This window comes from Giraffa tippelskirchi, chromosome Y (genome assembly GCF_054371585.1).
Source record: "Giraffa tippelskirchi isolate mGirTip1 chromosome Y, T2T-mGirTip1v1.2.pri, whole genome shotgun sequence".
In the NCBI taxonomy this organism is placed as follows: Eukaryota; Metazoa; Chordata; class Mammalia; order Artiodactyla; family Giraffidae; genus Giraffa; species Giraffa tippelskirchi.
In genome coordinates, this window is record NC_137290.1 from 10419542 (window position 1) to 10491017 (window position 71476).

The 71476-nt window shown below is 44.6% G+C and overlaps 2 protein-coding genes and 2 long non-coding RNA genes across 4 annotated transcripts in view; 2 read left to right on the forward strand and 2 right to left on the reverse strand.

Moving 5' to 3' along the window:
- The first annotated feature begins 374 nt into the window (after positions 1–374).
- LOC145537771 (uncharacterized) lies at positions 375–46898 on the forward strand. Its single transcript, XR_014076418.1, has 6 exons — positions 375–460; positions 2499–2602; positions 7243–7335; positions 27245–27760; positions 46166–46293; positions 46488–46898. It is a non-coding gene; the product is annotated as an uncharacterized LOC145537771 (long non-coding RNA).
- Positions 17153–20697, reverse strand: LOC145537770 (testis-specific Y-encoded protein 3-like). Its single transcript, XM_081568584.1, has 6 exons — positions 20003–20697; positions 19343–19420; positions 19078–19189; positions 18835–18980; positions 18629–18715; positions 17153–17306 (listed from the first exon to the last, which is right to left on the reverse strand). The coding sequence occupies exons 1-6, from the start codon at positions 20516–20518 to the stop codon at positions 17166–17168; spliced, it is 1080 nt and encodes a 359-aa protein (XP_081424710.1). The 5' UTR covers positions 20519–20697; the 3' UTR covers positions 17153–17165.
- Positions 46899–52409: 5511 nt separating the features above from the next.
- Positions 52410–55807, forward strand: LOC145537772 (uncharacterized). Its single transcript, XR_014076419.1, has 2 exons — positions 52410–52497; positions 53820–55807. It is a non-coding gene; the product is annotated as an uncharacterized LOC145537772 (long non-coding RNA).
- A 6990-nt stretch (positions 55808–62797) lies between these two features.
- The window catches only part of LOC145537690 (uncharacterized), a 13629-nt gene continuing 4950 nt past the window's right edge, over positions 62798–71476 (reverse strand). Inside the window, exons 4-7 of the mRNA XM_081568540.1 lie at positions 64162–64619; positions 63929–64082; positions 63653–63762; positions 62798–63546 (exon numbers count right to left, since the gene is read on the reverse strand). Of these exons, the coding sequence (XP_081424666.1) occupies positions 64369–64619 (251 nt within the window). The 3' untranslated portion in view covers positions 62798–63546; positions 63653–63762; positions 63929–64082; positions 64162–64368. The remainder of the gene's footprint in view (positions 63547–63652; positions 63763–63928; positions 64083–64161; positions 64620–71476) is intronic.

The window sequence follows — 71476 nt, forward strand, 5'->3', positions numbered from 1 at the left end:
ATTTACATATACATAAAGACACTGTGGAAGGACACTGAAATCATGTTCACGCTTTCATAATTATTCATACATATTCAAGTAATTGCACCGGTCACCTGAGTGTTCCGTGGTTTTATAGCATGAGAATTTGGTCGGTGGCACACACAAAGTGAGAAGGCTTTTCACTGCATACTGTTTATTTTGAAACCGTTTTAAACCACGTGCTAACTACTGCCAAAACTCGTAAAGCATCTAAAGGAAGTAGTCCTCCGGCCCCTCCCAGCCCTCTCTAGGCCGCGTGGTCCTCGCGGGCCCGCCCAGCGGAGCCGGCCAGAAGCGGCCTGCGTTTTCTGCGCGGCGCTTTCTGCACCGGCCGTCCCACAGGGCGCATGCGCAGACCGCTGGTAGCGCCTGCCTGGCGGGTTTGCGCTGCAAGACCGAGGTGCAGAGGTTTGGTCAGGCGAGGGTGTCCGTCTGCGAGGTGAGCGCGCGGCGGCCAGGGCCCGGACGCGAGGGAGGGGCCCTGGGGGTGAGGGCCCGGCTCGCGGGCAAGGAGGCGCGGGCGTCCTCTCAGGGACGCCGGAGCAGACGCTCCTCTTCGCGGGGAACTCGACGGAAAGGGAGGCGCGAAGTAGCGGCCCTGAGAGGAAGGGGTGCGGGAGGCCGCGTGGGCCAGGTCAGCTCTGAGGAGGACGCGGCGGCCTCCCTGTTGCTCATGCCCTGGCTTCCTGCCAATGCTTCCCCCGGAAGGCCTTCCACCCGCCCTCCTCCTCCCGAGGAGTCGCACCTTCCTCCCCGTCCCAGGACCCCACAGACCCTCCCTTTTTAGGGCCTCTCCGCTCTCACCCCCAAGAACGCGTTCCTTGTTCCCTGAGGACCCTCCCCGTCCTCCTCTCGGATCCCTGCCCTCTCCGTCGAGGACCCCACGGGCCTTCTTCAGACACACCTGTTGGCCTCCTCAAGGACTCCGGCCCTAGAAAACCCTCCTTCCCCCTCTGAGGACCTCCCTTCCCTTCCCGTCCCCCTCCCGCCCCGTTTGGAGGATAAGTCTCTATACAGACTGAAATTTAAATTCTGTCAAAATTTTACTGGTCTCTTAGAAACTCAAAGTTACTTGATTGGAACTAAGGGCATCTCACTGGTGATAGAAGAAAGCCATTCTCTCCTGATAGCCCTTTGAATGAAACTGATACTAAATCAAAGCTTTGTTTGTGTGTGTGTGTGTGTATGTGTGTGTATATATATATATATAGACAAGGAGAGAAAGGCAAGGGTACAAGACGTGGATGTGGACCAGTGGGATGGGTTGATTACATTGAAAAATATAAAGAAGTAAATTTGAAATAAACATGAGTGTCATGTATGGCTGAATGATGATATAGCAAGGATTATGATCAGTCCAGTTTTGTGCACCTGCATTCATTAAAAGGATTTTGAAGATGCTAATAGTAAACATGTTGGACACTTAAAATGTACTACATTGTACATATTTTATAATAGTGCTTTACCTCTCTTAGTAGTTCTTCAGATAGGTATTACTCTCCTTCCACAGATGAGAAGACAGAGGCACAGGGAGGTTGAATAGCTTAACCTGTGAACGTGTTAGTCGTTCAGTCGTGTCTGACTTTTTGACCCCATGGACTGTAGCCTGCCAGGCTCCTTGCCAGTCGAATTCTCCATGCAAAAAAGACCGGAGTGGGTTGTCATTTCTTTCCCCGAGGGATTACGTCTGAGCCACCAGGGAAGCCCAACTTGCCTGTGGTCCACAGTTATTAATAGTAATTGGCAGTCAGGATTTAGACTTCCGTGGCTGGCTCCAGAGTCTGTCATCTTAGTAATTGTGGCCGTTAATAGCACCTCCAGTGGATATAGGGCATATGGTCCCACAGAATTTTTAAACTTGGTCAAAGACACAGCCTTTGATGGAGCTGAAATTCAAGAGAAGGGAAAGAGCTTGCTAGGGTATGAGAAAGAATCTATAGAATAGTGAAAGGTACTCTTGGGAAGAGACCACAAACGAGGAAGGACTTCAGGTTTCCTAAGGGAAGGTGGTGGTTCTCTTCTAGATCCCTGAGTGAAAAAGATGTAGTAATAAGAGTTGTGGTCTTTTTTTTTTTTTTTAATACCTGCTTTGTGCTCCACATATGTAATGGTTAACCCTTACAGGCGCCCATAGAATTAGAGAGATCATTGTAATTTTCATGTTACAGTTGAGAAACTGAAGTTCTCTGGTGACTAAATGGATGGTGAAGCTAGGACCATTGATAGAAATAAAGAGGGAACTTTTGCTTTATTTGGAAGGCACTGAAAATCCATGGAAGCATTTAGAGGTGGGAGATAACCAAACCTCTTTTCTGGAATTGCCACACTGAGCTGAGAAATGATTTTTTTGGTCTTTCTCTTGTCATAGGAAGTGCTGCTTCTGCCCATGGCAGGTGAGGGGTTGGCAGGCTACTCTCTGTGTCTGTGGGTGCTGCCAGACTGGACTCAACTCTGTGGTCATTCCTTCTCCCTTCTAGATTTCTCTGCTTAGAACTCTGTCCTTGCAGAAGAGAGAAACACAAAACACTACCAAAAGAAGGACACAAAGATGTCTGACAGGAAGCCATTTGTTAGATCTCAGGTGAGTCACGTTTTCTTCTGACTTAGTTCTGCAGTGTGAGGAGCTCCCCTTTCTGATTTCTAGACCTCCTCTATCTAATTAAACCTCCTCATTTCCTTAAAGTCTTTATATAAACTTTACCTAACTGAGCCTTTTTTACCCTGGCTGCTGTATCAGAGTTTTCTTCTGACTCTTTGTTTTTGCTTTCCTGCTTTTTCTCACACTTACTGCCAGCACCACATATGACATCTTTAACATTTTCTCTCTTTTCCTATCTCTTGAATTAACTTTTCATTGCTTATTGTTCCATTATCTCTCCACTTTTGACTTAGTCAAAGCAACCCTCATGTGATTTGTACTACTATTATGCTCCTTTTCATATACGAAATAACTGTTGTGAATTTTTAAAAATTTGCTCCTTCATGTTCTTGTTAAATCATGTTTTGAAACCTAGAAGAAGCTAACGTGCTGCACTTCCTTTAGAAAAAAATTCACGGGTGGGGTGAAGCTGTTTGACAATTAGGAAAAGAAAGTGTTTAAAAATGCTCCTTGAGGAAGAGCTAAGGGGAAAAGGGTTGAGAAACGTTGTTCTAGATGATCTGTTCCTGAGAATAGCCCTCTGTCCCTACAGTGTCCGTGTCTACGATCCCAAGTGAAGCTGCCCACAGAGACTACTGAGGTAATAAAAGAGAATTTGTAAGTGGGTATATTGTTGCAAACTGGGGGGCATCTGCCCCATCTAAGGGGCAGCTATGACTCAGCTTCAGCTGATGGCGCCATGTGAGAATGTGGACCCAGATCTCTAGATCTTCGGATTTTTAAAAGAGAAGTCAAAAAATCCAACTAATAATATGAATTATACTAATATTTTGGTGTTGGCAACTAACAAATTTTGAAGAAAGAATAAAGAACACATGTGGGCCAAATAAACCCCTCTATAAAAGCTGGGCAGTCAGTACATGCTCTCTAGTTCATTGATCTGCATAATGTTTCCGTGAAAACACAAAAGATGTATATTAGTAAAATGGGTATCATGGTCTTCGGTAGTCTTCCAATACCTGCTTTTTACATCCAGCTTTCTGTTACCAAGAATGTTGCATGTAATTGTAATTAATTAGTTTGTATTACTGGATTTTTCTGAGGTGTGATTATGTGTGTGTTAGTCGCCCAGTGATCATGGCATCTGGTGCCATCACGTCATGGCAAATAGATGGGGAAAGAGTGGAAACAGTGGCTGACTTTATTCTTTGGGGCTCCCAATTCACGACAGATGGTGATTGCAGCCATGAAATTAAAATACATTTAGTCTTTGGAAGGAAGGTTATGACCAACCTAGACAGCGTATTGAAAAGCAGAGATGTTCCTTTGTCAACAAAGGTCCATCTAGTCAAGGCTATAGTTTCTCCAGTAGTCATGTATGGATGTGAGAGTTGACTGTAAAGAAAGCCAAGTGCCGAAGAATGGATGTTTTTGAACTGTGGTGTTGGAGAAGACTCGTGAGAGTCCTTTGGACTGCAGGGAGATCCATCCAGTCCATCCTAAAGGAGATCAGTCCTGGGTGTTCACTGGGAGGACTGGTGTTGAGGCTGAAACCCCAGTCCTTTGGCCACCTGATGCAAAGAGCTGACACACTGGAAAAGACCCTGTTTCTGGGGAAGATTGAGGGCAGGAGGAGAAGGGGACGACAGAGGATGAGATGTTTGGGTGGCACCACCAACTCCATGGACATGAGTTTGGGTAAACTCCGGGAGCTGGTGATGGACAGGGAGGCCTGGTGTGCTGCAGTTCATGGGGTCGGACAGAGTCGGACACGACTGAGTGACTGATCTGAAGTGAACTGAACTGAGTGACTCAGTTGTGTCTGATTCTTTGCAACCGCAGGGACTGTAGCCTGACAGTCTCCTATGTCCATGGAATTCTCTAGGCGAGAATACTAGAGTGGGTTGCCATTCATTATACCATGGGATCTTCTTGACTGAGGGATTGAACCTGGGTCTCCTGCATTGCAGGCAGATTCTTTACCATCTGAGCCACCAGGGGAGCCCCAATATCATCATACATTTATCTCTTCTACCATAAATGAGTGTTTGGGTCTTGCCTAGATTTTGGAGGTTAGAAGACAGTACACATGAGCAGATACACCTAGGAATAGGTATATTTCTGGACCCAAAAGTGGTTTACCAATTTACATTTCCCTGGAGGCTCAGACGATGAAGCATCTGCCTGCAACGCGGGAGACCTGGGTTCAATCCTTGGATCGAGAAGATCCCCTGGAGAAGGAAATGGTGACCCACTCCAGTACTCTTTGTCTGGCAAATTCCATGGACAGGGGAGCTTGGTAGGCTGCAGTCCACGGGATCACAAAGAGTCACACACAACTGAGCTCACACACAACTGAGCAATTTCACTTTTAGCATCTTTTAAGAGGTCTCAAAAGTCCACCGGAGAAGGCAATGGAACCCCACTCCAGTACTCTTGCCTGGAACATCCCATGGATGGAGGAGCCTGATAGGCTACAGTCCATGGGGTCGCTAGGAGTTGGACACGACTGAGCGACTTCCCTTTCACTTTTCCCTTTCATGCACTGGAGAAGGAAATGGCAACCCACTCCAGTATTCTTGCCTGGAGAATCCCAGGGACGGCGGAGCCAGGTGGGCTGCCGTCTATGGGGTCGCACAGAGCCGGACACGACTGAAGCGACTTAGCAGCAGCAGCAGCAAAAGTCCACATTCTAAGATTTTCCTTGGTGGCTCAGTCAGTAAAGAATCTGCCTGCAGTGCAGGAGATGGAGGTTCAATCCTGGGTCAGAAAGATCCCCTGGAAAAGAAATGGGAATCCGCTGTGTAGTATTCTTGCCTTGGAAATCCAATGGACAAAAGAGCTTGGCTACAGTGGATGGGTCTCAAAATTTTGAGTCAGGCACGACGGAGCAACTACACCACCACCACCACCAGGAGTCCCCCTTCTCGACAGTATTTGGTATTGTCCAACGTCTTAATTTTTGTCAGTTGAATGGGTATAAAGTCATACTTTGTCATTTTGAAATGCATTTTCTTATTATAATAAGATCGCCCATCTCTGCATATTTATGAGCTGTTTGTGTTTTGTGGATGAGTCACTGAGGCTTAACCTATCCACACTCACAGAGCTTGTAAGAGAGAACCAGAATGTAAACCCAACTGTCTCTTTTTCCTGGGATTGGGGTATACTGCTCAGCTTTTATTTGCATTTTTCTCTCTTTATTAAGGAACTTAAAAGGATCTTTCTCCTCCCACACAGATCTCTAGAAATTCGCAGCAGGAGCTGTCTTAGAAATACTCCCACTTCTCTCAGACTTCAAGACAAAAGAAAGATATGCTTATTTTTTCTCTTTCTTTGCTATGTTTTAAATTATGAAACTATGATAACACATTTACAGGAGGCTTGGAGAGTTCAGAACAAAGTTACATATAGTTCCACTATGTGGTGGTTGGTGGTTTAGTCGCTAAGTCATGTCCAGTTCTTGTGACTGCATGGACTGTAGCCTGCAAGGTTCCTCTGTCCATGGGATTCTCCAGGCAAGTATACTGGAGTGGGTTGCCATTTCCTTCTCCAGGGGTCTTCCCGACCCAGGAATCAAACCCAAGTCCCCTGCATTGTAGCGAGATTCTTTACCAGCTGAGCTATGAGGGAGCTATGGGGGAAGTTCTACTATAAATTACAATTATTTTTTAGTAGATAAATTACAATTTTTAGGTGGACTTTCAATATCAAACTCAAAAAATTAATGGAATGAATAAAGGTAGAAGTCTATAGTAGATCTGAAAGGCAGTATGAACCAATTGAACATAACTTCAGATTTATATAGTTTTGACACAACAAGAGAATCCAAATTCTGTTCAAGTTCCCATAGACTATAAACTAGGAGACCCTGGAACATATCCAGGAACATAAAGTGCAAAAATGTCATGGCCTGAAGGTATTGAAATCATATACAAACTGTTCTCATATCACTGTGGAATTATGTTAGAAGTTAATACCAAAAGATGTTAGAAAATAGCCCACATATTTTCAAGTGCAGTGTGACGTTTCCCAAGAGAGATCTTTGACTTAGCCATCGAAAGCCTCTATAAAGTTAGAAGACTGAAAGAAACAAGAGGGTGATTGCAGAGAAGAAAACATTTTAATGAGAAAGACTTAAAGGAAAGAAACCCTTGTAGGTCCCTGAAACCTTTGGATTAGAGTCTTTCTGCTTGTCTGAATGTGTGCTTCATGGTCAGTCCCCTCTTATCAGGCACCTTTCCCCCTCTTTGGGATAATTCCGGATTTCAATCATTTAGGAGTATATCTGGTATTTCAGGAATTGGTGACTTTTGAGGATGTGACTCTGGACTTCAGTCCAGAGGAATTACCCTAACCTCAGTGCTTCTCAGAGGAAGCTCTACCGGGAGGTGATGCTGGAAAATTACAGGAACCTGGTCTCCCTTGGTAAGCCGTGATGACCAAAATTGTTTCCAGACACTGGCATATGTCCCTAGTGGCAGAATCTTTGGAAACAGGCTTTATTTTTCTTGTGTGTAAATTTGCACTTGCCTGTTATCTCAGAGCCTTTAGAAACCAGGCTGGGAGTTCCTGAGGGTACAGGACAGAACCCCCAAGTTATAAGTCTCCTTCTTCAACAGGGTACCAGTTCCCTAAACCTGACATTATCTCACAGCTGGAAGAGGAGGAGTCACATGCTAGGGAGGAAGACGGGAGCGCAGTGACATGTCAAGGTGAGAACGGGATCTTGGGGAGAAAACCCTGCTCAGTGAGCTGGGGCTGGGAGCTGGTCCTCAGAGCCCACTCAGCTTAGGCAGAGGGCCGGTAGGTGCTTTCACCTTAGGGGCTCGTGTGGCCACGCCACATCATGCTCACTCAGTACTTCTTTTGTCTCCTCTCTGAAGCTTATCTCTTCCTCTCCTGCTCAGCTCCAGGGAGGCCAGTTTTCCTATCTTCTAATGTTCAAGCCCCTGCATTCATTTGTGCCTTTCCCCTGACAGCTAGAAATCAGAGGTCTTTCCTCTGTCACTGAGAAAAGCGAAAACCTTGGTGTGATACCACTGCTCTTTCCAGCCCTCAGGGAGTTGACTTTATAAAGCACACATCAGGTTCTTACCACTCCGAAAAGAAAATCCAGACTTCTAGCAAAACATTTAAATCTGTCCCAGTCTGGCCCAAAAGTCACATCCAGCTTCATCTCTCACAGATATTCCTAGTAGAACCCTATATTGCTGCTCCCCAGGACTGTGTAGTTTCATAGTCAGTGTCTGCTCAGAATAAGCTTGCCACCCATTTCACTGCTTGCTGAGCCCTAATGCCTTCCCCTGCCTGATCTTTTTCTGTTCCCAAATGAAATTCCCCAAACTCTCCTTTTGTACATTTATAGCCTGATTAGAGTCTCTATACAGACTTATGAACATCCAGGTGGATAACGCTTTGCTCAGAATCAGCATTTAGTAAATGTTGAATTGAATGGGTAAAACGAGAGATTGGGAGCCAAGAAAAGAGTTGAAATTCTCTTGCTTTGTTCTGAGTGAGAAGGTGTTGACCAGGGTACTCCAGTGTTTCCCCAATACTCCTACAGAATTATAATAGGGGTTCTTTACCAGGAAAAAAAAAAAAAGTGTTGCCAAACAAGATCAGTTCAAGAAATGCTACGTCTTACATCTCCCCTCTTTGAGATCTGAGATGCTGGTTAAGGGATCTGAAGAGGCCTACAAGAGTGAAAGCTGACTTGCATCGTACGGTATGTCCCGGATTGACCTGACAATAGAATCCCTTTATGGCCACAGTTATATTAGTTCCTCCACACCGCAGTGATGTACCAAGCATGGTCTGGAAGTTGCAGCCAAACCCCAGTCCCCCCTCTTTCTCTGGTTTCCTTCTCATTCTCTTGTCGGTGCCTCTGGCATCTTTGTCAATGTTCAGTCCTCCTAGATGGTCTTTTCTATCAAGCATGGTCTGGAACTTGCAGCCAAAACCCAGTCCCCCCTCTTTCTCTGTCCATAAGTGCATGGATTTATCCCTGGGATTGCTATTCCGTTCCATGGATCTATGTGTCTCTCTCTGTGCCAGTCCCATACTGTCTTGATGACTGTTGCTTTGTAGTATAGCCTGAAGTCAGGCAGGTTGATTCCTCCTATTCCATTCTTCTTTCTCAAGATTGGCTCTTCGAGGATTTTTGTATTTCCATACAAATTGTGAAATTATTTGTTCTAGTTGTCTGAAAAATACCGCTGGTAACTTGATAGGAATTGCATTGAATCTATAGCATCCTTAGGGTAATGTGCTCGTTTTCACTATATTGATTGTTCTGATCCATGATCACGGTATATTTGTCCATCTATTTGTGTGTTTGATTTCTTTCATCAGTGTTTTATAGTTTTCTATATGTAGGCCTTTTGTCTCTTTAGGTAGATTGAGTTTTGTTTTTTGTTTTTGTTTTTTATTTTAGTTTATTTATTTTTTAAATTTATCTATTTTCGTTGGGGGCTAATTACTTTACAGTATTGTAGTAGTTTTTGCCATACATTGACATGAATCAGCCATGGGTTGCCATGTGTTCCCCATCCTGAACCCCCTCCCACCTCCCTCCCCATCCCATCCCTCTGGGTCATCCCGTTGCCCCAGCCCTGAGCATTTGTCTCATGCATCGAACATGGAATGGTGTTCTGTTTCACATATGATAATATACATGTTTCAATGCTATTCTCTCAGAACGTCCCACCCTCACCTTCTCCCTGGTTTAACAGGGAGTCCTTAGACATCATAAATGGACTACTTTCATAAATTCAATATCTTTCAAGATTTTGAAATATCACCCATTGATGATGATTTGAGAGTATTGCAAAAAATAGTGGAAAAGCGCAGGCACCTGGGAATCATGTTTCATATGGGTCTATCTGAGCTCCACCTAGCTGTGTGACATAAGTGCACAACCTCACCTCTGTGCTTTATAGCCCTCATCTGTAAAATAAGGATAATAATGATTCCTATCTCATTAGACTATTGTGAACATTTTTCAAACAATCCATTAAAACACAGAAGTGAGTAATACATAATAAATACTTGATTAATAGTAGTTTTTATTACTGTTAATACTAAACAGGTAGATTGAGGTTTTTAAAGGCGTAAGCCACACTTCTTGCATGGCTCTGCAATAAAACATACTCTGCTTTAAACTCTAGTGTTTCGATATTGCTTGGCCCAAGGTTGTTGGGTACAGGGGTATTAGGTTACAGTAACACCTTATCTCTCAAGTCTATGGAGGTTAACAGACTCTCTTCAGAGAATGATTTCAAAACCACATACACTCATAAAAGTATGAGCAGTTTTTTCTTCTGTGTAAAGCAAGTTAACAGACACTGAGAGCTCTCCCAGTTACCAGGTGAATTTAGGACAAAGTGTGACAAAGGCTGTCATCAGGTCTTACTTGAGGGCTACTTATTATTTTGGAAACTTTGTCATGAACTGATTTGCTAGGATATATAGACAGAGTATATCTTTTATCTTTTCCATTGTTTAGTAGTTTGCTTCTCATGCGCGTCACATTATGGTTTAATATGTGCATACATTTTCATATTATAAAATATAGGGAATGCCATTCTTGATTTGGAAAGTTTGTGGTGAGATATTCACAAGTGAAATGCAGAAAATTCCGTATTTCATTCAGGAAATCTACATGCGTGTATTCAGATGTGAAATACCGAGTTCCATGCTTCACGTAGAACACTTTTGCCCTCATGTCAAAATGTGATACAGACATGGAATTCTCTCTGTAGAGAGAGATTTATACAGAGATGCTAAGGCCAGCATCCCGCCAAGGGCCACGGCTCTCCATTGCCAGAGGAATTGAAGTCTGCCCATTTATTGTACAGAGGCCCTTTCAAAGTGATTCTGTTCTCCAGTTTCTGGAGCCCATTATACAGAGTGAAGTAAGCCAGAAAGAAAAACACCAATACAGTATACTAATGCATATATATGGAATTTGAAAGATGGTAATGATAACCGTATATGTGAGACAGAATAAGAGACACAGATGCATAGAACAGTCCTATGGACTCTGAGGGAGAAGGTGAGGGTGGGACGTTCTGGGACAATAGCATTGAAACATGTATATTATCATATGTGAAACAGAACACCATTCCATGTTCGATGCATGAGACAAATGCTCAGGGCTGGGGCAATGGGATGACCCAGAGGGATGGGATGGGGAGGGAGGTGGGAGGGGGGTTCAGGATGGGGAACACATGGAAACCCATGGCTGATTCATGTCAATGTATGGCAAAAACTACTACAATACTGTAAAGTAATTAGCCCCCAACTAAAATAAATAAATTTATTAAAAAAAAAGAACCAGAAAAAAAGAAAAGCTTTAGAATAAAGTTCAGGGATATTTAAAGGACCCATTATTTACAAATGCTTCCCAGTTTTAAAGATTTCATAATTTTATTAGGAGGATGGTTGCAACTCAAATCTGCTATGTTAATAGGAATGTTTAGAGATGAGAATTTAGTTTTAGATGTAAAAATGCTTCATGGCCTAACCTCATTTTATGCATTTAGTCTGCTCTGGCAATTGTTGAAGAACTTGGTGTAAGGATTTCTTTGTTAATATCCTTATCTCCTCTTAGAAAATGGAAGACAAATAATTTCTTATCGTGAGCGAGACTGAGATTATGTACCCAACTGGTTAAAACATTAAATCGTGCACTGTCTATTCAAGCAAGTGCAGCTGCCTCTGCCACATATAGTCTCTTTCTGAAGAGCTATGGTTAAAATTCAAGTGCTAAGTGCAGCTTGTCCCCTCCATCTGAGACTTCCATGAAAAAAACAAAAAGATTTTCCTAACCAGGCCTCCACAGAAACATGAACAGCCATGAAGGAGGCAAGGAAATCTATCTATTAAATCTATGAATGTATCAGAAAGCAGGAGCAGTGAATAACTTACATTTTCTACTGCAGAAGCATCAAACAAATACATCTTTAAAGTGTAGATTTCTCAAGAAAGTGAAATTTAGAAAAATCTGGCATTATTCAACAAGGGAAGCTCTTTTTATAACTTAGAAAATTTATTTTTTATAAACACAAAACACTGATTTGAACTATGGAGAATCTGGGTGGAACACATACTCAAATTACCTCTGCCACTCTGGTGTTAACTTCTGTGTGTTGCCCTTCTTTGGACAGGGATTAACTAAGATCTTCAGTTGGCTGAGTCCTGCATTGTTTAGTCTGAGGACTTTGTTTTTAAAAAATGAATACTATTTTTATAGCTTTTTCTTGTAAGTCTAAAATTGTTAAAAATAAAGTTAAAAAATACCGAATTTTAAAATATATGGAGAAAGTACTACTTCTTGTATGCTTTTAGGTTTAAAAATTCAAAAATGATGTCAAATACTTCAAAACTCTTCCATCTAAAGTATAAAACAAAGGCATTTATAAAATTTTAAATATATTGGCCAGTTCTTAGAAGTTATGGAATGAAAGTCTATTTCATTTAACAGTAATTTGAATCTCAAAGACAAAATCATTTACTTAAAAATCTGGGTTGTCATGTAATGATGACATACATTTCATGGGAACTGTAATGGTTAGTTCTTAGAAATAAAACTTACACGGAGTGAACGTTCTCTTGCAAACAAGTAAGAATCACCAGCTAATATGTGCTTTATACATGTTTAAATCTGACCTGATGACAAATCATTAGGTACTAATACCTTTACCTGTTACTTCCATCACCCTAGCTTCTTCCATGAGCACAGAACATAAATTGTAAGGGAAATAAAATACCTCAGGAGTTTATCTCTAAATATTTACTTTCTAGGTAGTCTGCAGTATATCATGTCTCTCCTTATAAAAATGAATACAGTTAGGAATTAAGAACATAAGCTATACATAAGCTATACCTCAAAAAATTAACAAAAAACTGTATCACATTTAAAATTATCCAGCATAGCCATTGACTACTTTTTTTTTTTTCCTATTCAACTATATCCTGAGTAGAAAATGCATAGTGTTACCCACATGACCTTGGATAATGCCAGATGGTTCTGCAAAATTATTGTGTATTTAGTAAGTGTGTTTTAGAGTAAAACTGAAAGCCAAGATGATTATTTCATAGATTGTCCATTTAACAACATAATTGACCCTAAGTGTTCAACCATACTGAACTGCCTAGTTCCAGTGAACAGAAACACCCTCAGCGTCCAGGGCAATCCTTTAAAACATGAATGAGTTGTTTCTCAGGAAAGCCAAGAGACCCAGTGAAACACTGTATGTACGGTGACTGAAGGAGCCACATTTCATCAACACTCTTCTGTGTCCTGTGTTTTATTTACAGCTAACAGTTCAGCTAGTGAATACACAGAATACTGTCCAAATATTACTCAGCTTCATTCACTATCTGTGGTAAAGTGATCTACAGAAAACAAAGACGTCTCTTTTCTATAGAGAGAAACAGAATCTCTCTCCCATTCTTGTTTTCTTATACATCTCTCCACAGAATCATACTCTATAATCATAATCTATTATTAAGAACAGCAGCCTAGCAAGGTCAACTTCGTTAAAATAAAGTTTAAAAACTTACGAGTCACTGGGGAAAAAAAAAAGTAAAAGTGGTTCTGTTCTCATCCAGCCTCCAGGTGAGAACACACCCCAGCCTACCCCATCAGCCCAGGCCTGTGGGACTGGGAAGGGTGAGATCAACCCAAGACACCCTTTTAAGGAGTGATGTTTCAAACTGGCATACACTGGATGTAGCAGGTGCTTATGCTACAGTGCCATCAGTCTCCCAAACCTTACAGAAAAGGGCAAGCTGTGCTCATGTGCCTGGTCATGTTGAGGATAGAATGGTTCTGCACTTGAGAGAGACAGAAAACCCTTTGTGGCTGGGTGTCCTAGGGGCTGTGCATAGCCCCTCTTCTGTGCCTGGGGATCTGGCCCACTCTTATTTCTCTGCTCCTTTGCATCCTCCCTGACTGCCCCCAGGTGCTTTTTTCCTGCCTCTCCTTTCTGCTCAGGGATCCATGTTTACACTTACAAGCCTGTTTACACTTCCAGCTTGCTCTGTCGCTGAGATCCCTGGGCTTTTTTCCATGGCGTCAGTGCTTCTGCTGCCCTGTGATCTTTATACCTTACACAAGCTCTTTCACGTTTTCAGTGTCCATTCTTCCATCCCCCAGCCAGACCAGTTCAGACAGCTCACACACACATTTGTGTCAGCGCATATGTGTGTGCATGCACACCCCCACACACACACAAACAGTCCTGAAAAGAAACTTCACACATGCACAACTATTTGTTTACTTGTCCAGTATAATGGACTTTGGTAAGCACCCCTCTTTTTTTGGCCTGGTTGTTTTTTATTTCCACTCACTAGTTGATCAACTCAGCGTCCTCTTCTACTTCTATGATACATCCTAGAAGGTGAATGGGATTTGCTCATGAGGGGAACTGACATGCAAAGAGGTTGGCAGGGTTGGAAGTCCTCACTGTGGACGGTTGAGTGACGTGTGCCTGTGTTCTCTACTCCCATCGCATCGGACTAGTTCACAGCACCAATCACGTTGGCAAGATAATATTCCCTGGGCTTTCCTTCCAGAAACAACAAAGAAATAGCAAGGGGCTTTGAACTTGAAATTGATCATGCACCCCCTTTCCCCGGGCTATAGAAGGTCACTGAGGACAAGAATTCTTTAACAACTTCCTATTCGCAGAAAGGCAAGCCCCAACTCCTACTACCTGGGTGATGCTTCACTTAAAATCATGAAGAAATACTGCATGGGTAATGTCAGTTTAACGATCAAAGCAAGAAGTGGTAAAAGTCAATGTCCTTCATTTCTGCAGCAGCGTTTATAGAACACTTAACAAGTCAACCCCAAATCTTTTCTGACAGATGAAAAATTTTCTGACAGATGCATTCCTGCAACATCTTTGCCCTTTGTGATCCTAATTAATATTCTCACTTCAACGAGTGATAATCTTGCCCCACGGGCATTTCTGTAAGTGTGTGGGTATTGTTGTTTCCAAACGTGGGTCACTGTTAACTATTCCTGCGATAAAGCATTTCTTGCTGTTCACAAATATCGCGTAAGTCTTTTAAAAAGTCACTATTCAAGGTGTTGGAAGCATTTGATCCAGGAATGAAAGAAAGGGTCGAATTCACACACAGTCTAACAAAGACACACAAATTTAAAACAAAAAAGGGAATACAAGCAACACAATTCATGTATGTTGAATAGGGCCATGCAAGAACTGACACAGCTACGGCAGCAGAGCTGTGCATAATGGCACAGGCATGGGTGCCACATCAAAGAAGACAGGAGGCATAGGCAGACCCACAGGAAGAAACATCAGCTTACCTTCATGGGCAAACACAACGGAGACACCCAATCTTCATTCTAAACAGAGGAAAACATGAACACATCCAGGGAACAGGAAACAAATGCAGCTCAGGGTGATTGAGCCAGAATGCTCTTGAAATCATCAGTAATCCGCTAAGTCTCCCACACATTGATATTCAGTGGAAGAAAACCTTACACAACACGTCCAAGTGCGCAGTCAAATCTAACAGCACCTAGACCTTAGGGCCCAAGTGAAAGCCCGAAAGACACTGGGACACAAGTCATGGCAAGTTTCCAGAGAATGACCATCAAGTCAACCACACACAGTTCAGTTTCACTAACCGATCCATGACTATCTCTGCAGTCTTCACTCCAGGACAGGTTAGAGCTAAAGCCATCCCTGGTACTGAAGCACTGGTACTGAAGGCAGGAAGTATTAGGCATTGGGGAACCCTGTCCTTAACTTGTCTTGTCTTTAAGTTCTTTGCAATGCCTAACTAAAACTTCTGAATGTGGATAAATACCATGCAGCCCCTAGAATGAGGCCAGTCTAAGGTCCCCCAAACCATGCACCAATATGCCATCCCACACCCACTGCAGAGTTACTACAGCATAATTTCTCCTTTGCTTTGTTTTGAACTGGCGCTGAAAAAGACAGGTACCAGCCTGCCAGAGCCCCAAGGGTTCTTTGAAGTTTACAGAATAAGAAAGTAAGAAGACATGTTTCCAGTGTTTGCTGGGCTGCTTGTACAGAAAGCACCCAGAGAAGGCCAAGCCTTGCCTTCTGGAACTGTAGATGCTCCTCTGCAGAAGGGGCAAAGCGAGGGTGCAGATATTCAAATGCAAAAGTTGGCCCTGAGCAGGAGATCTCGTTCAGTGCACCTTGAAGGGGACATCCATAAACCCATGAACGTTGATGTTCATCCTTTACCCTTTGCCCTCAAAAGAGATGCTGCTGTAGGGAGACAAGCTGTGGAGTGAGAACTCCATGTGGGACAGATCCATCACCCTCAGGCATGCCCACGTTGGAGCCATTGTATCTGGGGCAAGAGGACAACAAGGGAGGACAAACGCTGAACTCTCCCTACTCCCTCTGTGCCAGTCTGTCCTTTGCCCGATCCAGAGGTGGACGTGATTCCGGAAAGCAGCCATCTACTTGGAAAGGGCCACCCTAAGTGCTGACCAGTCCCTCGGTGAGCTCCGTATGCCCCAGGTGTTCCTATTGGCCCTTGGCCCACAGAGTAGTGACAAAGCCCCAGAAGAAGGTCCCTTGTGGTTGAAAACAGTCTGTGCTGAGACATTCAGCAAGGAAGGGACACTATTACCAGAGGGTTCATGAGAAAACGGTTATTTGTACACCTAGGCCTGACAGAGAGCCTTGGGCACAGAGCTTAAGCCTTCCTGGGAAAAGGGATATTAACCACCGAGCCATCATGGGACACAGAGCGCATGGCTGGGTAGGCTGGACCTTGCCTGTTTACCATCCCCACTCCCCTGACTTCTGCCCCTGCAGACTTTGTACCTAAACTGAGTTCCTGGAAAAAAAGAACAGAGTTCACATGAGCTCAAACAGATACGATGGGATCTGTTTTTGTTTGTCTCTCTGTTTCCTGGCAATTGATCTTTTCCCCTGGTCACTTTTGCCAGAAACTAATATCCTTACTGCCTTCCCACCCCCTCACTTTCTCCCTAGGCCACAGCCCCTCCATATACCTTACGCCCCCATCCCCTAAGATGTTACCTGGAACCCTAGCTCTGGGAAGCTGACTTTGAGCAAAGCTGAACTGTGCAGTCATACACACAAGGAGGCTATGTGGTTCATAGTGAGCTGAATGTTAAGGCTTTTTCCTTGTCCTGTACTCTTCAAGTATCTGATGATATCCAACAGGGACGATACCTGGGGCACCACCTTCCAACAAAATTGCGTCCCACTATTTTGATCTCTGGCCCTTGTTCACCAGACCCTTTCCATGAACATCCACATTTCCCTTGAAAAATTGACAGACCCACAGTTAATGGCCCCTCCTCTTCCTCCCCAACCCCCACCCCACAGGAAGAACTGTGTCCCCTGACACAACCCCAACATATGACTTAACCCCCTCTACAACTCTCCATGGTCTGGTAATTCCCATGCGGTAAACTGAGAATCCTACACGGAGCTGAAGTATTTATCCTGAGGACCTGTCCAAACAATGCACAGACACATACAGTTGATGCTTTTTATTTATCCTTCGGAATTATTTCAGGTTTACTTGTGTCTCCCTCTCGATCCGTTTCACCACCAGACCGCTCTGCATTACTTTCCTGTCCGAGAGAACTAGCTGGCCATTGATCTTCATGTGAAGCACCTTCATAGGTTTCCTATTTTAGGTAAAGGGGGGCACTCCTTCATAAGTTTCTCAAGATCGGGGGGGTCCTTTCAAAACAGACACAGACACAGATATGTAAACCTATCCTCTCTGAACTACACTAAAGACAGCTTTAATCTTTCAAGTCAGTTCCCAGGAGGGAGAGTCTGTGAACTTTTACATTTCCTCTCTAAGCACATACTAAAAACCACGTACCCCAGTCTTCACCGTAGAACTATTTACAAGAGCTAGGACATGGAAGCAACCTGTATGTCCATCGGCAGATGAAGGGATAAGGAAGTTGGGGTACATATACACAATGGGATGTTACTCAGCCCTAAAAAGGAATACATCGAACTCAATTCTTATGAGTTTGAATGAACATGGAGCCTATTATACAGAGTGAAGTTAAGTCAGAAAGAGAAAAAACAAATACTGCATGTTAACACAAATATACGGAGTTTAGGACCATGTAGGTGGTACTGAACATCCAACATGCAGGACAGCAAATAAGACACAGACATATAAAGAACAGACTTTGGGCTCAGTAGTAGAACGTGAGGCTGGGTTAATTTGAGAAAATAGCCCTGAAACCTTTACATTACCTTAGGCAAAATAGATGACCAGCACAAATTTGATGCATGAAGCAAGGCAAACAAAGTCATGTTGTGGGACAACCCAGAAAGATGGGTAGGGGAGGGCGGTAGGTGGTGGGTTCAGCATTTGGGGGGGACATGTGTATACACGTGTATACGGGTGATTCGTGTTGGCCAATGTATGGCGAAAACCGCCGTGGTTTTGTAAAGTAATCATCCTCCAGTAGAAAGAAGTAAGTTAAAACACTCTTCTCCAGAATCCTGCACAGTGGTCAGTATTCTCAGAATGAGGGTGGCAGGTGAAAAAGATGCAAAAGAAAATAAAAACAAGTGCGATGATCAAAATGGAATCAAATGATGGTCAGTGGGGAACAGCCTAGCAGAAAGGAGACTCACAGACCTTTGTGGAAAGGGGACTTCAATAGTAGGTGGGCCCCAACTTAAGAGAAGCCTGAGGGTACACTTGTTGGCCATGGAATGGCAGTTCAGAGATGTGCAGCTGAGTCAGATATAAATTGGAGTGAGTTTGCCCTGACCAGGCCACTTCATCTACCTCAAGCTTCTCTACTTAGAACCCATTTTTCACTACAGTTCTCTACTCCTGCTGTCTCTTGCTGATTCCCTCATTCCCTGGTGGTACTCTGCATTCCACGGAGTCTCACTTTCTCCACAAGTGAAATAAATGACCCACGTTTCTGGAAAACATTTAATGCCAGTGCCCAGCCCCTGGGCTCCTCACCTCTCGTCCTCCCAGTACCTCTCGTGGGGGAGCCTTCCTCCTCATATAGTACCACACGGGATTGGGCCACAGATCCTTTATGATGATCTGCCAGGGCAATGAGCAAGGTCAGCACAGGGCTGGCCAGACCCTGAGCCCTCCCGTGCACCACCAAGAACTCCAACATACATCACCAATTCTGGCCCAGTGGCCACGTGGGACCCTACCTCAGCAATCCGGTCAGATCCTGTGAAATTGTGGTCAAAGAACCAGTTGAAGAAGTTAACGCTGCTGTTGTGGTGCCTGCGGCTGTATGCCTTACGTTCAAATCCCTGGTTCCAGTGAATTGGGGTGGAATGAGGTGCGCGGTATCCTGCAGGAAAAGGGAGTATGGGAGAAAGACCTAAGTCATTTTCCAATTCAACCTACACTTTTCTGCCCCCCACCCCATCCAAGGAGCTGCCTCTTACCGGTGACATTAATGAGATATTCCTTAACAATTACTTCATTCTGGAAATACCTATTCTTCCGGAAGAACAATGTGATCTTGCAGTGATGAGTGGGATGCCTGAGTTCCTCCACCTGCCAGGACAAAGTGTGGGGAGTGGGGTAGGGGTGGGTGGGTGTGAAACCTCTTTACAGAAGAGCTGTCCTTTCCTGTTTTCAGGGGTAAATCATGTCCTCTCCCCTCCCCAGTCACCATTCCTCCACAATTATCAGTGTCCCCTGCCTGACCTTCAAGTTGGTCATGAAGTGAAGCATGTCTTCATCTTGGTCAGCCATCATAGCTGACATCTGGGGATGGTTCATAAACTGCTGTAGGTCAAGGAGCCTCCAGATGCTAGAGGAAAAAAGTGCTGGAAGGACAAATCTAGCCTAAAGAGTAGAATGGCACTGCCTGACTTCAACTTGCTACGAGTTAACTCGTCACATTTCTGTTGACGCAGACTGTATGAAGGCATGACAAGCCCCAAGGCTGTGCCTATGAACGCACTACCATAAGAGGGTCTGTTCCTAACAGGAAAGGCCCTAAGCTCCATCTCAGCCTCCTAAAAGTTAGCTTACTTCTGGAAAACAAGCACTCCGAGGTACAAGCAGCATGAGCATTTACACATCCCAACCTCACCCCCAAATTCACTCAGCTTTTCAGAGAAGACCTGGATCCCAGACAAGCCTTTTCTCTGAGGAGTCCCTGGTGCTAATGACAATTCTGACTGGGACCTCTGCAAGTAAAGCCCAAGTAGCAATTTGTGCTAACCAGAACAGCAAGGACAGCCCACCTAATATCAGGAACAGATACATAGAACGGTAACCAATATCCACAATCTGTAAACCGCTTCTGCAATAGCCCAGGTTTAAAAAAAAAAAAATCCACAAGCACCACACCAAGGATACAACTTTGACCCAGAAGCCACAAATTCCCTGGATGATGGCACTTCTGTGCTCTAGATGCAGCTTCCGCCTCTGGCAGTTCTTGTGTTTCAGGCGAGCGTGGGCCCTTTGGGCTTGCTTATTCACGGGTTCCAGCTCGGCTTGCAGGGCCTTGAGCGCCTCCAGTGCGGGCCGGTCACTCGGGGCTCCGGGGCTTATATATTCCTGGCCCTGCTTCTCCGAGGACACCTGCTCTTGCTCCTCGTAGGCCACCAGCTCCACCTCCTCCATGACGTCTAACGCCAGCAGCTGGAACTCCTGCCCGATTCCCGCCACCTCGCCCTCCTCCAGGGCCGCACCTTCCTCCGCCGCCTCCACCCAGAAGAGTGCGGCCTCCTCGCCTGCGGCCTGCATCGCCTCTGCCGCCCCCACCGGGCTGGTAGGCCCCAGGGTCCCTCCCTCCTGAAGACCCGGACTCACAACTAAGACCCCGGATCCCGGGGTGCTGCCGCCTTCCTCTGGCCCCGTCTCACTCTCCATGGTGTTCTGGCCGTAGCCCAGAGCCGCGAAGAAGCTGCACGTGAGGGCACAGCGGGCGGCCGGCACAGCCCGCCCACCGGCCGCAGTCTACGTGGCACAACCAACTGGCTACTTGCCCACAGCCAATGAGCAGGGAAAGGGAGACAGTCATGCGCAGAGCCGTGTGCCACCACGCACGCACAATATGGCGGCGGGAAGGGGCTGAACTCTACCCCCTGACCTCTAGACCTCATCACAGAACCAATCAAATGGAGTCGAAAGGGCTTGGCTCACGGGACACGCCCCTTGGAATTCTGGGCACTCTCTCAGCACGTGACCCAGGGGCCCAACTTGGCTCAGCGCACAGTGCGCCGGTCCAGGCAAGCGGTTTGCCTGACCAACAGTGCACATGTGCCAGCCCAGCGACTGGGCGAGCCAGGCCAGCTGGAGGCGAAGGCAAGGAACTTGAACCTGACGCTGCAACCGTCCTCAAGCTTGAAATTGCCTCTGGGGCAGCGGGCGACTCCGTGTGCTCAGGGATCCACACAGGTGAGACGGGGTTCCTGGGTACCTCAGGGACACAGGTGCTCACCTTAGATCTGAACTGCAAGCCACGGGCAGGGTGTGGGAGGCGGGCTTACCGCTGACCTCACCGAAGTTCACCGCCTGCAGAGTCCATCCCTAAACTTGTGCCTTAGGCTTGAGCAGTGTCAGGAATGCAGTCATCCTCTCCTCAGAGGATGAAGCAGCGCACTTTCCTCAGCTCGCTGTTCGGGCCCCACAACGCAGCCCCAAGCCAAACCACCCTGGAGCCCCTGGCTTGCGGTCTGTCAGCTCTTGGCCTTTCCCCCGGCCCACGGCTTAGAGCAGGCACCCCGGTGGCTAAGGATGTGCTCCTGCGGATGCACTTCCCAGAGCAGCAGAGCTCCTCCTGGAAGTGTTTCAAGGGGACCAAAGTGCTCCTCCTGACCATTGCTTACTCCCTTCCTCTCGGCTGCATAGCTAACATGGGCACACTCACGTTAAGTGCCTGGATAGATGCAACACTCACACTCTGCCTCCTAGGATGTCTGGTGTTTCACACTGAGCACCTGTCTTAGGCCACACACACACACACACACACACACACACACACAAACAGGTGCCACAAGCACACACGTGTACACACACACGTTTGATGCACAGGGACACAAATGTGAACAGGTGTTTCAGAGACTGAAGAACCAGTGGTTCACATGAAATGCAGAGATTTCCTTATTTCTCATAGGAAAATGTTCGTTCTGATCATCAGATGTGAAATATAGAGAAGCCCAACTTTCATGAAGGAGAATTAATGCCTAGATTTTGGTGCAGGTAATATAGAGAACTCCATATTCCATGGTGGACAGTCATTGTTTTATATATGAGAAATACAAGGAATGAAGTATTTCACGAAGAAACAGTGGTGCCCAGAATTTCATTTATGAAATAGAGAGAATTCCAATTCCATGTTGGTTCCCCATATCTTAATTACATACTTCATGTCAGTAAAATTTCATTGAGATTTTCACATAGGAAATGTGTACAATTTCAGAGTTCTGATGCAAGAAAGGATGTGCTCAACTTTTCATATCTGAAATATGTAGAATTCCCCATTCATGTAGGAAAAATGCACAGATATCCATAGGTAAAACAGACAAGATTCTAAATATGATGAAGAAACTTATACAAATAGATTTTCAAACATGAAGTACATATCTCCTATTTCACATAGAAAAATGTGCCCCCATGTTCTCACGTGTGAGATAGAGAAAATTACATATTTTATACAGAAAAATCATCTTTCAGGTTTTCATCTTCACGAAGCAGGGCATGCAAAGCAAGTGCTCTGGAAGAACCCAGAAAAATAGCGTAGGAAGGGATGGGAGAGGCTCCAGGATGGGCGGGACGTCTATATACTTATGGCTTATTAATGTTGACCCATGGAAGAAGCCATCACGATATTGTATGGTAATTAACCCCCAGTTAAAATTTAAGAAAAAGTTACAGTTTGAGAAAAGTGAAAGTACAAGGGGACTCGACTCGGCTCTGTAGTGACCTAACTGTGAAGGAAATCCAAAAATGACGGGATATATGTACAGCTAAAATGGATTCACTTGGACATACGTACAGCAGAAACTAAAGCAACATTGTAATGCGACTATAGCCCAATAATAATTGTTTCAATCATATTCATGTCAAGTATAATTCTAGCAGTGAATAAATAAATGGTAGCCTCATTTGCAATGTATGTCCAAGGGGACATTATTCTAAGTTAAATATTTCAGTTAGAGGAAGACGAAACCTTTTTCATCACATGACATTGTGAAGTTGAAATCCCTGCATTATAGAAACAGAGTAGACTGTGGTCCTCGGGCTACTGGAAATGGCCCGTGATGGTCCAGGTTATCAACTTTTAGTCACAGGTTGAATAAGCTCATCAAGGAAGATACTGTAATAGAGGCAGGATGGAAAACTGAGCTGCAGGCCTCAGCCCAAGACCTTTAGTGCAGTTAGAAACCCCAACACCACCAACAAAAAGCCTCTCAGCAGAGTGTAGTGAGAGATATATTACAGCCTTCCCACAGAGCCCTCTAGGCCCTCGGGCCTTGGGCTGGGGAATGAACTGTGGAGCTTGGGGACAGGCTGTGTCTTGTAGAGTCCCAGAGCCCTTGCTGGAGCCACTGACTGGCCTGGCCCAGGTTTCAAAGCAATGGCCAACGTGTTCCATCCCCACCTCCATGACCGAATGGTTGTGGCAATCTCCATGGGTCACAGTCTACAGGACCCAGCTTTCCATCTGGGTAGACTGAGGAGGCTGAGGGCCAGCTACATGCTGGGTACCTGGCTCGCTCATTGAAGGTGGCTGGGCAGTGTATGGGGGCCTTGGTAAGAGGAAGGCACAGAGAACTGAGAAATGCCTCTTCCGGCTGGGACTGAGCACTGCTGGAAGTAACAAGAGTGGGTGCTAGACGAATGCTCCACAACTAGGATAACCGGCCTGCACAGGGACCCCTCCCCCTCCCAACCAGGACCGTGGAGGGTGAAAGTCAAGCTTGGGACCTTTCCTTTCGGGAAACAGGGAATAGGGAATAATATTTGCTTCCCTCGAGGATTACAGGAACACAGTTAGCTGACCACCACCTCGCTTCAAGAGCACACGATCTGACAGCAAGAAGTTTGCAACAGCTAATCACACCCCTCCCTCACCTTGCTTATACGTAGCCTTTGCTGAACACTTTGAGGGAGTGTTTTTTTTTTTTTCTTTTTTCCATTGGCTTAGGCTTTTATTCTTTTTTCATGCAAGCATTTAAATTTATGAGCACTTCTAGACATGCATCTCATGAATTCTGATATGCTGTGTTTTTATTATCACTCTCTTAAAATATTTTCGAAGCTTTCTTTTTATTTTTTACCTCTTTTTAAAAATGGATGTCAATTGGAGGCTAATTACTTGACAGTATTGTGGTGGCTTTTGCCATATATTCACATGAAAGAGCCCTGGGTGTACATGCGTTTCACATCCTGACCCTCCCGCGTCCCTCCCCATCCCATCCCTCAGGGTCATTCATTCCAGTGCTCCAGCCCTGAGCACCCTGTCTCATGCATCGCACCTGGACTGGCGATCTATTTCACATACTATACATGTTTCCATGCTATTCTCTCAAATCATCCCACCCTCACCTTTTTCCACAGAGTCCAGCAGTCTGTTGTTTACATCTGTGTCTCTTTTGCTGTCTCGCATATAGGGCCATCGTTATCATCTTTCTAAATTCCATATATGTGTGTTAATATCATGTATCGGTGTTTTATCTTTCTGGCTTACGTCGCTCTGTATAATAGACTCCAGTTTCATCCACCTCATTAGAGCTGATTCCAATGCATTCTTTTTAATGGCTGAGTAAAATTCCGTTGTGTGTATGGATCAGAGCTTTCTTCTCCATTCGTCTGCCGATGGACATCTAGGTTGCTTCCATGTGCTAGCTATTGTAAACACTGCTGCGATGAACACTGGGGTACACGAGTCTCTTTCGGCTCTGGTTTCCCCGGTGTATATGTCCAGCAGCAGGATTGCTGAGTCGTATGGCCGTTCTAGACCCAGTTTTTTAAGAAATCTTCAGGTTTCTTTGTCACTGGATGCTCTGGACCTTCGGGTGAGAAAGAAGCTGTAGTTGGGAGTCACCCAGGCTGTGTAACCAAAGCACTCCTGGTTCGCCCATTTGGCTAGGACATTGAGTGACGTGGATGAACTATGCAGTCCATATCCCTGTTGGGTTCTTCCAGGCAGCTGGTCTAGCTCCTCGATTTGTTATTTTCAATAAGGATTTACGGAGGACTTCCTATGGCCCCTGCACTGTGCATAGATTGCCCTGGAAGGTTGATACTGTTATCAAACCCATTGTCCGGAGGAAGAAACGGAGGCTCAGAGAGGTAGTCCACTCGTTCACAGTCACACAACTAATAGAAGCAGAGGAGCAGGATCTGAATTCACCTCCTTTGGGCTCCAGTATCCAAGCAAGTGTGGTCATGCTTGTCGTTCTTGTGTCCAACCTTTAGTTCCCAATTGCACCAGCCCTGAGATCCAGAAATTAAACCACACTTGGTTTTTAGGTTCTTTCCATTTGAGCCCTGGAGGAGGTGGATATAGTTCACTCCTGATCCTGCTGGGATGTTTGTGGCTCTTGGCCTTTTAAGATTTTCTCTTCCATGATCCCACTCATGGTAAGCATTGCTCTAGAATGAAGACAATACAGAGTCGATGGGGATTTCCTCTTTTCAAAATTGTAGCGTAACAGATTATTTACGTTCAGATGGATGATGCTCACTTCTGGGAGCAGGAAACATAAATAGGTTAAATGAAATTATTGTTAGAAATAGACTTTTGCCCATTTTTGCTTGTATATGTAGGAAACTCCTGCTGTTTTATCGTTTTTCCTTTTGCTTGAGACATGGAAATGTGTGCCTTTCCTCTGGACTCAGTTACAAGTAGAAAAACAGTAGAAGCACAATGGTGGTTGACTCTGCTTCAGGGCAGGAAGCCAGATGGGGGCTGGGCAGCTGGGTCACCTGGAGACAGTGCTCCCCCAACCGAAATGGGCCAGAAGTTCTCAGCCCCAGCCAGCCTTGCAGGCCTGTGACCCAGAATGGCCAGGTCTCCCGCCTTTTCCAGCAAGCCTAACATCTTAATTTCTGTGTGAAACTTCGGGATTTCTGAGTTGGCCAGCGTATTCTAAGTTAAAAGCAACAAATAACGAAAGATTGGAAAGCATTGGGTCAAACCATTGCTTCCTTAATAACACGTTTGCTCGCCCCATGTGGCTAGTGGGCTGTGAGTTTGCATCCGCTGCTTTAAGGCTTGGCTTACTTCTTTGAGTCCTGGACACAAAGAGTAAAAGACTTAATGCTTTGGGAATTTGTGGGAAGAGTCCTAGCGGTGACTCAAGAGCCCATGTCTCTGGTCTCGCCTCTCTGTCTTGGTTTTCTATGTGTCCGAGGACAAGGGATTTCTCAGGCCCTCTTTTTTTTTTTTCCTAATCTGTAAAATGGAAGCAGAAGCTGGAATCAAGATTGCCGGGAGAAATATGAATAACCTCAGATATCCAGAACTAAAAAGCCTCTTGATGAAAGTGAAAGAGGAGAGTGAAAATGTTGGCTTAAAGCTCAGCATTCAGAAAACTAAGTTCATGGCATCCGGTCACGTCACTTCATGGCAAATAGATGGGGAAACAGTGGCTGACTTTATTTTTCTGGGCTCCAAGATCACTGGAGATGCTGATTGCAGCCATGTAATTAAAAGACGCTTACTCCTTGAAAGGAAAGTTATGACCAAGCTAGACAGCATATTAAAAAGCAGAGACATTACTTTGTCAACAAAGGTCCATCTAGTTGAGGCTATGGCTTTTCCAGTTGTCATGTGTGGATGTGAGAGTTGGACTGTACAGAAAGCTGAGCGCTGAAGAATTGATGGTTTTGAACTGTGGTGTTGGAGGAGACTCTTGAGAGTCCCTTGGGCTGTAAGGAGATCCAGCCAGTCCATCCTAAAGGAGATCAGTCCTGTGTGTTCATTGGAAGGACTGATGTTGTAGCTGAAACCCCAATCCTTTGGCGTTTCAATCCTCTTCTGATGCGAAGAGCTGACTCATTAGAAAAGACCCTGATGCTGGGAAAGATTGAGGGCACAGGGAGAAGGGGACAATAGAGGATGAGATGGTTGGATGGCATCACTGACTCAACAGAGATGAGTTTGAGTGGACTCCGGGAGATGGTGGTGGACAGGGAGGCCTGGCGTGCTGTCGTTCATGTGGTCACAAAGAGTCGGACACGACTGAGTGACTGAACTCAACTGAAATGAACTGAACTGAAAATGGATCAGTTTTAACAAATCCTGTGTAGCGTTCCCTTCCATCCCTCCCATTCTATGTGTCCCAGTTAGTTACCCATGCTGCCAAGATTAGGCTCTGGATAGATTAGAAGTTCACATGGTTTGGTCCCATGTCATCTTTGAATGTCAGTAACTGAAACCCTCTCCAGGCAAGTTCCATTTGTCACCTGTAGTCAGCTGCAACTTAAGTCTACTGCTAATCCCACCAGGCCAGTGTGATGCAACGTGGTTTTTTTTTTTTTTTTATTTCAGCATTGAGCGTGGTAAATATTTGCGGTTTTCTGGTCCTGCTCTTTTTTTCTGTGAGTATGCGACATCTTGTTGTTGTTGTTGTTGTTTTAATTTAGGCATAAATGAAATCTCAGAAGATGTTTATATGACTGTCGGGCCTGGCGATTCAAGGCATTCTGAGAAGTCAGATAGTAGCGGAAGTAACTCTATCGGTGATGAGGAGCAGAGGTCCAAGAATGAGCCAGAAGATGCTGAAGACAAAGAGGTGGCTCAGATGGTCAAAGAGCCATCTGCTATCAAAAAAAAAAAAATGCCCAAAGTGCCAAATCCCGTGGAGATGGAAGAGGAGCTGAAAGCAGGTCACCAGTCTGTGAAAAAGTGGACTCAAGATCAGTCAAGGAGAAGATGAGCCCCAGCTTGAGAAGGACTTTTCAGACAAAGCAAAAAACCCTTTCCTCCTCCCACAAAGGATAAGCTGAAGGGAAAAGGTGAGACTGACTCCCCAAGAGTGCATTTGGGCCTGGATTCTGATTCAGAGAGCGGACTTGTCATAGATTTAGAAGAAGACCTTTCTCCGCTGGAGGGTCGAAACACTAGGAAGGAACCCAAAGAACCATCTCCCAAGCAGGAGGGTAAGTGACTGTACCAGTTTCTGGTTTCTTGATTTGGTTTTAGGATGTCACCTTGCCATTTGTAGTATCACACGTCATGTCGCCCTCAGACGTCATGAAGTGTGGCACAACCAAGCTCGGATTAGCTCCAAGTCCCCTAGCTAGTTACTGAGCAGGACAAGGACTTGAGCTGGCCCTGCCTACCATTTACCTCCTTGATACCCAATGTGGTTGATTTTGAGCACAGGAGAAGAAGTCTCTTAGAAAGTAATAGCTGCTTCTAGCAGTCAGGTCATTGTGAACCTAAGCAGTTTTGTTTCCAATATGTTCACTTACATGCCTCACATGGTTATCAATGTTAAAACATTGTACAGGGCTGATATTGATAAAAGCGTTCAGTTCAAAGACCTTGATGAGTTTCTTCTCCCTTACCTCCCCTCACACTGCCCAGGCATTTCAAAATACATTTTCTCACTCGAGTATAAGACTTCCCGAGTGGGTGGCACCAGACTGCTGAGTTCTTCTTTAGGCCTGTAGAAGTTCAAGGGGCATTGTAGGATGCACACCTGAGCCCGTATTCTGCCATATTTGCATTTACCTGACGTGGGCCCGAGGCTTCTCAACCTTGGCGCTATTAGCTTTTTATGCTGGATAATTCTTTGTCCTGTGTATTGAGGCATGTTTAGCAGTATCCTTGGTCTTTACCAACTGGATGTCAGTAGCATCTACCCAGCGGTGGCCTTCAAAAGTGTCTTGACAAAGCTAAATCTCCCCTAGTTGTGAACTGCTGCCTGAGTCTTAGCAGTTCCCCCATTGCTGTTGTTAGGGACTGAACCAGCAGAGGCTTCTCTCAAACCTGCCACACGCCAGGCATGTTGGCAGACACCACAGTGGAACATAGGAATGATTTGAAAGATATTTGGTCCATTGGCGAAGCAGTCAGCAAATTTCTCAGCTGGCTTGGCAGGTGTGTGTTGATATGCCCAAGAAAGATAAGAATTAATTAAGGCCCAGGAGAAACATGGCCTAAGGACAAATTGGATATTGTAGCCATAAAACCTCTTGTACTTTGTGAGTTACATACACGGATAGCCAGGCTTAATCATGTAGCTCAGTGGTCAAGAATCTGCCTGCCAACGCAGGGGTCGCAAATTTGATGCTCGTATCGGGAAGATCTCCTGGAGAAGGAAATGGAAACCTACTCCAGTAGTCTTGCCTGGAGACTTCGTGGACAGAGGAATCTGGTGGGCTGTATAATCCATGGGGTCACAAAAGAGCTGGACACGGCTTAGTGACAAAACAGACAACACACAGCTTCTGACAGGACCCATCTACAAGTTGTGTGTCCCCTGGGGTTTTCTTAGTCTTGCTGCTTAAAGCAGGAGGGGGGATGAGTTTTGAGCTTTTTTCCTCCGTGTTTGTATCATTGGGAACTGTTCCAGAACCTCAGTTCCTGCAGTTCATTGAGAGAGGATGGAATATCTCTCCGTGATACAGGGCAGGAAGAGAGAGAGCAGTTGGGTTAGTCAGGAAGGGTGGATCACCACCCCATTCCTTAAAATTCTGAATGGCATCTGAAACATCCAATTCTGTGTGGATTGGGGTTTGAGGGACCACTTCTGATGCTGTAGAAAGCAACAGGAGTAGCATTTATTCCATGAAGTTTGTGGAATTCTTGGGTCCCAGATGGCAGTGTTCCTATGAATGATACATTTATACTATTCTTCTCTTTCTGAAGTAGATTGTTCATTTGGTTGTGGGTTTTTTCACTGCTTCCGGAAAGGATTTCAGATATACTGACAAAATGGATATCAAAGACAGTGAGAAAGATGAAAATGTCAATGTATGGCAAAAACTACTACAATATTGTAAAGTAATTAGCCCCCAACTAAAATAAATAACTTTATTTGAAAAAAAAAGAAAGATGAAAATAGAATAGTGAGAGATCTGGAGAAACTTTGCATACAGAAATAACTATTTTGGCCTTCAGAATTAGCAAAGTCAGTCTTCCATTTTGGCCCCGAGCTTGCTGGCAGTCAGAGGGAAAAGGGAAAAACATATGAGTGCTTTCAAAGAGCTCATGTTTCCCCCGTAAATAGAAAACACTCCAGTTGATCAAATGAAGCTGAGCTTTTCCTCTGACTGGTGTCTGAAGGAAGTTTCTCTAGGATCCTCTGAGTGTGGTGGCACGTTTATGCAAAGGATGATTCTGAAACAGTAAGTCAGTCAGAGGAACTTCACAGAGGTTGAAATCCAGAGCCACCTGAGGATGATTTCGGTCTTGAAGAATCGACTTCATGTCAGACTCTGCAGTTGAGCATCTTTTCAAAGGTGTGCTTTCACTTACGAGTTTATTAAGTGACGGGTGTTTTGGAGAGTGCTTGGTGACCTCCAAGTGATCTTTAGTTAGGAGTGCAGCTTATACACAGAATCTGAATCCTCAGATCGAAAGATGGCCTTTCTAGCTAGAGATCCCAGAGCAGAGGCTAAGGGAGCTCGCTTCAGGACCGTGACTCCACTTACCTGTGTCATATAAGTCATTTCCAGCCTTCTCTTCAAAAGTCCTGTTTTAATGTACAAGACAGCAACCTAAGTCTGATGTAAGTGGGCTAGTTGGGTGGGGTCGCTTTTGCAATGTTGACCTTTAAGAAATTCACTTCTTTTTGAGACTACAGGTGAGTATATACTCCCAAATTTTAGGACAAATGGAATTTTCCATGGCCTTTCCTCTCCCTCCCCACTGCCCCAGTAAACCATCCATATCCTTTAGAAATTAAAACGTTTTAGTTTCTAAGTGAAACCCCCCCAAGAGTGCGTCAAGCCCGGAAAGTTTTCGGATTGCATACTCCTGTTTTTTTTGTTGTTGTTTGTTTGTTTGTTTTTTAATTTGGAGAAGAGTTCCAATGGGACTCTTTCAGGGGAGTAACCACTCTACAAAGCCAGCTGCTTGCTTTTGCAAGATGAGAGAGAGAAAGGACTTTTTTGTGGTTGCCCTTTGCGCAAAGAGGTATCAGACTAGCTAATCAACAAGGACAGGGTATTTTTTAATCACATGGCAGAAAAGAGAGGCGCTGAAGTTCCTTTTGCAGGTTAGAAGCCTTGCCTGTGGGATCTCTGCCTTTTAGAAGGGCCAAGCTCAAAGCCGTTTCTGCCCATGGAAGTGGAAGGGGCAGTGGCTGTGACCGATATCTGAAAGGTTGTCCTGGGCAAGGATGGGGTTTCCTCACTCTAGGTAGAGATCTTCTCCCAGCCCCACCCTGTGTTCTGACCCAGGACTTTGGCTGAATTCTTCCCCAGAGGAGCAAGAGGGCCACTCAGTTTTGTAACCACGAAGACACTCCCACCCCCAGGCAGAAAGGTCAGCCTGTCAGCACTGTTCTCCTTTCACACTCCTTGGTTTTCCCAGAGCCACAGTTAACTGAAAATTTCCCCTAAAATAATCAAGAACTCATGTCTTTTCTGGGTAACAGAAATCTAAAATGACAGGCATGGAGTTATGCAGCGGAAGCATGCTGAGCCCCTAAAAAAGGTGTTGTCATTAAGGGCTTCCTTGGTGGCTCAGATAGTAAAGAGTCTGCGTGCAATCTTGGAGGCCCAGGTTTCTTTCCCTGGGTCGGGAAGATCCCCTGGGGAAGGAAATGGCAACCCACTGCAGTTTTCTTGCCTGGGAAATCCAATGGACAGAGTGGCCTGGTGGGCTACAGTCCATGAGGTAGCAGAAGAGTTGGACATGACTGAGCGACCTCACTTTCAGTCCTTATTTAACAGAGTCTGATGACCAGGCACATTGTTTGAGATCAAGGATGCTGACTTGCATCCGTGTTTTTTGTGTGAACCCGAGGGAATCCTCTCTGGGGGTGCGTGTTCATCTCCCCAGTGCCTGGGGCCCCTGCAGTCGTAACGGACCCCGTCCCCTTACCTTTTCTTTCAGGAAATAGGGAATCGGGAATAATATTTGCTTCCCTCGAGGATTACAGGAACACAGTTAGCTGACCACCACCTTACCTCGAGAACACAAGATGGGACAGCAAGAAGTTTGCAACAGCTAATCACAACCCTTCCTCACCTTTCCTAAATGTAGTCTGTGCTGAAAGCTTTGAGGTAGTTCTGTTTTTTGTTGTTGTTTTTTTTTTTTTCATTGGTTTAGGCTTTTATTCTTTTTTAATACAAGCATTTAAAATTATGAGCACTTGTAGACATGCATCTCATGAATTCTGATATACTGTGTTTTTATTATCACTCTGTTAAAATATTTTCTAAGCTTGCTTTTTTACCTCTTTTTTAAAATTTGTATTAATTGGAGGCTAATTACTTTACAATATTGTGGTGGCTTTTGCCATATATTCACATGAAACAGCCCTGGGTGTACATGCATTCCCCATCCTGACCCTCCATCCCACCTGCCTCCCCATCCCATCCCTCAGGGTCATTCATCCCAGTGCACCATCCTTGAGCACCCTGTCTCATGCATCGAACCTGGTCTGGCGATCTATTTCACATTATATACGTGTTTCAATGCTATTCTCTCACATCATCCCACCTTCGCCTTTTTCCGCAGAGTCCAGCAGTCTGTTCTTTGCATCTGTGTCTCTTCTGCTGTCTCGCATATAGGGTCGTCGTTATCATCTTTCTAAAGTCCATATATATGCGTTAATGTGATGTATTTGTGTTTTATCTTTCTGGCTTGCTTTGCTCTGTGTAATAGGCTCCAGTTTCATCCACCTCATTAGAACTGATTCTAAGGCATTCTTTTTAATGGCTGAGTAATATTCCGTTGGGTGTATGGATCACAGCTTTCTTCTCTGTTCATCTGCCGATGGACATCTAGGTTGCTTCCATGTGCTAGCTATTGTAAACAGTGCTGCGGTGAACATTGGGGTACACGAGTCCCTTTCAGTTATGGTTTCCTCAGTGTGTATGTCCAGCAGTGGGATTGCCGGGTCGTATGGCAGTTCTATTTCCAGTTTTTTAAGAAATCTTCACGTTGTTCAAGGAGAGATAAGAAAGCCTTCCTCAGCGATCAGTGCAAAGAAATAGAGGAAAACAACAGAATGGAAAAGACTAGAGATCTCTTCAAGTAAATTATAGGTACCAAGGGAACATTTCATGCAGAGACGGGCTCGATCAAGGACAGAAATGGTGTGGACCTAACAGAAGCAGAAGATAGTAAGAAGAGGTGGCAAGAATACACAGAAGAACTGTACAAAACAGATCTTCACGACCCAGATAATCACGATGGTGTGATCACTCACCCAGAGCCAGACATCCTGGAATGTGAAGTCAAGTGGGCCTTAGAAAGCATCACTACGAACAAAGCTAGTGGAGGTGATGGAATTCCAGTGGAGCTGTTTCAAATCCTGAAAGATGATGCTGTGAAAGTGCTGCACTCGATATGCCAGCAAATCTGGAAAACTCAGCAGTGTCCACAGGACTGGAAAAGGTCAGTTTTCGTTCCAATGCCAAAGAAAGGCAATGCCAAAAAATGCTCAGACTACTGCACAGTTGCACTCATCTCACACGCTAGTAAAGTAATGCTCAAAATTCTCCAAGCCAGGCTTCAGCAATACGTGAACCGTGAACTTCCAGAAGTTCAAGTTGGATTTAGAAAAGGCAGAGGAACTAGAGCTCAAATTGCCAACATCTGCTGGGTCATCGAAAAAGCAAGAGAGTTCGAGAAAAACACCTATCTGCTTTATTGAGTATGCCAAAGCCTTTGACTCTGTGGATTACAATAAACTGTGGAAAATTCTGAAAGAGATGGGAATACCAGACCATCTGACCTGTCTCTTGAGAAATTTGTATGCAGGTCAGGAAGCAACAGTTAGAACTGGACATGGTACCACAGACTGTTTCCAAATAGGAAAAGGAGTATGTCAAGGCTATATATTGCCACCCTGCTTATTTAACTTACATGCAGCGTACATCATGAGAAGTGCTGGGCTGGAAGAAATGCAAGCTGAAATCAAGATTGCCGGGAGAAATATCAATCACCTCAGATATGCAGATGGCACCACCCTTATGGCAGAAAGTGAAGAAGAACTAAAGAGCCTCTTGATGAAAGTGAAAGAGGAGAGTGGAAAAGTTGGCTGAAATCTCAACGTTCATAAAACTAAGATCATGGCATCTGGTCCCATCACTTCATGGGAAATGGATGGGGCAACTGTGGAAACAGCATCAGACTGTATTTTTCTGGGCTCCAAAATCACTGCTGATGGTGCCTGCAGCCATGAAATTAAAAGACGCTTACTCCTTGGAAGGAAGGTTATGACCAACCTAGATAGCATATTTAAAAGCAGAGATAGAACAGTCTTATGGACTCTGAGGGAGAAGGTGAGGTTGGGACGTTCTGGGAGAATAGCATTGAGACATGTATATTATCATATGTGAAACAGAACACCATTCCAGGTTCAACGCATGAGGCAAATGCTCGAGGCTGGGGCAATGGGATGACCCAGAGGGGTGGGATGGGGAGGGAGGTGGGAGGGGGGTTCAGGATGGGGAACACGTGTAAACCCATGGCTGATTCATGTCAATGTATGGCAAACACCATTACAATATTGTAAAGTAATTAGCCCCCAAGTAAAATAAATAAATGTATTTAAAAAAAAAAAAGCAGAGATACTACTTTGCCAACAAAGGTCCATCTAGACAAGGCTATGGTTTTTCCAGTGGTCATGTATGGATGTGAGAGTTGGACGGTGAAGAAAGCTGAGCACCGAAGAATTGATGCTTTTGAACTGTGGTGTTGGAGAAGACTCTCGAGAGTCCCTTGGACTGCAAGGAGATCCAACCAGTCCATCCTAAAGGAGATCAGTCCTGGGTGTTCATTGGAAGGACTGATGTTGAAGCTGAAACTTCAATACTTTGGCCACCTCATGCGAAGGGTTGATTCATTTGCAAAGACCCTGGTGCTGGGAAGGATTGGGGACAGGATGAGAAGGGGACAACAGAGGATGAAATGGTTGGATGGTATCACCGACTCGATGGACATGGGTTTGGGTAAACTCCGGGAGTTGGTGATGGACAGGGAAGCCTGGAGTGCTGCGATTCATGGGGTCGCAAAGAGACGGACACGACTGAGTGACTGAACTGAACTGAACTCCCGTTGTTCTCCATAGTGGCTGTACAAGTTTGCATTCCCAACGACAGTGTAAGAGGGTTCGTTTTTCTCCGTACCCTCGCCAGCGTGTATTGTTTGTAGACTTTTGTATAGCAGCCATTCTGACCGGTGTGAGATCGTACCTGATTGTGGTTTTCATTTGCATTTCTCCAATAATGAGTGATGTTGAGCATCTTTCATGTGTTTGTTAGCCATCTGTATGTCTTCTTTGGAGAAATGTCTGCTTAGTTCTTTGGCCCATTTTTTGATCGGCTCGCTTATTTTTCTGGAATTGAGCTGCAGGCGTTGCTTGTGTATTTTTGAGATTAATTCTTTGTCAGTTGCTTTGCTTGCTATTAGTTTCTGCCATTCTGAAGGCAGGCTTTTCCCCTTGGTTCTAGTCCCCTTCGTTGTGCAAAAGCTTTTAAGTTTAATTAGGTCCCATTTGTTTACTCTGGGAGGGGGGTCATAGAGGATCGTGCTGTGATTTGTGTCAGAGAGTGTTTTGCCTATGTTTTTCTCTAGGAGTTTTATAGTTTGTGGTCTTACGTTTAGATCTTTAATCCATTTTGAGTTTTGTGTGTGTGTGTGTGTACCGTGTTAGAAAGTGTTCTAGTTTCATTCTTTTACAAGTGGTTGACCAGTTTTCCCAGCACCACTTCTGAAAGAGATTGTCTGGTCTTCATTGTATATTCTTGCCTCCTCTGTCAAAGATAAAGTGTCCATAGGTGCGTGGACTTATCTCTGTGCCAGTACCATACTGTCTTGATGACTGTTGCTTTGTAGAACAGCCTGGAGTCAGACAGGTTGATTCCTCCAGGTCCATTCTTCTTTCTCAAGATTGCTTTGGCTATTCGAGGTTTGTTTTTTTGTTTTTTGTTTTTTGTATTTCCATACAAATTGTGAACTTATTTGTTCTAGTTCTCTGAAAAATACCACTGGTAGCTTGATAGGTATTGCGTTGAATCTATAGATTGCTTTGGGTGGTATACTCCTTTTCACCATATTGATTCTTCTGATCCATGAACACAGTATATTTCGCCATCTATTTGTGTCCTGTTTGATTTCTTTCATCAGTGCTTTATACTTTTCCATATGTCGGTCTTTTGTTTCTGTAGGTAGATTGAGGTTTTTAAAGGCATATGCCACCCATCTCCATGCACGGCTCTGCAACAAAACATATCTCGGCTTTAAATTCTAATGTTTCGGTATTGCTTGGGCCAAGGATGTTGGGTACAGGGGTGTTAGGTTACAGTAACACCTTATCTCTCAAGTCTATGGAGGTTAACAGACTCTCTTGAGAGAATGCCTCATTTCAAAACCACATGCAGTCATAAAAATATGAGCAGTTTTTTCTTCTGTGTAAGGCACGTTAGCAGACATTGAGAGCTCCCGCAGTTACCGGGTGAATTTAGGACAAAGTGTGACAAAGTTTGTCATCTGGTCTTCCTTGAGGACTCCTTATTATTTTGAAAACGTTGTCATGAACTGATTTGCTAGGATACATATATAGAGTATATCTTTTATCTTTTCCATCGTTCAGCAATTTGCTTCTTATGTGTGTGTCATATTATGGTTTAATACTTACTCAAAAATAGAATGTTTTCCTTCCCTTGTGTCTTTGAGGAGAGGATTTCTAGATTGGTTATAAATTCTGAATTTTGTCTTCATCTGTATTACCCCTGGACAATCCGTTTTTCTTAACCAGTTGTTTTCTGTGTTGTGGAGACCTACTTCGTAGGTTGAACTCTGGGAGACAGATACGGCAGTACCAAGTGGAAAGAACAAAAATCCATATCATGGAATAAACTGTATTCTCTCAAAGTGTGTATGTTGAAGCTCTAACTCTCTGTATTTTATATGTAGTCGTACTGCATAAATTATAATTTCTTTCTGACCCTTTCTGGAAATAGGGCCTCTATATAGGTGGTTGGGTTAATACGACTGGTACTGTATAAGAAAAGGAGATCAGTCACAAACAACACAGAGACATCACTATGTGAAGACAAAGGCAAACAATGGCCAGTCTCAATCCAAAAGAGACGCCGGAAGAAGACAAATCTGCTGACCCTTTGATTACTGACTCGATCCCCAGGAGTTTGAGAAAACATTTATTGAAGCTGCCTGGTGTGGGGCACTTTGTTATGGCAGTCAGTTCCAGAAGAGGTGTCCTTTTCTTACATGTGTTTTCAGGGAATGGAAAATGGCTAAGAACTCTCTTTCCCATCAACTGAAAATCCTTAAAGATTCCTAATGCTCCCTAAGAGCTTTCAGTGCCTCTTTAGAGACTCAGCTGGGCTAGAACGTATTCTTATTTCATGGGTCAAGTTGGCCTATGAAATATCAGAATGAGCATAATCCACAGGAGGTGGTAGAAGAAGATACGCACATCAGGAAGGCAGTCTGTCCTCGTGAAAAAGATACAGTCCTCTCCTTTTATCCTTCCCATACATCTCTTTCTAAATCCTAGGTGGCAAATGGTAGTGCCCAAGGCATTGTTGCCTGTCGCTTTAGTGAAATCACATTGTTGTGATGTCATGGTCACCATGCCTCCTTAAACCTCCCCTCACCAAGACAGTAGGCTTCAGCAGCCATGAGGCAGCCTAGAGGATCACTACTGCTACTGCTGCTAAGTCGCTTCAGTCGTGTCCGACTCTGTGTGACCCCATAGACCGCAGCCCACCAAACTCCGCCATCCCTGGGATTCCCCAGGCAAGAATACTGGAGTGGGTTGCCATTTCCTTCTCCAGTGCATGAAGGGGAAAAGTGAAAGTGAAGTTGCTCAGTCGTGTCCGACTCTCAGCGACCCCGTGGACTGTAGCCTACCAGGCTCCTCCGTCCGTGGGATTTTCCAGGCAAGAGTACTGGCACAAGGCCACCCAAACTGTTGGAGCCGCCTGGGCCTGTCCCCCACACAGTTGGCCAGGTGGGCTTGCTGGTGTCATCTTCTCCATGGCAGAGTCTATTGTCTGTGGCCGCCACTCTTCTCTCCAGTCCTCTGGATTCCTGGGACCCCCAAAGAGGTCACCATTCTAGCTTCCAAACTACATATCTGGAAAAAAAAAAAAAAAAGCAAAAACAAAACAGGAATACAATCTAGTCCAGACTGAAGGGCCCCAACCCATGGAGAGGTGCATGGTCCTCAACCCCAACAAGGGCCTCTATGAGCAGCAAAACCACAGCTCCACACAAGCTCACCATTAACACCTGCAGCCATGCCAGGGGCATGTCCCCAGTATTGACAAAGAGTATAGACTTCAAGCCCTCTACCAGCTCGAGAAACTCTGCTAGCAAGACCTCTCCACCGTCCACCTTAGCCACGCCCGAAAGACTCTCTACTGCAGCACATCAGGCCCAAGGCATACTCAACTGAGAATAATTGGAGGTCACACTACAGGTAGAGTAGGCCTTGGAGAAGACGGACACTCAAAGTGAAGCCATATAGAAGCCTTTAGTGCCAGTTTTGGAGAGAAAATGCTGATCTCCCAGATGATCAGGTCAATAGGATTCAAATCACTACTAACACTCAGCCTAGCTAAAATGAAGTGCAGGTTCCCTCTATGGAACTTAATAAATTTCACTGCAGGCCTGTCTGCAACCTCTAATTTCCATTCCTCAAAGGTTTTCGGTCAGTCAGCAGGCAGCCCAAAATGTGGACGGTAAATGGGGACTCGTGGAAGACAGTGAGGACTGCAAGAACAGAGAATCTTTCCCAGGCCAAGGACAGAGAAGGCTACAGGTTGGTGATATGATGGAGGGAGTTGGAAAGGAGAACGAAGGGGAGATCTGTGAGCTACAAGCTGGCTTTTTGAGGTGGTGGGAGCTGCTTCAGACATGCCTGCAGGCCTTGGGGACGTATTTCCAAATTTAATAAAGAAATGTGGTCGCTGGCCTCAGTGAGCTTTTACAATCTTAATGCCTCAGCATACTGCTGCTGCTAAGTCGCTTCAGTCGTGTCTGACTCTGTGCGACCCCACAGACGGCAGCCGACCAGGCTCCCCAGTCCCTGAGTCTCCAGGCAAGAGCACCGGAGTGGGTTGCCATTACCTTCTCCAATGAATGAAAGTGAAAAGTGAAAGGGAAGTCGCTCAGTCGTGCCCAATTCTTGGCGACCCCCACCATGCTCCGTCCATGGGATTTTCCAGGCAAGAGTACTGGAGTGGGTTGCCGTTGCCTACGCACTAGACTAGACTACATGCAGTGTCACCACTTAGAAATTCAGCAGATATTTGGGGGGTTGTGTGGAACTTGCTGGAGACTTGCTGTATCAGACTTGTTCCAACACTTAGAATACTTAATAGAGCTGGAGCCAGGACTCAGCTATAGTGGACTGTTCTCGTAAGCATTATTCAGTTCAGTTCAGTTGAGTCACTCAGTCGTGTCCGACTCCTTGTGACCCCGTGGACACCAAGCTTCCTTATTCATCACCAGCTCCCCCCGGCTTGCTCAGACTCATGTGCGTTGAGTCAGTGATGCCATCCAACCATCTTATCCTCTCTCATCCCCTTCTCCTCCTGCCTTCAGGCTTTCCCAGGGTTAGCGTCTTTTCCAGTGAGCCAGTTCTTCGCATCAGGTAGCCAACAGTTGGAGCTTCAGCATCAGTCTTCCAATGAACATTCAGGACTGATTTTCTTTAGGACTGCCTGGCTGATCTTGCATTCCTGGGGACTCTCAAGAGTCTTCTCCAACACCACAGTTCAGAAACATCAATTCTTTGGCACTCAGCTTTCTTTATGGTCCGGTTCTCACGTCCGTCCATGACTATGTGAAAAGCCATAGCTTTGACTGGATGGGCCTTTGTCAGTAGTTTAATGTCTCTGTTTTTTAATATGCTGTCTAGCTGTGTTATAGGTTTTCTTCCAAGGAGCAAGGGTGTTTGAATCCCATGGCTGCATTCAGCATCTGGAGTGATGTTGGAGTTGAGGAAAGTAAAACGTGTCCGTGTTTCCACTGTTTACCTTTCTATTCACCCTGAAGTGATGAGACCGGTTGCCATGATCTTAGTGTTTTGAATGTTGAGTTCTAAGCCAGATTTTTCACTGCCCACTGTCACTCTCGTCAGGCCAGACTCTTCAGTTCCACCTCGCTTTCTGCCAAAGGGTAGTGTCATCTGCATATCTGAGGTTAGCGATATTTCTCCCGGCCATCTTGATTCCAGGTTGTGCTTCATCGAATCCGGCCTTTTGTATGATGTACTGTGCATATAACTTAAAAAATCAAAGTGGCACTATACAGACTTGACGTACTCCTTTCCCCCTATTCGGAACCAGTCCATTGTTCCACGCCCTATTCTAACTGTTGCTTCCTGAGCTGCATACAGATCTCTCAGGCGGCAGGTAAGGTGTTCTGGTATTAGCGTTTCCTTAAGAATTTTCCACAGCTTGGTGTGATTCACACAGGCCAAGGCTCTAGCGTACTCAGTGAAGCAGAAGTACGTGTTTTTCTGGAATTCTCGTGCTTTTTTGTGATCCATCGGATGTTGGCAATTTGCTCTCTGGTTCCTCTGCCTTTTCGAAGTCCCGCTTGAGCATCTGGAGGTTCTCGTTTCACTTACTGTTGAAGACTTGGAGACTTTGAGCCTTCCTTTGCCTGATGTGTGAGATGAGTGCAACTGTTGGTAGTCTGAACATTCTTTGACGTGGTGTTTCTTTGGGATAGGAATGAAAACTGGCCTTTTCCAGTACTGTGGCCACTGCTGAGTTTTCCAAATTTGCTGGCATATGGAGTACAGCACTCTCACAGCCTCATCATTTAGGATTTGAAATAGTTCAGCCGAAATTCCATCACCTGCACTAGCTTTGTTCATACTGGTGCTTCCTAAGGCCCAGTTGACTTGTCAGTCCAGGAAGTCTGGCTCCAGGTGAGTGAGCACACCATCGTGGTTATCTCGGTCATTGTCAGTAGTTCTTCTATGTATTCTTGCCACCTCTTCTTAGTATCTTCTGCTTCCGTTAGGTCCATACCATTTTTGTCCATGATTGTGCCCCTCTTTGCATGAAATATTCCCTTGGTATGTCTAATTTTCTTGAAGAGACCTCTAGTCTTTCTCAGTGTATTGTTTTCCTGTATTTCTTTGCACTGAATGCTTAAGAAGGCTATCTGCTGTCTCCTTGCCATGCTTTGGAACTCTGCATTCGGGTGGATACATCTTTCCTTTTCTCCAGTGCTTCTCACTTCCCTTCTTTGTTCAGCTATTTGAAAGGCCTTCTCAGACAACCTTTTGCCTCTTTGCAGTTCTTCTTGTGGATGGTTGTCATCACTGCCTCCTGGACAGCGTTACGAACTTAGTGACCTGGGGAGTTCATCTTCCAGCGTCCTATCTTTTGCCTTTTCATACTATTCATGAGGAGCCGGGAAAGGTCAGTTTTCATTCCAGTCCCAGAGAAAGGCAAGGCCAAAGAATGCTCAGACTACTGCACAATTGCACTCATCTCACACGCTAGAAGAGTAATGCTCAAAATTCTCCAAGTCAGGCTTCAGCAATAAGTGAACCGTGAACTTGCAGATGTTGAAGCTGGTTTTAGAAAAGTCAGAGGAGCCAGAGATCAAATTGCCAACATGCGTTGGATCATCGATAAAACAAGAGAGTTCGAGAAAAACACCTGTCTGCTTTGTTGAGTATGCCAAAGCCTTGGACTATGTGGATCACAAAGAACTGTGGAAAATTCTGAAAGAGATGGGTGTACCAGACCAGCCGACCTGCCTCTTGAGAAACCTGTATGCAGGTCAGGAAGCAGCTGTTAGAACTTGTCATGGAAAAACAGTCAAAGGCTTTGGCATAGTCAAGAAAGCAGAAATAGATGTTTTTCTTGACCTGTCTTGCTGTTTGGATGATACAACGGATGTTGGCAATTTGATCTCTGGTTCCTCTGCCTTTTCTAAAACCAGCTTCAACATCTGGAAGTTCATGGTTCACGTATTGCTGAAGCCTGGCTTGGAGAATTTTGAGCATTACTTTACTAGCGTGTGAGATGAGTGCAATTGTGCAGTAGTTTGAACTTTCTTTGGCATTGCCTTTCTTTGGGATTGGCGTGAAAACTGACTTTTTCCAGTCCTGTGGCCACTGCAGAGTTTTTCCGAATTTGCTGGCATATTGAGTGCAGCACTTTCACAGCATCATCTCCCAAGATTTGAAATAGCTCCACTGGAATTCCATCACCTCCACTACCTTTGTTCGTAGTGATGCTTCCTAAGGCCCACTTATTCCACCTTCCAGGATGTCTGGCTCTAGGTGAGTGATCACACCATTGTGATTATCTGGGTCGTGAAGATCTTTTTTGTACAGTTCTTCTGTGTATTCTTGCCACCTCTTCTTACTATCTTCTGCTTCTGTTAGGTCCCTACCATTTCTGTCCTTTATGGAGCCCATCTTTGCATGAAATGTTCCCTTGGTATCTCTAATTTTCTTGAAGAGGTCTCTAGCCTTTCCCATTCTGTTGTTTTCCTCCATGTCTTTGCATTGATCACTGAGGAAAGCTTTCTTATCTCTCCTTGCTATTCTTTGGAGCTCTGCATTCACATGGGTATATCTTTCCTTTTCTCCTTTGCTTTTGACTTCCCTTCTTTTCGCAGCTGTTTTTAAGGCCTCCTCAGACAGCCATTTTGTTGTTTTGCATTTCTTTCCATGGGGATGGTCTTCATCGCTGTCTCCTGTACAATGTCACGAACCTCCATCCATAGTTCATCAGGCAGTCTGTCTGTCAGATCTAGTCCCTTAAATCTATTTCTCACTTCCACTGTATAGTTATAAGGGATTTGATTTAGGTCATACCTGAATGATTTCTTGTTTTCTCCATTGTCTTCAATTTCAGTCTGAATTTGGCAATAAGGAGTTCATGATCTGAGCCACAGTCAGCTCCCAGTCTGTGGATTAGATGAGCAATTGGATCAGATTAGCAGTTGCCAAACTCTAAGCTTTAACCTTTTCTGCCTCAGAGGATAGTGTATGCAATAGATAACGATTTCAGCTGTTGGAGCTGAATTATGGAATGAATGTGGGCCTGCAAGGTCTGTCTTCCATTTTTTTTTTTCCTTTTCCTGCAAGCTTCGTAATCAAGACATCTCCCTGGAACCTCTCAACTCTTTCATATATAGATATTTTCAATACCAACCACTTGGCTATTTTGCTCCTTAGAAGCCTTCTTATTCGTACGTATCTAATTCTGTGCACATCACTTTGTAATAGGGCATGCAGTTTAGAGGTTGACCTTACTGCCCGGATTGGGCTTCTCTGGTAGCTCAGTTGGTACAGAATCCGCCTGCAATGCAGGAGACCCCGGTTCAATTCCTGGATGAGGAAGATCCGCTGGAGAAGGGATAGGTTACCCACACCAGTATTCCGGCCTAAAGGATTCCATGGGCGGCTGAGTCCGTGGAGTCGCAAAGACTCAGACACACCTGAGCAGCTTTCACTTTGACTTTAGAACCTGGATTACTAGTAGCAGCCATTAAAGGAACCATTCGATAGGATAATTGGACCCCGGACCTTGGACTTTGAGTATGGCGGCTAGTCAGTGGAATACATGCATGGTATTCTCATTGTACTTGATGTGCACGGCTCAGACAGTAAGATACCTGCCTGCAACGTGGGAGACCCAGGTTCAGTGCCTTTGTCAAGATCCGCTGACAAAGGAACTGTCTACCCATTCCGGTATTCTTGGCTGGAAAATTTCACGGACGGAGGAGCCTGGTGGGGTCCAGTCCATGGGGTCGCCAAGATCGGACACCATTGAGCAACTGACACTTTCCAACTCCTATAATATATGGGTGTGGGTTGCTTCATGGCAAATTTTAGTGGCCCAAGGGTCAGAGGTAACCTCGGATACAGGCATACAATAAGTAGGAAGACCAGTGGTAAAAACGAGAGGCAGTGTGGTCTGCTGGGAAGACCGCACCAGACTATACCTATTATAGTGCACCACTCAGGTCCCTTTCACTAGGCACCCCTCAACTCCATAAATCCTGGCCACTAATCTTTGTGAAAGGTTCCCTGTTCTGGAAAATTGCCTTTGGTCACATGAAAGCCTCCTCATCCAAGAGGTGAAAATCCCACATCTATGGGTGAAATTTTGACTGAGTGACATGGAAGCAAATGCCTTAATACAAAGTGAGATAAAGCCTGGTGCAACTTGGTCTCTGCTTGACCTTAGATTTTGTTTTCCCTCTGCTATATCTTGCTTCCCTCATTCCATTTCTCCTGGAAAACCCTCACCATTGAGTCCTGTGAGTAGCAAACATGGGCTCTGCTTTTAGGGAATCTGATGGAAAACATTCCCACCACAGAATAGCAACTACCACTCGCCAAGAAAAGGAAAGGGAAAAATATTCATACTCTAGCCTCAGTTTCTCTTAAGGTAAAATGCCACTCTCTGCTGCTATTTGCTATCCTTTGTGCAGACCTCTGAGATTACATTGTTTGCTGTTTCGTTTTTTTCTTTTTCTTTTCCTTTTTGATGTTCCTTGGCCACATAAGTCATGGAAAGGTATGCTTTTCTTAGAAGCTGATGATGTTTTTTTTTAGCTGATCTTTGGATGGACACCCAAAGTTGGTGGTTTTAACTTGTAAACAATATACTTCATTTTTTCAAGGGCTAGGATCTTAATAATCTGTCTTCAAGTCCAGAGTTTATTAAGATTTGTAAGTTTAAACATGTTTCTTATTGATTCCATTATTTAGGTTGAATGTTTCAAATACAGACCTCTACCCCAGAAGAGAATCAAATAAAATCGCAAGTGAAATAGACTTGGGAGACGATCGTCTATTCCAGTTAGAGAAGACAATCTATCAAAGTGCATTGAGCAGGTCAATCTAAAATAGTAATCTAATAACAATCTGTAAAGTCAGAAAACTCTGCACGAGGAACTTAAAATAAGATTTCGTAGGCATGAGGTGGCCAAAGTATTGGAGTTTCAGCTTCAACATCAGTCCTACACCACCACCACCAAGAGTCCCCCTTCTCGACAGTATTTGGTATTGTCCAACGTCTTAATTTTTGACAGTTGAATGAGTATAAAGTCATACTTTGTCATTTTGAAATGCATTTTCTTATTATAAGATTGGCCATCTCTGCATATTTATGAGCTGTTTGTGTTTTGTGGATGAGTCACTGAGGCTTAACCTATCCACACTCACAGAGCTTGTAAGAGAGAACCAGAACGTAAACCCAACTGTCTCTTTTTCCTGGGATTGGGGTATACTGCTCAGCTTTTATTTGCATTTTTCTCTCTTTATTAAGGAACTTAAAAGGAACTTTCTCCTCCCACACAGATCTCTAGAAATTCGCAGCAGGAGCTGTCTTAGAAATATTCCCACTTCTCTCAGACTTCAAGACAAAAGAAAGATATACTTATTTATTCTCTTTCTTTTTTATGTTTTAAATTATGAAACTATGATAACACATTTACAGGAGGCTTGGAGAGTTCAGAACAAAGTTACATATAGTTCCACTATGTGGTGGTTGGTGGTTTAGTCGCTAAGTCAAGTCCAGTTCTTGTGACTGCATGGACTGTAGCCTGCCAGGCTCCTCTGTCCATGGGATTCTCCAGGCAAGTATACTGGAGTGGGTTGCCATTTCCTTCTCCAGGGGTCTTCCCGACCCAGGAATCAAACCCAAGTCCCCTGCATTGCAGGGAGATTCTTTACCAACTGAGCTATGAGGGAGCTATGGGGGAAGTTCTACTATAAATTAGAATTATTTTTAAGTAGATAAATTACAATTTTTAGTTGGACTTCCAATATCAAACTCAAAAAATTAATGGAATGAATAAAGGTAGAAGTCTATAGTAGATCTGAAAATCAGTATGAACCAATTGGACATAACTTCAGATTTATATAGTTTTCACACAACAAGAGAATCCAAATTGTGTTCAAGTTCCCATAGACTATAAACTAGGAGACCCTGGAACATATCCAGGAACATAAAGTGCAAAAGTTTCATGGCCTGAAGGTATTGAAATCATATACACTCTGTTCTCCTATCACTGTGGAATTATGATAGAAGTTAATAGCAAAAGATATTGGAAAATAACCCACATATTTTCAAGTGCAGTGTGACGTTTCCCAAGAGAGATCTTTGACTTAGCCATTGAAAGCCTCTATAAAGTTAGAAGACTGAAAGAAACAAGAGGGTGATTGCAGAGAAGAAAACATTTTAATGAGAAGGACTTAAAGGAAAGAAACCCTTGTAGGTCCCTGAAACCTTTGGATTAGAGTCTTTCTGCTTGTCTGAAGGTGTGCTTCATGGTCAGTCCCCTCTTATCAGATACCTTTCCCCCTCTTTGGGATAATTCCGGATTTCAATCATTTAGGAGTATATCTGGTATTTCAGGAATTGGTGACTTTCGAGGATGTGGCTGTGGACTTCAGTCCAGAGGAATTACCCTAACCTCAGTGCTTCTCAGAGGAAGCTCTACCGGAAGGTGATGCTGGAAAATTACAGGAACCTGGTCTCCCTCGGTAAGCCATGATGACCAAAATTGTTTCCAGACATTGGCATATGTCCCTAGTGGCAGAATCTTTGGAAACAGGCTTTATTTTTCTTGTGTGTAAATTTGCACTTGCCTGTTATCTCAGAGCCTTTAGAAACCAGGCTGGGAGTTCCTGAGGGTACAGGACAGAACCCCCAAGTTATAAGTCTCCTTCTTCAACAGGGTACCAGTTCCCTAAACCTGACATTATCTCACAGCTGGAAGAGGAGGGGTCACATGCTAGGGAGGAAGACGGGAGTGCAGTGACATGTCAAGGTGAGCCGTGAGACCGGGATCTTGGGGAGACAACCCTGGTCAGTGAGCAGGGGCTGGGAGCTGGTCCTCAGAGCCCACTCAGCTTAGGCAGAGGGCCGGTAGGTGCTTTCACCTTAGGGGCTCGTGTGGTCACGCCACATCATGCTCACTCAGTACTTCTTTTATCTCCTCTCTGAAGCTCATCTCTTCCTCTCCTGCTCAGCTCCAGGGAGGCCAGTTTCCGTATCCTCTAATGTTCAAGCCCCTGCATTCATTTGTGCCTTTCCCCTGACAGCTAGAAATCAGAGGTCTTTCCTCTGTCACTGAGACAAGCAAAAACCTTGGTGTGATACCACTGCTCTTTCCAGCCCTCAGGGAGTTGACGTTACAAAGCACACATCAGGTTCTTACCACTCCGAAAAGAAAATCCAGACTTCTAGCAAAACATTTAAATCTGTCCCAGTCTGGTCCAAAAGTCACATCCAGCTTCATCTCTCATAGATACTCCTAGTAGAACCCTATATTGCTGCTCCCCAGGACTGTGTACTTCCATAGTCAGTGTCTGCTCAGAATAAGATTGCCGCCCATTTCACTGCTTGCTGAGCCCTAATGCCTTCCCCTGCCTGATCTTTTTCTGTTCCCAGATGAAATTCCCCAAACTCTCCTTTTGTACATTTATAGCCTGATTATAGAGTCTCTATACAGAGAGACTGTTCAGTCCAATGAACACCCAGCACTGATGTCCTTTAGGATGGACTGGTTGGATCTTCTTGCAGGCCAAGGGACTCTCAAGAGTCTTTTCCAACAGCACAGTTCAGAAGCATCAATTCTTCAGCACTCAGGTTTCTTCCCCCTGCAACTCTCGCATCCATATGTGACTACTGGAAAAACCATAGCCTTGACTAGATGGACCTTTGCTGGCAAAATAATGTCTCTGCTTTTAAATATGCTGTCTCGGTTGGTCGTAAATTTCCTTGCAAGGAGTAAGTGCCTTTTAATTTCATGGTTGCAGGCACCATCTGCAGTGATTTTGGAACCCCCCAAAATAACGTCTGACACTGTTTCCACTGTTTCCCCATCTATTTCCCATGAAGTGATGGGACCGGATGCCATGATCTTTGTTTTCTGAATGTTGAGCTTTAAGCCAACTTTTCCACTCTCCTCTTTCACTTTCATCAAGAAGCTCTTTAGTTCTTTTTCACATTCTGCCATAAGGGTGGTGTCATCTGCATATGTGAGGTTATTGATATTTCTCCCAGAAATCTGGATTCCAGCTTGTACTTCATCCAGCCCGGCATTTCTCAGGATGTACTCTTATTAGATCTTAGGGATACTAATTTAAAAGAGACAACATAATAAATTGTGCAAAGCATAAAATATACACATACAATAAGAGTTGTACACAGTACAATGGAATATTAGCCATTAAAAAGAATGAAATAATGCCATTTGCAGCAACATGGATGGACCTAGAGATTGTCATAACGAGTGAAGTAAATCAGACAGAGAAGGAGAAATATCATATGGCATCCCTCATATGTGGAATCTAAAATGAAATATAAATGAAGTTACACCACAGAAAGTCTCTCAGACTTAGAGAACAAACTTACGGTTTGTTCTTATGGATAAACTTATGGATAACCAACAAAGTCCTACTGTATAGCACAGGAAACGTTGCTCAATGTTCCCTGGCAGCCTGGATGGGAGGGGAATTTGGGGGAGAATGGATAAATATATACATATGGCTGAGTCCCTTCACTGTTTACCTGAAACTATCACAACATTGTTAACTGGCTATACCTCAATACAAACAAAAAGTTGTTTTTTTTTTTTTTTAAGTTGTATAAAGGTATGATGACTGAGTAAAATATTTGCATGGGAGCAAGAACCACGGGGGTAATACCATGTTCAGGGGGATGATTTTCCTTTTTATCTTAATAATATTTTCTTTCAGCAAACGAAAATCAAGATTCAAATGTGCATAAATTGCTTTTATATGATTACATATTGTGACATCTTAATATGTATGAATATATAATCCCTTTATCTACTCTCGCTGCTCGGATTTTAACATAAGGAGATAGAAAACCACTTAAGACAATGTAACCTCCTACTTATGATCTCTTAAGAGGTGCTGCTAATAAATTGAACATGAAGTTTTTAACTTTTTATTTTCTATAGCCAGTTAACAATGCCGTGATAGTTTCAGGCAGACAGCAAAGGGACTCAGCCACAGATACACACGTGTCCGTTCTCCCCCAAACTCCCCTCACATCCAGGCTGCCACTGAACACTGAGCAGAGTTCCCTGTGCTCCACAACAGGTCCTTGTTGGTTCTCTGTTTTAAATACAGCCATGTGTACATGTCTGTCCCACGCTCCCTAACCATCCCTTCCCTGCATCCTTCCCCTCAACAACCATATGTTGAACATACAGCTTTTTCACACTTGACTTCGTGTGGTGCCCCTGGCAGGCACCCTGGACAAGACACCCACACATAAGAAAATATTCGTGAGTAACCTTCAGCCTAGAAAATAAGAACAAGGGAGAAAAACAAGATCCAGAACAAGATATGAATTTCCAAGAAGTTGACGTGCACTTAAGGTATGTGTGTGACTTAGAGGTGGGAGTCTCCTGACCTCTGGATGTTTCATGTGGATTCTGAGAAAAATGTCTGCTTCTTTAATTAGATGGAAATGTACACAACAGAGAGCTTTGCATCAAGTCTGACATTTAGTGCATGACTCCCTGGGACCCTCCAAGCTGGGTTGTTGACCTATTTTTCCTCTGGACCCCAAGCTGTGTTAACTCCTCACTGACTTCTAATCCGGAATCAGCGATCCCTGTTGGGAACGTCCTTGTTGCTTCCCCCTTATCTCCATTCCTCCCTCAACCACTGTTATTTCTTACTTTTTGGGTTGCTGTTGTTGTTCGTCACCGAGTCACGTCCACTTCTTTGCTATCCCACGGATGCAGCACGCCAGGCTTCCCTCTCCTTCGCCATCTCCCAAAGTTTGCTCACACCCACGTCCATTGAGTCGGTGATGCCATCCAAACATCTCATCCTCTGCCACCTCCTTCTTCTCTTGCCTTCAGTCTTTCCCAGCCTCAGGTCTTTCCCAAGGAGTCCGCTCTTCACATCAGGTGGCCATAGTATTGGAGCTTCAGCTGGAATGTCAGTCCTTCCAATCAATATTCAGAGTTGATTTCCTTTAGGATTGACTGCTTTGATCTCCTTGCAGTCTAAGGGACTGTCAAGAGTCGTCTAATAAAATTGAAGCCAACAGATATAAACTGCCTGTATGGATCTCAGACACCACTTTAATCATTTGACATGTGATTGGGTTCAGGATACCTCACCCCAAAATATGGCACCTGGCATATTGAAGGTGAAGCAGTTTGAGAAAACAGCGGAAGGAAGAGGTTCACTCTCTTCCCCTTCCCCCTTCTTCCATGAAACAAGCCATAATCCCATCATGGGAGAGGTACCCTGCCTATAGCAGGAGGAAAGGAGCATTCTTATCTCCAAAGGGTGAGGAACACTTCCAAGAGGAAGCCTAACACACAGGCCTTGCTAAGTTTCTGCCAGCTTATTACACTCACCTCTTATTCCTTAACCGATCATATTCTTCCACAACTGTCCCCACCTCATCAAACCTAGTTTGAAATACTCAGGTCTGTTTCTTTAGGTCTTCATTTCCTTAGGAAGGCTCCTGTGTCACTTAAAACATATTAAAATAAGTTGTAAGCTTGTCTCCAGTTAATGTGTCTTTGTTGATTCATTTTCAGACGCACCCAGCGACCCTCAGCACGTGGAAGAAAACATTATCCACCTCTACATATTTTAATCCTTACATTTAGTAACTTGCTGTCCTTTTAGTCTAGAAGGACAGACTGAGGCTCAGAGAGCTTGAATGACCTCCAAATTGCAGGTTTTCAGATACAATACATAGAAGGGCACTTCTGGGGAATCCCCCACACCAGGGGTTTGTGAGCTGCACGTGTATACCTAAAATGCCATCACCAAATCTCAGGTCATAGGTTTTCTCTTAAGTTCTCTTCCTGGAGTTTTCTAGTTTTGGTGTTGCATTTGGGTGTCTGATCCACTTTGAGTTAGTTTTTGTCACAGGTATAAGACCAGTGTCAAGAATATTAACCATTATGCCATCATCACCATAATCAACATCACAATGACTAAAATACTTATTGCACCTTTCACTATACTTTCCCTACGTATCTCGAGGCCCTGATAAATGTTCTTTAGTTAAATACAAATGGCTCCTCAACACAGGAAAACATATTCTACCTTGCTCCTGAAAAATTTCTCGACCCTAGTTTTGGAAAACCTGAAAAAGCATCCTATAACACTGAGAATGCAGGTTTGCTCACACAGGCTGGTGGGGGTCTGATAGGCAAGCGTCTATGGAAGGCAGCTTAGAAATCTCTGTCAAAATGACACACACATGTGCACTGTGGCTCAACAATTCCACTGCAGGGGATTTATCTTCCCAGAAGGTTTACACAGCAGCAGAACTGCTGAAGCTCATAGTTTTGCACAGAATACTGGTAGCAAAGGGCTGAAAACAACTCAGCCACCCAGTAGTCAGGGATGGGGTAAATAAATCAAGTCACAACAACAGTACAACAGAATTCAAACAGCTGTTCAGAAACAGTAGGCAAATTCTCTTTGTACTGATATGAAAAGGTCTCTGAGATAGGAAAAAATGAAGGCATAGAACAATGGGTACAGTCTGCCACCTTTTGTATAAAAAAGGTAGGAAACGAGACTATGAGTATTTTTGCAAACTAAAAATGTTTCTACTCTATTTGTACAGACATATAGTTACATATAATATGAATCTGCGTGGCATCATGATATACTTGTTATAGTTGGTCAGTCGTGTCTGACTCTTTGAGACCCCATGGACTCGACAGTCCATGAAATTCTCCAGGTATGAATACTGGAGTGGATAGGTGTTCCCGTCTCCAGGGGAGCTTCCCTACCCAGGGATCGAACCCAGGTCTGCCTGCGTTGAGGGTGGATTTTTCACCAGCTGAGTCACAAGGGAATCCCAAGAACATTGCAGTGGGTAGCCTATCCCTCCTGCAGCGGATCTTCCTGACCCAGGAATCGAACCAGACTCTCCGGCATCGCAGGCGGATTCTTTACCAACTGAGCTTCCGGGGAAGCCTTATATTGCTATCAAGGAAGTACTTATATTAGTTAAGTACACATTTTAAGCTACAGTATGTACCACACTGTGTCACATTATAGGTTGTGTTACATCGTCACAGTTCTTATTTAGAAAATATATTTTATATTTTAAACTATTTATATCTATTACAGGTAAATATCTACCGAATTTATAGTATAGATATGTATAATACGTATCAATGATAACGACATATGTGTGTATAACGCACATATGTATATACGCATGTATCTCTATTTTCATATACACAAAGACACTGTGGAAGGACACTGAAAACATGTTCACGCTTTCATAATTATTCACAGTTGCATAATTATTCAGTTTAATAATCATACGTATTCAAATAATTGCACCGGTCACCTGAGTGTTCCGTGGTTTTATAGCATGAGAATTTGGTCGGTGGCACACACAAAGTGAGAAGGCTTTTCACTGCATACTGTTTATTTTGAAACCGTTTTAAACCACGTGCTAACCACTGCCAAAACTCGTAAAGCATCTAAAGGAAGTAGTCCTCCGGCCCCTCCCAGCCCTCTCTAGGCCAGGTGGTCCTCGCGGGCCCGCCCAGCGGAGCCGGCCAGAAGCGGCCTGCGTTTTCTGCGCGGCGCTTTCTGCACCGGCCGTCCCACAGGGCGCATGCGCAGACCGCTGGTAGCGCCTGCCTGGCGGGTTTGCGCTGCAAGACCGAGGTGCAGAGGTTCGGTCAGGCGAGGGTGTCCGTCTGCGAGGTGAGCGCGCGGCGGCCAGGGCCCGGACGCGAGGGAGGGGCCCTGGGGGTGAGGGCCCGGCTCGCGGGCAGGGAGGTGCGGGCGTCCCCTCAGGGCCGCCGGGGCAGACGCTCCTCTTCGCGGGGAAGTCGACGGAAAGGGAGGCGCGAAGTAGCGGCCCTGAGGGGAAGGGGTGCGGGAGGCCGCGCGGGCCAAGTCAGCTCTGAGGAGGACGCGGCGGCCTCCCTGTTGCTCACGCCCCGGCTTCCTGCCAATGCTTCCCCGGCCGGAAGGCCTTCCACCCGCCCTCCTCCTCCCGTGTCGCACCTTCCTCCCCGCCCCAGGACCCCACAGACCCTCCCTTTTTATGGCCTCTCTGCTCTCACCCCCAAGAACGCGTTCCTTGGTCCCTGAGGACCCTCCCCGTCCTCTCGGACCGCTGCCCTCCCCTTCGAGGACCCCACGGGCCTTCCCTTTCAGACACACCTTTGGCCTCCTCAAGGACTCCCGCCCTAGAAAACCCTCCTTCCCCCTCGAGGACCCCTCCCTTCCCTTCCCGTCCCCCCTCTCCCCGTTTGGAGGATAAGTCTCTATACAGACTTATGAACATCCAGGTGGATAACGCTTTGCTCAGAATCAGTGTTTAATAAATGTTGAATTGAATGAGTAAAATGAGAGATTGGGAGCCAAGAAAAGAGTTGGAGTACTCTTGCTTTATTGTGAGTGAGAAGGTGTTGACCGGGGTACTCCAGTGTTTCCCCAATAGTCCTACAGAATTATGATAATAGGGGTTCTTTACAAAAAAAAACACAAAAAAACAAAAAGTGTTGCCTAACAAGATCAGTTCAAGAAATGCTACCTCTTACATTTCCCCTCTTTGAGATCTGAGATGCTGGTTAAGGGATCTGAAGAGTCCTACAAGAGTGAAAGCTGACTTGCATCGTACGGTATCTCCTGGATTGACCTGATAATAGAATCCATTTATGGCCACAGTTATACTAGTTCCTACAAACAGCAATGATGTACCAAGCATGGTGTGAAAGTTGCAGCCAAACCCCAGTCCCCCGTCTTTCTCTGGTTTCCTTCTCATTCTCTTGTCAGTGCCTCTGGCATCTTTGTCAATGTTCAGTCCTCCTAGATGGTCTTTTCTGCCTCACCTTCACCTATCCTTGGTTGCTGTCTTCTGCATCCTTCTCCCACTCTCTCCTTACATCCCCAGACAACTCTCAAACCTCTGTACTAATTAATGTGTTTGTGATGTTCGGTCTCTTTCTTCTATTTCTACTATAATGATGTTTTTCTCTGAGTAAAAAATAGTAGAGGACCTTTTACATTTCTTTTAGGTTGTGAGGACCAATCTGAAACCAAAGATCTAACTCCAGAGCAAAGCCTGCCTGTAGAGACATCATCCTCGGGGGCAGGAATAAAGGATTTGGAGGCAGGTGACTCCTTGTGTGCCCACACGAGAGAGTCTTGTGCTGATGATCCACTGGAGTCACACCAGGTCAAGCCGGCACAAGTTTTGAGTCCCATAAAAATGAGTGACCCCAAGACCCTCGCTCAGGAAGGAAGCCACGAGGGTGATCAACTAGAGAAAAGCTCAGAACGTAAGAAAGCATCGGAGAGTCTGCTAGGAAAGGGTCCCCGGGAGCACAGTACTCTTGGAGTCTGCACCAGGTCCTGCCTGGCCCACAACTCGTTTTTCCTCGAAGAGAACAAACACTACAGATGTGAATTTTGTGGGAGAGACTTCAGTACCCGAGGAGGCCGGGAGAAGCACCAGCAAATCCACACGGGGAAGATGCCCTTTGTATGTAAACGGTGTGGAGAGGCCTTCTACCTCATGCCGCGCCTCAGCAGGCATCAGAAGACTCACTGGGATGGGAAGTCCTTGACCCAGCGTGCAGATGTCTACGGCCGCATGAGCGTTCAGAGGCAGGACTGCCATGAGCGTCTCGAATGCGGCAAAGCTTTCATCCAGGCTGTGCATCGTCTCCAGCATCTCAAAGCCCACGAAGCAGCAAGAGCCCTGCCATGTGAGTTACCCCGAGACAAGATGTATTTGATTGGATATAAGCGGCAGCACGACTACGTTGGAAAAAGAGCCCGTCAGTGTTGCGACTGTGGCAGAAGGTTGCGTCAAAGGTCGCACCTCATCCAGCACTACAGGATTCACGCTCAGGAGAGGCCTTACCAGTGCCAGCTGTGTGGGAAGTGTTTCAGCTGACCCTCCTGCCTCACTCAACATTACCAACTCCATTCTCAAGAGAAGCCCCTGGAGTGCCATTACTGTTGAAACACGTCCAGTCAGAATATTCTCAACCTCTTAGGCTTTCTCCTGGAGAGAGACCCTTGGAGTGCTCTGAATGAAAGAAGGTCTTGCACCAGCCCTCCCACCTTGTTAACAACTCGAAAACATGTCATGCTGTAGTCAGAAAACAGCAAGCGGTTGCAAGGGGATAGAACAGTCTTTTTGCAGACGGACAGTCAGCACGTGTGCCAGTCACTGAGGCAAAAAACCTCACAGAGTATTTTTGGGAAAGAAGCCGATAGATTTTGTCCTTCTCTGGTGGTGTCCATAGAATAGAGAACCTCGATTTTGACATCCCGACAAAAAATGTGTGACTGGCAGGTGTGCTCCAGACAGGAACTCTGTTGCTTGAATTTTTACAGAAGTTTTGACATACAATATCTTTACCACATGGGATGCATCAGCAAAGGGCATCGTAAAAAAGTGTGTGAGGTGTACCTATGGTGATAATCCACAAAGCTGAAGTAATTGGCAATGTGCTTACATAGACGTTCATAATTTTGAAAACATTGCCATGTGTTTTATTTGATCTGTTAAGGAATGCTGCACTGCACCTGTGTTGAGGATATTTATTTCATATGTACAGATAGAGCAAACTTGAAACTCCAGGTTGTCATTTGATTTGACCTGGGTTGTAAGTGATGAGGCAAAAACTGAACCCCAGCTTGGTTTGGTTCGCTTGTTTGGTTTTTGAGAGTCCCTGAGATACTTATTTTAAATCTTGATGCTCAACCCAGGTTTGTTTTGTTCCTGCCACATTCTCTCTGAAGAAAAGTAACATCTGTACTGACCGAAGCCACCTTTCTTTTTAGTAATTTCAGTGTTATTTCATGTTAAATCAGATGGGACACTGGTGGAATTAGGGGGTCAAAGAGATTGTTAAAGTGAAGTTCTCATAGCCATTTCTCTTACAATTTAGGATTAGATGAATTTTGGGGACACTGATCAGGGAAGAATATTTTTGCTAAACACTTTCTTATAATTGGTCTTGTAGTTCGTAAATCTGCTGCTGATCAAGTAGAATTTTTAGTAGTTTTATATTTGAGGGCTTGGGGTTTTGTATTTTTGAAAAAAGAAGGAGTATTTGAAAACGGTTTCTGTTGTTGGACTCTGGCATCATCAGCACAGCCAGCTTCACCTAAAGTCCTATTTCTGTGCTGAGCAGACCTCACTCAAAAGTATGAGCCACGAATTGCACTAAAAATCTCTTTCATGCCATAGTGTTCTAATGTAAAGGTTTTGCATCACTGACTGGAATGATGGTCAGATGCAAACACACCTGGGAACCAGGTGACCTAGTGTCTCAGAATCTGACTCCTGGCCTGGCAGGGTGGGTTGTGTCTGTCGTTATTCACTGCCGTGCTTTTTCTCATCCTGCCGTTTCTGACCTATGATGTGTGGCTCCAAAGTCATGAACTTAAAAACCAACATGAGTCATTAGGGCCTGCACCAGCCAAATGAGCACTTGATCCACGTGAGCGCTCACTACACAGCCCCTCATCCTTGTTTCCCAAGTTCCTGGTGGAACAGCCCTCACTGACTGGCCCTGTTTCCTCCCATGGACCACCCTCCCCACCCACTGTATATTTGTTTCTGATCCTGCCACCACTACCTGAAGGGAAGATAATGTCAGTATGGCTTATTGTTGATGTTGTTAATTAACCTTCATTTGTTTCTCTTGGTGATTAATAAATATCTCTCAGGAGAAAGTTTCAGGAGAGCTTCCAATTTCTCCTCCAACTTTTACCTACTGAATTCTAGAATCTAGCAAGTGGATTTTACCTACAGCCGTTTTTACTCTGTCATACTGGTGATTTTTTCATTTTTCTCATCCCTTCTATGTTTAGTAATTAGAATTCTGTGAGGAAAAGTTGTTCCTCTAGATTTTTATTCAGTAATTTATTTATATAGCATGGATTTGTGGCATGGGCTGTAATTCAACATGACCATTACTTAGTTTACAATTGTTCCAGCTCTGGCCACTGGGAGTCCTTTCGAGTTGGCTCCTGTGCCTTTTCGAAAAGACCCCATCCTTTTTCTGAATGGTTGTAACTGTAACCTCCATGCAACTCCAGGAAAACCCTGTCATTTCTTTATGATAACTTCTACCTCACCACTACCTTGTGAAATCTGCTGCTTTCCCCGGGATCATAGCTTTACTCACACCCTTCATCAGTCTGCCATCCCATTTCTTCCTTCACCATTTTTGCTAAATCTCCATACTACCTCAATTATTATTTGCTTATTAGCACACTTTCTTTCAATTGTGTCATCTCTGTTCTTTAAACTTCAGTATATTTACCTAAGAAGGAAAATTTTGAATCAAGTCAAACAAAGTGTCTTACCCAGACCGTAATCAGATTTTCCTAGTCATTGCCAAGATGTCCTTTTATAACTGGCTTGTTTGAACCTGGATCCAAATGTGCTCTATTGATTGCATTTGGTTGTCTGATTTCAAGTTTCTCTTAATCTAAAGCAATCTCTTCTCACTTTTTCTTAATGCCTTGTGTGACCCCAAGAATAATGGAGAAATATATTTCCCCCCTCCCTCCACCCAATTCCTAGTATAGCAAACAGCTTTTATATTCCTTATATTAAGATTTAACTGTTTAAATTTAGAAGCACACGTTTTTAAATTTTATTTTTAATTCTGATAAACACATGACATAAAATTAACCATCTCAGACGTTTTTAAGTGGTCAGTAGTGTTAAGTAGTGGAGAAGGCAATGGCACCCCACTCCAGTACCCTTGCCTGGAAAATCCCATGGATGGAGGAGCCTGGTAGGCCACAGTCCATGGGGTCGCTAAGAGTCGGACACGACTGAGCGACTTCCCTTTCACTTTTCCCTCTCATGCACTGGAGAAGGAAATGGCAACCCACTCCAGTATTCTTGCCTGGAGAATCCCAGGGACGTCGGAGCCCGGTGGCTGCCGTCTATGGGGTCGCACAGAGTTGGACATGACTGAAGCGACTTAGCAGCAGCAGCAGCAGCAGCAGTGTTAAGTAGAGCCACATTATTGTGCAGTGGATACTCAGGACTTTTCATCTTGAAAAACTCAAATTCTGTATCCATGGAACAAGAACTCCCCATTTCCCCCTCCCTCCAGCAATGGCAGCCATCATTCTAGCTCTCTTTTTTTTTTTTAAGCTTTGTGTGATTAAGCCAGTAGTCCTGGAAGAAACTAGGTCAGTTGTCCTGTGGAATGTCCCCCCTTGTAACTGTGTCTGTTTGCTTCCTGTGGTATCCTTAACTTGTCCCTCTCTCCCTGTGTTTTCTGTAAATGGAAGTTAGTGCTAAACTCTGGAGAATTTGGTTTGATTCGTCTTCGGCTACTTTGGCAGAATACCTCGTAGGTGGTTTTGTGTACTTTATATCATATCCCGGTCAAGTTTTTTGCCCCTGCCAAAGGTCTAGGCTCTTGAAGTCATTCTCCAAGCCACTGCACCATTCACAGGCAGGAAGGTTTCAGAGTTTTCACCATCCGTGGACTCTTCATGATCCAGCTGCATGTTCCTTCTTCACCACCTCTTCTAGACTTTTCTTTACGTGCCTCCCCCCATTACTGCATCCTGGTCTTTAGATATTTGGATTAAGAGGTGATGGAGACTCCTCAAGGGGGTCTGCTGTGGAACATTTGTCGAGGGTCCTGGGCCAAGGCTTCTTAAGAGACCTTAACTCTAGAAAGCCAGGGAGCATCAGACTTGACTCTGTTACGATGCTGCTTTCATACCACAGATGGCAGCGGTGACAACGTGGGTAGTTAACTCTGCCGGTCATCCCTGGACTAGTTGGAATTTATAAAATATGCACAAGCCACTGCCTCCATACCTTTCAAGCTGAGCTCTAGTTGCCTGTGGTGGCAGGTACCTCAGCTTGTTATCTTTCACCTTGCTGCTTTTCTTGCTGCTATTCTAGCGGGCCCCCAAGGATAATGCTATTCTTCGTGGCTTTTCCCAACCAATTCCTGATACATCAGACAGTTTGAGCACTGCTGTTACACTCAGGCTATTTTTTTAATGTAGAATCACTCATGTTGTAAGCTTTCTTTGATTATGCAAGTAATACCTATCCGTTGAAGATGATTAGAAAATACTATCATCTTTGAGGTTTTGGGGTTTTGTTTTGTTTTGCTTTTTTAATATTTGTATTTCCCTGTCTTAGATATACTTGCTGCTAAAAGAGGTATACACTTTTCAGACATTTTTTCCTGTGTATAGGTTTATTTCGATTTTTAAATAAAATACATACTATTTTAAAGGTGGCGGTTTTTCTTCTAATGTGTCATAAACATCTTCCCACATTCCTAAATGTATCCCCCAGTGTCATCTTTCAGGACTGCCTGATACTTGGTTGCATAGATGTGGCCTAGTTTATTTCACTAGACTTCTAGGTTTGGAAAATGGGGTTATTGTTCTTTATATCTTTTTTTTTATTCCATTGCGAACCTTTTATTTTTTTTTTTATTTAGTTATAATTAACATACTGTATTATATGAGGATGGGGGGATAGACCGGAAAAGTGAGGGGATTAAGAAGTACAAATTTCTAGCTATAAAATAAGTCACAGGAATGTAATGTACAAGTAGGGAATATAGTCAGTACTGTTGTGACAGCTTTGTGGTGGCAGATGGTAACTGTGCTGATTGTGGTGATTGTTGCTGAATGTGTAAGAATGCTCACTCCCTGTGTTGTACACCTGAAACTTATCTGGTACATGTGCGCTGCTTCCCCATTACCTCCTGAGTCTTGGAATTTCCATCAGCAACTTGCTCTGATGTCTTTGCATGTGGTTGTGTTCCCCAAGGAGAAGTTCCCAGCAATAGACCTTCTGGGCCAAAAGGTATATGCATCTTGAAGGCTTTGGAAGCACCCCTGGACTTCTCTCCTCAAGGTCAAAAAGATGTGTACACTTGTTTTTTTTTCTCTTGGGAGCAACTGAACTACTCAACTCTCTGTGAAGAACTACTACAGTTGCTCTGTGAAGAATTTGCACTCTTAACCCCGCTTAAGGAATTAAGAGGCCTAATGTCAGGCCTGGAAAGATCCACAGATGAAGTAGTTTGTCCACACCCTCATTTTACCAGTTGTTAGGTTTACTTTCCTCATTAAACAGTAGTAAGCATATTAAAAAAAAAAAATTTCAGAAACACAGCAGGCTAATAAACTCCCCCGCCCCAGGGTGCTCTCATCAGAGCACACACCCAGGACCATGCTTGTGTTCACTGGCTGAGGAGCCCCTTGGTAGGGCAGGGAGAGTGTGGGATTTGGAGCCGGGCTGACCTGAAGCCAGAGCCGGCTCCCTCCTCAGAAGCCGCTTAACCTCACTTTCTCAGGAAATGCGGTAACAGTGCCTCCCCTTGGAACTCTTGAAAGGCCTGGAGCTCATCCGTACAACAGAGCCTAACAGTGCCTGGTACATAGTAGGCACTCGGGGTGTTTTTAAAGTTCTCTTAGTGACAGTTGCTAAACCGCAGAATTACAGACCACAGCCATATGTCAGATACAACCACACCTTAGCACATTGGAGTATTCACTGTACTTTAAATAATTTTTCTGAGTAAACATTTTTCGTATAATTACAGATTTGGAGTTCTCTTTTTCTCACTAATTTGTAATGCCAATTTAAAAATGGCAGTGATATAAAGGTTGGATGAACAGATCATAAAGCATTGTATTTGTAGTTGTTTTCTGAAGATAGATTTCCAAAAAGTGGTATTACCAGATGAGACAGGAAAAGCATTTCTGTGGTTCTCAAAAGATGGTGCAGAATTTGTTTCCTGAGGGGCAGCAAGCACTCACAGCCACCAGCTACAGGCAGGGCAGGAGGCGGGTGGGCAGGGATGTGTATAGCTAATCAGTCACGCTGGCCCTGAACCTGAAGAATGGCCCACAACCTTTCTCAGCATAGCACTCCTTATAAGACAGACTGAGCAGTTCATATTTGCAAAGAAATGGCTTTCCCATGCCTGGTATAAAGAAGCCTTTGAACAACATTACCAGCATTGGACATTTATTACTTAAACCAAGAAAACGTTTGCCTGTTTGATAAGCCAAAAAAGTGATTCTTGCTACCTCATGAATTCCCTCCTGCCCGTGTATGCTTTTAAACTTCTCTGTGTATAATCTAGGCCTTTTGCCCATTTTATTATTGTGTCTGTGCTTTTTTTCTTTTTTACTGATTTGCACAAACTGGTTTTCCTTTTTTTTAAAGGATTTTTAAAAGGATTCCTATTGTTCATTTGAGAGCACTAACTTGACTCATTAAAAACAATTTCAGTTTTATGAAAAGGTAGATCTCTCTACCTCATTGGAAAAGACCCTAATGCTGGGTAGGATTGAGGGCGGGAGGAGAAGGGGATGACAGAGGATGAGATAGTTGGATGGCATCACCGACTCGATGGACATGGGTTTGGGTAGACTCTGGGAGTTGGTGATGGTCAGAGAGGCCTGGCGTGCTGCAGTTCATGGGGTCGCAAAGACTCGGACACGACTGAGCGACTGAACTGAACTGAGATCTCTCTCTCTCTCTGCCTTGCTGTCCCCTGCCCCCAACTCCAATACACCATAAACAGCGTTAACATTTTGGTCATTTTGGTTTGTTTTCTTTTTTTTTGGCTGCACATACTGCATGCAGGATCTTAGTTTCCCAAACAGGGATTGAACCTGAGTCCCCTGTGTTGGGAAGCACAGGGTCTTAACCACTGTACCGCCACGGAAGTCCTCTTGTTTTCTTATAATTTAAAACTAATCACCAGACTAAGGAGGTGCTTGCCTGTAGGGAGTAGTGGGGAGGAAGTCTGGCTTCTGTGGTACCTCTGTTCGGTCTCACCTACTGACACATGTGGGCGTGTTACCTATTTTAAGATGGTTATAGTTTTCATTTAGCTGTGATCATCCCATGTGTGCATGGCATGTTTTTTTCCATGTAACCGTACACCTCACACACTGCTCTGTCCCCGGGAAGTCGTTTTCACCTTGCTGATAGCTGCAGAGTATGCCCAGAGATTTATCTGTGTGGCCCTCCCCTCTGTTTGAATGTTTCATTTAGTTCTGGTTTTTCACAATTGTAAAGGATACTGTGATGAACATTTTGGTCCTTAAAATATTTTTCTAAACTTAGGAGTCTTTTAAGATTTTGCCAAAAGGTAGTTCCTGTATCAGAAGGGGATTCATTGTATTAGAAGGGGTATACTTGTCTAAGGTTCCTGATACACATCTAAGTTTTCATTCGAAAACATATCGATTTGCACTGCCGCTATTAACTCATGATGGTGCTTTTCACCTTTGCTAGTTTAACAAGAGAAGGGACATCTAATTTTAATTTTATTTATTTCGTTTTTAAGGACACTGAATAGTTTCCTCTGAGCTTCTTAAGCAATTGTATTTCTCCTCTTTGCATTCATTGTCTGTGTGGCTTTAATATCTTCCAATCTATTTGAGCAGTGTCTTTATATAATAAGGATATTATCTGTCTTCATTTTGGCCATAAACATTTTCCCCCAGTTTGTTTCGATAATTTTTTTCAGAAGGTTTCAATTTTTATATAGCTCAATTCTTCTGCTATCTTTTCTAAACCTACAAAATCTAACCACCTCTAAACATTAATGTTTTATTCTGCAGTTTTTATTATTTATAAAATATACTTTAACTGTTACTGAATTTACTTTGAATGTATTATGTGAAAATAAAAATGGTCTCCCATTAACTGCCCCAACATCAATTTTAATAAATGACACATCAAGTCATAATATGTTATTTTATAATACAGTTGTATATCTGTATCATCCAAATTGTTTTGTCACCCTTTACGCATCCTAGATCTATGTTTTTAACTTGTGTATAGACTTAGATGAGCTTTCTGTCATTGTACCTTTAAAAAGTGTATTTATATGTATGTGTACTTATATGAGAAAGATATGATGGTTACTCTTCTGGATAAAAAGTTTGTTTACCAACTAAAAACAGCTTTTTGATGATTATTGAAGTGAACTTCACAAATCAGGAAGAATTGACATTGTTACATTTATTAGCATCCAGGAATATGATGTTCTTTTATATATTCAAGCATTCTTATCAACTGGTAAAGCTTTGTGTTCTCAACAAAGCTTTTGTTTTTCTCATCAGTTTTCCTTAGTTATTCCCACATACTGTTGCAGTTGTAGGCTTCGTTGTGTAGGCTTTTTCTCGTTGGTTATAATTCCCCCAAACGCCAGCATCCTAGGGATGGGGTTACTATTCCTAGTGTTGCCCCGCGGCATGCACTCAAGCTAGCCAAACCCTGTGCTTCCAGAGGCAGGTGGGGGCCACAGATTCTCCGAAGGAAAATGCAGGAAAAGCATAGCATTAAGTATGTGAGCACAGGTATAGACACAACTTATAAATACCACCCCGATACCCCGCCCCCAGCCTCAGTTTTGAATCTCCTCTCACTCTGGTTCCAGTGCTGGGACCAGGCCATCTGATTCTCAGGTCTCCTCCAGGGGGGACCCTGAAAGAGGGAAGAAGTACAGGACCCACTGGCATGATACCTGGCCCACTTCAGCCTTTCAGACAGAAGACTGGTTTGGATCAGTTGACCATAGGCTTCGTCGTTTGTTTACTTGGGCTTTGGTTTTTCTTGTGGGGTGGGGCAGGATTGGCCATACCACATGACCTACGGGATCTTAGTTCTCCCTACCAATTGTAGAAGCCAGCTGGTGCTCCAGAGGGTGGCGCCTCACTGGGTAGCACTGTCTCCTGCTTTCTTTTAGTTTCATTCTATTACAGAATGCAAATCAAAAATTAGATTTCCTGTTTTAAGCCACATTAAAAAAAAAAAAAAAAACGCCAACCCGGTTCACACCAAAATTCCAGGCCTTCCTACCTGGAACTTCCGCCTAGGTCCTTTGCCTAGAAAAAAGGACCATCTCTCTCTTCAGTGGACCATCACTTAATATAAGGAGATCCAGATGTTGCAGGAGGAGAAGGAGGTGACTGCACAGGAGGGGGTTGAATGTCATCATCGACTGAACAGACATGAGATTGAGCAAACTCTGGGAGATAGTGAAGGACAGGGAAGCCTGGCGTGCTGCAGTCCATGGGGTCGCAAAGAGGCGGACACGACTTAACAACTGAGCGACAGATACAAGGGAAAACTCACAGAGTCACCTGAGGGCGCTGTGATGCCGAAGGGGCTCAAGGGCCCCGAGCTTGGTACCGAGCACTGGTCCAAAGTAGACTCCAGGTGAACTCAGGTGGGCTTTTCGGATATCCTGCTGTGTATGCCAAGCAGCACCAATGAAAATAATATGAGCCTATAATAAGAAGAGAGAAGAGTTGTGTTTACTTACGACAGAAAAAAGTGTTGATTTCTATAAGGCGAACATGGCCAACCTGAAAGTCATCTTCCCAGATTATTCTGACAAGCTGCTCCAAGTTTTCAGCACAGTTTTATATATTGTCAGAACAAAGGCTGCCAGAAGGTTGAGTGCTGAGGAATTGATAACTTTTGAACTGTGTTGCTGGAGAAGACTCGTGAGAGTCCCTTGGACCGCAAGAAGATCAAACTAGTCAATCCTAAAGGAAATCAACCCTCAGTATTCATTGGAAGGACTGAAGCAGAATCTCCAATACTTTGGCCACCTGATGTGAACAACCGACTCTCTGGAAAAGACCCTGATGCTGGGAATGATGGAAGGCGGGAGGAGAAGGGGGCGACAGAGGAAGAGATGGTTGGATGGCATCACCAACTCGATGGACGTGAGTTTGGGCAAACTCGGGAAGATGGCGGACAGGGAATCCTAGTGTGCTGCGGTCCATGATGTCACAGTGAGTCAGACATAACTCAGCCACTGAAAAACAACAGAACAAAAACATTAAACCAGTCAGGGGGGTTATATTTCTTCAGTGTTAAAAGAGAGACCAGCACATACATATCGAGTCAGTGTGGACCTGGCACCTGGGAAGGGAGTCTTCCTATCAAAGAAGAACAAACATGGTGACCCAGAAGGAGGGTCCTTAATCTTTATTTTTAACATGGACATTATTTCTGGTCAAGGTGCCCTTTTCCTGAATAATTGAAGTAGATGTACAATGCATATAAGGGAGACCAAAAAGATGCTATTTTAGTTAGTTCGAGTTTGCTCAGACTCATGTCCATTGAGTCAGTGATGCCATGCAACCATCTCATCCTCTGTTTTCCGCTTCTCCTCCTGCCCTCAATCTTCCCCAGCATCAGGGTCTTTTTCCAGTGAGTCAGTACTTCGCATCACGTGACCAAAGTATTGGAGCGTCAGCTTCAGCGTCAGTCCTTCCAATGACTATTCAGGATTGATTTCCTTTAGGAGGGACTGGTTTGGTCTCCTTGCTGTTCAGGGGACTCTCAGGAGTCGTCTTCAGCACCGTGTATGAGACCTCGGCAAATTGTTTAACCTCTGTGCCTCATTTCTCTATCTGTGAAAGGGGGAATGAAAAAATGGGTCCTGCCTCCTGGGGTGGTTGGGAGAATTAAGTGTCTCATATGGAAAAGCACTCACTCAGGCTGGTATCTGGCTCTCAGGAAGCAATGTTTATTTATTTTTTTAAAGATTTTCTAAATGTGGACCATTTTTATTGAGGTTTTTTTTTTTTTTTTTTTTTTTTTTTTACAATATTGGTTCTGTTTTATGGGTTTTTTTGGTCACAAGGCATGTGGGATTTTATCTCCCTGACCAGGCCTTGAACCTGCACCCCCCACATGGGAAGGGGAATTCTTAGGAAAGGATATTTAAATCCTCGTTGTCACTCTGCTGATGCAGCATCAGGGATTCCAGACTGAGGGGTCAAAGCGGCCAGCTTGGTGCTTCTGTTGCATGGGAGCTGGATCCGTCTTTGCTGGGGGGTGGTCCTGTGCACTGCAGGAGGTTGACCAATATCCCCTGTCTCTACCCAAAAGTGTCCCCAGATGGTGCCATAGATACCTTTTAGGGGAGCATGGCCATCCTTGCCTGAATAAGCACTGTTCTACGTGAGATCCCCGTGAGTGGAGTCATGTCAGCCAGAGCTGTGAGACGGCAGGATGGAAATACTGCGGGCAGTGCTCATGGAGAGGCAGTTGCTAAAATCTCATCCTACCCCCGAAGCGATGCTTCCATGCCACTCAGCAGCTGAGCTGACGTGTCGCGTTGGCCGATGGCTCAAACCCAGGGTGTCTGCTCCTCTCCACTGCTTCAGATTGTGATGCTTTTTAAGTTATGTGTTTGCTTTTGGCTGCACGGGGTCTTCGTTACTGCACAAGGGCCTTCTCGAGCTGCAGCGAACGGGGGCTATCCTGGGGTTGCGATGTGTGGCATTCTCATGGCGGCGGCTTCTCTGTTGCATAGCACAGACTCCAGAGTCCACAGGCTTCAGTAGTTAGAGCACACGGGCTCAGCAGTCGCGGCTGGCGCACGGGCTCAGCTGCCCTGCAGCTTGTGGAATCTTCCCAGACCAGGGATTGAACCTGGGCCCCCGGCATTGGCAGGCGGATTCTTCACAACTGGACCCCCAGGGAAGTCCCCAATCATGATGTTTGCAGCATTGTTATTTATATCCATGAAGAGCCCGTCCCACACAGTTCTGAGAAACACAGACTCACCCATTTGGAGAAAGCAGTAGAGACACAGGGTTTTACATACCAGGCACAATTCTCACAGTTACACCTGTACTAACTTTACTTAATCCTCATGATTCTCAGAGAAGGCGATGGCACCCCACTCCAGTACTCTTGCCTGGAAAATCTCATGGACGGAGGAGCCTGGCGGGCTGCAGTCCACAGGCTCTCTAAGAGTCGGGCAGGACTGAGCGACTTCACTTTCACTTTTCAATTTCATGCATTGGAGAAGGGAACGGCAACCCACTCCAGTGTTCTTGCATGGAGAATCCCAGGGACGGGGGATCCTGGTAAGCTGAGGTCCATGAGTTGGACACGACTGAGCGCCTTAGCAGCAGCAGCAGGATGACAATTCTATGGTGGGTGAGGGGACATTGTTATTCCTACATGTTGCAGATAAAGAAACCAAAGCACAGAGAGGTTAAGCAACTTGCCTAACATCACACAGCTGGTACGTGGCTGGGCTAGGATTGAGCCTTGGAGGTGGGTATTTGACATGCACAGTGCCATTTCCTTTTCTTCTTCCCTCTGGTTGGTTAGGATCTTCCCAACCCAGGGAATGGACCCGAGTCTCTTTTGTCTTCCCGCATTGGCGGGCAGGTTCTTTACCACCACCTGAGAAGCCCTTGGCAGGTTCTTTACCACCACCTGAGAAGCCCTTGATAGTTGAGTTAACTGCCAAGTCAAGAAGTTTAAATAACAACCTGGAATTTGGGTTCTCTTGAAAAGTATCAGAGAATCTGGCAGTGCTTGGTCCACCAACACCAGTTGGCAGGAGCTTGGAGAGGCCGCCTCATTGCAACAGATTCCGTTTCTCCAGGGCCCCCATCACTCCCTGTTCTATCAGTTGGCTGGATTCACTAATTCACTAATAATTCGCTGGATGTCTTTGCCCAGACTCTGCAGATATTAGATTTTCAGACTTCCAGGGACGACAAATCACGCATGTGTGGTTTTGTCTGTCTGTTTCTTTTTGTTTGTTTTTTAGGAGCCTAGCCATACTAATCTTTAATTCAGTCCTGCCTATGTTACAGAGGATGGCTGATTTCGGTTTCCTTTTTGTGTGTGTGTGTGGGCATGCTGAGAGGCCTCTGACTTTTTGAGACCTCGAGGGCTGTAGCCACCAGGCTCCCCTGTCCAGGGGATTCTCCAGGCGAGAATACTGGAGTGGGTTGCCATTTCCTCCTCCAGGATTCTTCCTGACCCAGCGATCAAACTTATATCTCCTGCACTGGCAGGCAGATGCTTTACCACTGGGCCACATGGGTAGCCCCAGGACAGGGGAGGGATCCAGAAACTCAGCGTCACAGGCCTGACATTTTCCTTGTGGCTTTTGGAAATAAAGAAGTTTTCACATATTGAGATCTAGGGAAGCCATTCCGGCTCATGCATGGGTTAACCTGATACTACATCAGCAGAATGATAACGAGGATTTAAATATCGTTTCTTAAGACTGCCCCTTCCAATGCAGGGGTGCAGGTTCAATCACTGTTCGGGGAGATAAAATCCCACATGCGTTGTTCCAAAAAAAAAAAAAAAAACCAATAAAAGAGAACTTATATTGTAAAACAAATTCAATAAAAAATTTAAAAAATGGTCCACATTTTAAAAAATGTTTAAAAGATAAATATTGGTTCTTGAAAGCCAGATACCAACCCGAGTGAGTTCTTTGCACATGACACACTTAATTCTCCGAACCACCCCAGGAGGCAGGACCCATTTTATCATTCCCCCTTTCACAGATAGAAAAACTGAGGCACAGAGGTTAAACAGTTTGCCGAGGTCTCATACATGGTGCTGAAGACGACTCCTGAGAGTCCCCTGAACACAAGGAGACAAAACCAGTCTATGCTAAAGGAAATCAACCCTGAATATTCATGGGAAGGACTGATGCTGAAGCTGATGCTCCAATACTTTGGACACCTGATGGGAAGAACTGACTCACTGGAAAAGACCCTGATGCTGGGAAAGATTGAGGGCGGGAGGAGAAGGGGACAGCAGAGGATGAGATGGTTGGATGGCATCACCGACTCAGTGGACATAAGTTTGAGCAAACTCGAACTCACTAAAATAGCATCTTTTTGGCCTCCCTTACATGCATTGCACCGACTCGATGGACATGGGTTTGGGTGGACTCTGGGAGTTGGTGATGGACAGGGAGGCCTGGCGTGCTGCAATTCATGGGGTCGCAAAGAGTCGGACACGACTGAGCGACTGAACTGAACTGAACTGATACGCATTGTACATCTGCTTCAATTATTTAGGAAAAGGGCACCTTTTAGGAAAAGGGACCTTTTTCCTAAAAGGTGCCTGGGGACCACAAGGACAAAAGCGGGGAAGGAGCGGCTCACAACCCCCGAACACCCCCACTCCACACGGTTTCTCAGATCGAGCGGTTAAAACTGCCTGAAACAAGTTTGTTGTTATCAGGGTTGGAGGACTGGAAATTCTGGCCTCACACCCACTCTGTGAGCCTAACGTCCTGGCATCACTGTCTCCCTGGCGGGGGGTTCCCCCTGGGCCCCCACCCTCATCCCTCCCCTCCCCTACCTTGTCCCTGCCCGGGCCCAGGTCTTCCAGGAGGCCAGAAGTGGGGTTGACAGGGGAAAACCATGTTATACTGCCAAGCTTCGGAGACACAAGGGCCTGGATGCCTGGGGGTGGGGATAGGAAGGGCTGGGGGCTGGGGTCCCACACTGCAGAATCACCAAATGCACAGTGACCCCCAGGCACGCGGTCACCCCTCTCCCAAACACCCACACACTGCTGCTCACAATGGCCTACTCACAAAACCCCCAAGATGGTGGCAAATGACACTCTTTTGGATTGGGCACACACTTGCCGAAACACACCCCGCCTGGCCTGTGTGTTGAGGCTGGTCCTTACCCTTAAGGATGGACTCTCATCAGACCTTAAACAAATGGATTCCCAGCACAAAAGCTGAGAAATTCTGTGGGCATTTGGGTAGCTGGCACTTTGGGACTATTACGAATGGACCTGTTAGGAACATTCTTTATACATGTGCAGGTATATATGTAAGGTTTACATATATATATATATGTGTGTGTGTGTGTATATGATTCATTGGAAACACTGATGCTGAAGCTGAAACTCCAATACTTTGGCCACATGATGTGAATAACTGACTCATTTGAAAAGACCCTGATGCTGGGAAAGATTGAAAGTGTGAGGAGAATGGGATGACAGAGGATGAGATGGTTGGATGGCATCATCAACTGGATGGACGTGACTTTGAGTCAACCCTGGGAGTTGGTGGTGGACTGGGAGGCCTGGCATGCTACAGTCTGTGGGGTTGCGAAGAGCTGGACATGCCTGAGTGACTAGACTCAACTGAACGGATATATACATGAGTTAACCTATAGATTTGCAGGCAGATTCTTTGTTGTCTGAGACATGAGGGAAGCCTATATATACTGGCAAGCTGCAGTCCATAGGGTCACAAAGAGCAGACACTGCCGAAGCAACAGCACATATATATATATATATAATGAGTTCATTTCTGTTTTTGTTTTATAGAAGTATAGTGGATTTACGGTGTTGTATTAGTTTTTGGGGCAGAGCAAAGTGATTCAGATAGAAGTATGTAGGATTTTTCAGATTGGTTTTCATTACAGGATACTAGATAGAGCTCCCTGGGCTATGCAGCAGGACCTTATGTATTTTTGTATATAGCAGTTTGTATCTGCTAATCCCAAAGGCCTAATTTATCCCTTCCCCAATCCCTTTCCCTTTCAGTAAGTATAAGTGTGTTTCCTATGTCTGCGAGTCTGTTTCTGTTTCCTAAATCCATTTGTATGAATTTCCATCTATAAGTTATATCATAAGATATTTGTCTTTCTCTGCCTGTCTTCACTCGGTATGATAATCTCTAGGTCTATCCATGTTGCTGCAAATGGCATAATTTCATTCTTTTTGATGGCTTAGTGATACCGAAGCGACAGCACGTGTATATATATGAGTTAATTTTTGGTTTTGTTTTATAGAAGTATAGTGGATTTACGACAATGTTGTATTAGTTTCTGGTGCACAGCAAAGTGATTCGGATAGAAATATGAATGTTCAGATTGGTTTTCATTACAGGATATCAGATAGAGCTCCCTGGACTATGCAGCAGGACCTTATGTATTTTTGTATATAGCAGTTTGTATCTGCTAATCCCAAAGGCCTAATTTATCCCTTCCCCAACCCCTTTCCCTTTCAGTAAGTATGTGTTTTCTATGTCTGCAAGTCTGTTTCTGTTTTTTCTAAGTTCATTTTTATGAGATTCCATCTATATGTTATATTATAAGGTATTTGTCTTTCTCTGCCTGACTTCTCTCGGTATGATAATCTCGAGGTCTATCCATGTTGCTGCAAATGGCATAATTTCATTCTTTTTGATGGCTTAGTGATACTCCGTTGTGTATATGTACCACATCTTCTTCATCCGTTCGTCTGCTGATGGACCCTGAGGTTTCTTCCATGTCTTGGCTGTTGTAAACAGTGCTGCTCTGAACATAGGGATGCATGGGTCTTTTCCTAGTAGAGTTTTCTTCAGGTACATGCCTGGGAGTGGGATTGCTGGCTCATACGATAGCTTTATTTTTAGTTTGTAAGGAACCTCCACACTGTTCTCTAGAGTGACGGCAGCAGTTTATATTCCCACCAACAGTGTGAGAGGTGTCGTGAAACATCTTCGTACACACCCTCTGTTAGCTTAATACGCATTTCTACTGGGAATATACCCAAGAATGGGGTTGTTGGGGTTGGACGTGCATATGTGCAGTTATGCCAACCACCAGTTTTCTCTTCTAAAGAGCAGCACCAATTCACACTTCCATAACAATGCACAAGAGTTCCAGGGGTTTCACCACCTCACCGACTCTCCTGCTTTTCCTTTAATCAGTCGGAAGGATATGTGCTTGTACCCCTGGAATCTGGTTTTTGAAGGCAAAACTTTTGAAAGAAATTTCTCAAGATGAATAGATTATAAATATCCACAAAATTAAAACTTCAAAAGTAGAAGGTAGAGAGAGAGAGGCTTTTTGTTTGTTTGTTTTAATGAATACACCTTGTTAC

Bases quoted from the DNA above. Each gene is read 5' to 3' on its own strand.
- LOC145537770 (XM_081568584.1), bottom strand. From the start codon at position 20,518: ATGGAGAGTGAGACGGGGCCAGAGGAAGGCGGCAGCACCCCGGGATCC. The intron at 19,421-20,002 runs GTATCCTTGGTG...GACCTACAGCAG, and splicing joins GTGGCTTCTGGGTCAAAGTT to TTTATGAACCATCCCCAGAT. The intron at 19,190-19,342 runs GTCAGGCAGGGG...TTGTCCTGGCAG, and splicing joins ACTTCATGACCAACTTGAAG to GTGGAGGAACTCAGGCATCC.